This window comes from Dendrobates tinctorius, unplaced genomic scaffold (genome assembly GCF_039654945.1).
Source record: "Dendrobates tinctorius isolate UK_male_01 unplaced genomic scaffold, ASM3965494v1 ptg000020l, whole genome shotgun sequence".
NCBI classification, from domain to species: Eukaryota; Metazoa; Chordata; class Amphibia; order Anura; family Dendrobatidae; genus Dendrobates; species Dendrobates tinctorius.
In genome coordinates, this window is record NW_027361688.1 from 24879959 (window position 1) to 24952047 (window position 72089).

Genomic DNA, 72089 nt, shown 5'->3' on the forward strand with positions numbered 1-72089 from the left:
TCTCGTAAAACTTTTTTTTTTTTAATAAGTTGTGGGAACGCTTCAATATTATATGTTCCCCTCATTTACATTGTTGGTGAATGGGACTACAGTATTTCTCACTTAGGCTAAGTGCACACTCTGCGGATTGGCCTGCGGATTTTTTATCTGCGGAACCACAGGTAAAATGATCTGCGGTTTTACCTGCGGATTGACCTGCGGTTTATCATCTCTACAATGGAGGAGATGGTAAACCGCAGCGGAATCCGCAGAAAAGAATTGATATGTAATTTCTTTCTGCGGATTCAAAACCGCAGCTTTTCCGCAGTTAAAAACCCGCAGCATGTGCACAGCGGATTGTAAATCCCATAGGATAACATGCTACTGTACACTGTCTGCAGAACTGCTGCAGTTCTGCTGCGGCTAAAACCGCAGCGGAACCGCAGCAAAACCCGCAGTGTGTGCACATAGCCTTATGGTGTTGTTCTGGGAGGCATAACTTAAAGTTGTACTCCAGGCATATCATATTGATGACTTTTTTTTATATTGATGAGCTTAGGTTTTAATATGCTTTTGCATTGGAGCTAAACTGCAGCGCTCAGCAGCGACTGCTACACATACAACAGAGCTGAGCAGTGCAGTTTCTGCTCAGTGTTTAGATCCGACTGCCACCAGAGCTAATAATAGTTGATTGGTACTGTCGCCAGGTGTTGGATTACTAGTAATCCAAAATTGATGATCTGTCCAAGGGATAGATCATAAATATCATATGACTTAAGACATTTTTTTACAGACACCAGAATCAAACATTTAGCCGGATCCGGCGAAAACCGGACGAAACGGAAGGCCATGCGGCGTGATCCGGCTCTAATACAAGTCAATGAGAGAAAACCAGTTCCGGCGCTAGATTTCACCGGATCCGGTTTTTCTAAAAATAGTCGGATCCTGCCAGTCAGAAAAAACCTGATGTGTGAAAGTAGCGTTAACAACCCCACTTCAATGGAAAATCTGTAGCAGGATCTCCTACCTACCATCTCCCTTTTAAAACACTGGTGTCTTCTTATGTGGTAGAGATGCAATTTGGGTTCTGCAAACTCCATTTGTTTCTTCCACCTCTGCAGCCTGTATAGATAGATCCTCATTTTTAATATTACTACCTCGAAGCAAGTAGATGCTTTCTCTAGCAGCTTTAGTCCCAAAATAGTTCAATAAAGACACAGACGGAATCTGTACGATGAGACTCAACGTAATTTAGGTAAATACATTGTAAAAATGCCCGACTCTGCCGCTCTTTTCCACATTGCTGAGATATTCATATTTGTTTCTCTTGGAGCTCAGTATGTGAAATCTGCAGGTCATCTGCACATTTTTTCAGAGTCTTTATTGGGCTAACTTGATATTACAATGGATCATTGTTTCTTGTCATGTTTGCATTTGTGGTTATGGTGAAATATTTGTGAAATGATTGTTAGGCGTCAAGTTTCCCCCACTGCACAGGGGGAATCTCAAGCCATGTCCTTTGCGGTCTCCCATTCCTCTGCAGCGGCAGAGATTCCTGCTCAGTAGAGATGCCAGTTTCTGCCCAGGCTAATGCTAGGCGTCTGGTTGCTCCTTCAGGCTCTGCTGTAACACCATGCTTGAGTCAGCAGCAAGCAGATGCTTCTGGGACTAGGTCCTGTATTTTGCCTACTGAGCATGCCCATGGGACGACCTCTTATTGCAGGTTGGAGGTCACATGCGCAGGTCCCGTTCCTGCTCTGATTGGTCCACTGGGAAGGTCACGGAAGGACGCCACTATAAAAGAGTCGCATGGCCGCTCAGCCATGTGCTAGTATATATTCTTATGGGTAGTTGTGTGTGTGTGAAGATGGATGCATGAGACTGGTGACTGACACATTATGATCCCCTCCCTTTGGTTGTGTATGGTATAGGGGTTACAGAGTCAGAGTCCGCACCAGTAGTGGCATAGTCTATGTGCCACAGAGCATCCTGCTCTCCACACGAGTGTTGGCGACATATAATGCCATCCAGCACAAGGCACCTCTGCACCGCACGAGCAGCAGCATTCCTTACAGCAGCGCCGTGTGCTAGTTAAGCGCTTTCCTCCGTGCTCTGGGTGGTTAGTGGCGTCCGCCGGAGCGGTGCAGTGCACAATTGGTGCAGTTAATATTTATCTGTTCTCTTGCTGGCACCACAGCTGCCAAGCGCTAGTGGTCTAGAGTAGGGTTCCCCAACTCCAGTCCTCAAGGCCCACAAACAGGTCATGTTTTCAGGATTTCCTTTGTATTGTACAGGTGATTCAATTGTCACCTGGGCAATACTAAGGAAATCCTGAAAACATGATCTGTTGGTGGTCCTTGAGGACTGGAGTTGGGGAACCCTGGTCTAGAGGGACTCTAGCCCTGAGTCTCTGGGGCAGAGTTCTGTGACCGTTAGTTAGTGCTCACCCAGCCGAGCCCTGTGAGTATTAACAGGCTCCGGCATTTGTTTCAGCGGCTATGTGAGGTAACAGAGTTCGCTCCTGTGCACACCGGGTCAGCGGATATCCCGCCGGTGTTCACTTAGTTCTCCGCCATTACCAAGTAGCAGTTTACCATCTTTGCACGGTGGACCCAGGGCTGCGAACGCACCTTATTCCATCTTTATTATTTGGTGGGTTCCGCAAGCCCGTAACACTGATGGAGGTTCTGGTGATGTATTCATATACTTTGGTGGTTCTGGTGACATATTCATGATCTGATGGTGGTTCTGATGACATATTTACGATGATGTTTCTGGTGCCATATTCAACTAGTATTGATGGTTATGGTGCTCTAATTATGTACTGATGATGATTTTGGCTGATTTGATGAATATATCATCAGAATCATCTTCACTACATGAATGCAGCACCAGAGCAACCATCACTACATGAATATGTCACCAGAACCAGAATACATCCCCAGTACTACCATCAGTTTTGTGCAAGTTGTATTTGTCGCATGACGGACGCAAAAACCATCAGATGTATCTCTTTATCTATAATGGTGGTCTATTTATTTTCTATTAGGGTATCTTCCAAATACTGGACACTTTAATTGACACCAAACTGCCCTGATTCCAGTTAAGCTTTACTAGTTTCCATAACTATCCTTAAAATATAGGATGTCAGGGATAAATATCAATAATCTTTCCACTGCAATCTATAACTGGTCCACAAAAATTATCTGTATCTAACTTTGAAATTGCACTCTTTGGTAAGTTACATCCTTAAACTGTGCCATTTTTTTTTTTTTTTTTACTTTTGATTACTTTTTTTGTTAAAAAGGTAACAATTCTAGTGGAAGTGGTCATCAAAGTATGCTACCTAACCCAGCAGAGGTGAAGGGGGAGTTGCATTAGGGGTCCTGTTACTTTAGCCTCTGAGCCATTCCTTTGCTTTTGGGATGGGGGGGCACCATTGACTTCATCTGCCAAGGGCACCAAAATACTTTGCCTCTGCCCTGTCCCCTAGCCACATGTTCATCTATATTATGGGGTGGTTCAACACTTGGTTTTTCCTTCCACTTTTGAGTACCTGGCCAGTTCATGCACAGTATTATATAGTCGGCCAGTTGTCAAAATAACTAAATAATGAATTCAGCTGATCACCAGAAGTTTCAATCCAGGATCTGTTGTCTGAACAATTAGCCTCTTATAAGGGTGGTCATCCTTTCAAGAAGGGTTGTCTTCAAAGGGATGATTAATATTTGATCTAAAGGCCCCGTCACACATAGCGATCTCGCTAGCGAGAACGCTGCTGAGTCACAAGTTTTGTGACACAACAGCGATCTCACCAGCGAGATCGCTGTGCGTGACAGCGATCAGTGACCGGCCCCCCTGCCGGTATCGCTGATCGCTCTGGGAAATCTCTGGACATCTCTTTCGTCGCTGATCTCCCGCTGGCCAGCACGCATCGCTGTGTGTGACAGGCGGGAGACCAGTGATCAGCGATAAAATAATAAAAAAAAAATATTACTATTCTCACCTTCCGACGTCCCGCGCAGCATTCCTGCCTCTCTCCACGCTCCGGTCCCAGTAATCCTTTGCAAGAATGACCGCGAGACTTCGCGATCCCGCGAGAACGGACGTCATCGCGGTAATTCTCGCAGAGGATTACTGGGACCGGAGCGTGGAGAGAGGCGGGAATGCTGTGCGAGACATCGGAAGGTGAGAATAACAATATTTTTTATTTTAATTCTATTTTTGACATGAATCAGCGCTGAACACAGCGATGCCGCACGCACGGCGTCGCTGTGCTAATCGCTGGTGAAGCTGCCTGTTTGACCGCTCACCAGCGATCACATAGCGATTCACCAGCGATCCTGACACGTTGATATCGTTGTCGGGATCGCTGGTAAGTCGCTATGTGTGACGGGGCCTTTAGTGTTATAGCCACATTGGGACCTGGAGCGTTGGATGTACACATTTTGTTTCTCACCATACAAGCTGCTTCACTCCTTTTATATACGGTATTATCTTCTTAGGAAGAACATTTATACAGGTAGATGTTCAAATATTCACATCTCTTCATTCTGAAATTCTTTGGTATTTACTGAAGATAAAAGGTAAACTGATTTGGAGTTCCGATTCAATGACAATAACAAAGCTGGTATAAAAGTATAATAGCTAACCAGAGATAAACAATCTCACATAATCCACTTGGATGAACGGGGCGGTGGTTTCTGCCTTTCCCTATTTACTCCCCTTTGTAAACGCCCATTTCCTGTGAAGTCCTTACATTTAGGAAAGCTGTAACCTTTGATTTCCAGAAGACTCTGAGAGCTGTAAGCACAAGACAGACGTCAGCCATAAATACGCAGGTAACATTAACTTTACCATTACTGTTTTTTATGAGTTTTACTTTTCTTGTGTTTTGGATTTTGCATTAGGATAGAACTTGTAAGTTTATTAATGTTGTAGCTATCAAGAATTCATTCTGCCACACCTTTCTCAGTTTAAGAATTAGGGGATCGTTTTTGGAAGTTGTAAGACTTTTCAAGCATTTTTTTGCAGTTTTAACCTGTTTCCTTCTATATTTTTTGCACTGTTTGACAGCTTTTGTGAACATGGGGCATAAATATTTACTTCAGTAAACACGCAAAATACCTTGGTGTTGGAATTTGCCATTTTTTTACATTTCGTTTTATGTGTTTATTTTTTACATACATCTTATACTGTAATGAACAGACCTATAATGTCAGAAGTGCTGCATACAATCTCTTTAAAGAAATGTTTAGCCCGACTGTCTCGTTCATACCAAGCAAATAATCATAATAATTTTATTTCTATAGCGCCATCATATTCCGCAGCACTTTACATTATAGAGGGGACATGTACAGACAATAGACATAACAGTAATCACATAAATCAACAGCTACCAAGAGGAATGTGGGCCCTGCTCGCAAGATTACAATCTATGAGGAAATAGGGGAGACATGGAAGGTACAGTAGATGGTAACAATGGCTTTCATTGTTCTGACCAGCCATAGTGTAAGAAATCAGATGTTCATGTAATGCTGCATGAACCGGTTATCAGCCAGAATATGTAAAAGTACAGACACAGAGGGCTATTCAATGAATAAAGCATGTGAGAACATGATACGGGGAACCTGGTTATGGTAAGAATTTTAATGAGCCACACAGGGATAGTTAGATTAATGTGTTGAGTCTGAAGAAATGTGTTTTTAGGGCACGCTTAAAACTGTGGGTATTGGGGATTAATCAAATTATCCTGGGTAATGCATTCCAAAAAATTGGTGTAGCACATGAGAAGTCTTGGAGATGAGAGTGGAGGGCACGGGTAGGGTGGTAGACTGAGATGAGGGTGGAGACGCAGGGTGGTACTGAGCCATGGAGTGCTTTGTGGGTGAAAGTGATATGTTTATATTGAATTCTTGAGTGGATGGGTAACCAGTGCAATGACTGGCACAAGGTAAAGGCATCGGTGTAAAGGTTGGTGAGGAATATGATTCTGGCTGCAGCATTCAAGCTAGATTGGAGAGGGGAGAGTTTGGTAAGAGGGAGAATGATTAGTAGAGAGTTACAATAGTCCAGACTAGAATGAATAAGAGAAACAGTAAGAGTTTTTGCAGAGCTGATTGTTAGAAAGGGTCAAATTCTAGAAATGGTTTTGAGGTGCAGATAACAAGAGCGAACCAGTGATCGGATGTGGGGGGGCGAATGAAAGTTCTGAATCAAGTATGACCCCAAGACAGTGGGCATGTTGCTGGGGAGGCATGTTGCTGGGGAGTAATGGTAGAGGCACACACAGAAATTGGAACGTCGGGCAGAGATACAGTGCTGTGCAAATTAATTGGGACAAAGCATTTTTTTTAAGTAAAATCGTAAGTTGGTTACCAGTCAGTGATTCAAACCAGTTTTAACTGCTTTGAACAGGCACTCACACCTGGAGTTCCTAGTAAAAGTGTGCAATCTATTAACAGGTTCCTCGCTATTGAGGATGAAATGCGTCAGAGGGATATAAGGGTATTTACTCTATAAGGTATAGGTCCACACTTGGGTACTGTCCTTGTTAAGTGCAGGAGCCATTGCATGGAGCACAACAGGGAAAATTAGAAAGAACATTCCTGTCCCTTGCCCCATGCTCCTGCTCCCTCTGATTGGTACGTCTTCATAACAGCGACTGACTCTTCTTATCCTGCACTGGTAGCATTGGGCAGTTAGATATTGACGTTCAAAGTACTATTTTCCATTTTACTAGTTCTGATATTTATGTACTTGAGATTATTTAATCACCATCAGGTGGACCAATGACTTGTAAAAGCATTCGCCCCCTTGAAATTTTACGATTTTTGCTGCCTCACAATCTGGAGTTTTGCTGTTTTTTTAGAGCTTGCATCAGTTCATATAAAGAACATGCCTACAACTGTGAACATTTGGTTTTCTTTTTATTGTGAAGCAGACAACAAATAGGACAAAATAACTGAAAACTTCAGTGTGCATAACTATTCATCCCCCTAAAGTCAATACTTTGTAGGGCTTCCTTTTGCAGCAATTACAGCTGAAATTTTCTTTGCATAAGTGACCTTTCCACATATTCCCATTGGGATTTTTGCCAATTTCTCAAGGCAAAACTGCTCCAGCTCCTTCACGTTAGATGATTTCCTCTTGTGAACAGCAATCTACAAGTCTGAACATAGATTCTCAATTGGTTTAAGGTCTGGGCTTTGACTATGCAACTCCAGAACATTTACCGTATTTTTCGGACTATAAGACGCACCGGACCATAGGACGCACCCCAATTTTCAGAAGGAAAATAGGGAAAAAAATAATAATGTGTCAAATGGGGGTCCATCTTACAGTCCGAATTCAGCTTACCTGGGAAGGGATCCGGCACAGGTGGAGGAGTAGTCACAGGGGTCATTCAGTGGTCCAGCCTCGTGCGGTGGCGGCTCTGTGCTGGGGCAGGTTGGTTGTGCTGGGGCAGCTGCGCTGGGGCAGGGGCAGCTGTGCTGAGGCAGCTGTCCTGAGGCTGGGGCAGCTGTGCTGGGGCAGGGGCAGCTGTGCTGGGGCAGCTGTCCTGAGGCTGGGGCAGCTGTGTGGGGCAGCTGTGCTGGGGCAGCTGTCCTGAGGCTGGGGCAGCTGTGTGGGGCTGGGGCAGCTGTCCTGAGGCTGGGGCAGCTGTGCTGGGGCAGCTGTCCTGAGGCTGGGGCAGCTGTGCTGGGGCAGGTGGGCCTCTGCGGGGCGGTGGTGGCGGCGGGCTGTGCTCCGGTGCAGGGGCGGCGGCTCCGCCGGCATTTCCTCCAAGCCCGGAGGCCCCCCGCACATCCCTTTCTGGTCGCCGCCATGTTGAGTGGCCTCCGGGAACATGGACGCCGGGAAGATGGCCGCCGGTCCAGGGACGGCGCATGCGCGGCTTCAGATCTCGTCCCGAAATCTCGACCATAAGACGCACCCCCCACTTTCCCCAAAAATTTTGGGGGAAAAAAGTGCGTCTTATGGTCCGAAAAATATGGTACATGTTTCTCCTTAAATCACTTGAGTGTTGCTTTAGCAGAATGCTTTGGGTTATTGTCTTGTTGGAATGTGAACCTCTGTCCCAGTCTCAAATCACTTAAAGACTGAAACAGGTTTTTCTGAAGAATATTCCTGTATTTTACATCATCCATCTTCCTCTCGAGCTGCACCAGATCTACTGTCCATCCTATCAAAAACATCCTCACAGCATGATGCAGCCACCACCATGTTTCAAAAATTCCTGTGAAGCACCTGAAGGGTTAATCAATTTCTTGAGTGTGGTTTTGAGCACCTTGAGGGGTGCAGTTTTTAGAACGGTGTCACTTTTGGGTATCTTCTATCATATAGACCCCTCAAAATGACTTCAAATGTGAGGTGGTCCCTAAAAAAATGGTTTTGTTGTAAAAATGAGAAATCGCTGGTCAACTTTTAACCCTTATAACTTCCTAATAAAAAAAATGTATGTTCCAAAATTGTGCTGATGTAAAGTAGACATGTGGGAAATGTTATTTATTAACTATTTTGTGTGACTAAGGCTAGTTTTACACTAGCGTTCTCGGGCGCAGCGCAGGGCCGCGGCTAAGCCCCGCCCCGGCCACGCCCCCTCCGGTCAGTTCCTCCTCTGATTGCATGATGCTGCATGTGATCAGCGTACCCTATATTTAGCGTTGGGTATGCTGACCGTGCGCTGGTATGATTTTGCTGGCGCTGCGCCCACCTCACAAAAACGCGCTGTGTTACATTTTTGTGCTCTGGGTGCAGCGCCAAAAGGGCACAGCACCAGCAAATCATACCAGCGCATGATCAGCGTACCCAACGATAATATAGGGAACGCTGATCGCATGTAGCGTCGTGCGATCAGAGGAGGAGCTGACCGGAGGGGGCGGGGTGGGGCTTAGCGGCGGCCCTGCTCTGCACCCAAGAACGCTAGTGTGAAACTAGCCTTAACTCTGTGATTTCAGGGCATGAAAATTCAAAGCTGGAGAATTGCAAAATTTTCAAAATGTTTGACAAATTTCCATTTTTTTCCAGAATGGTAAAAATTGACCTGGTCAATAAAGCACCTTCGGGGGTAAAGGGGTTAAAACCCAACCCTAACTTGTACTTCTCAACAACTTTGACCCTGACTTGTTTGGAGAGCTCCTTGGTCTTCATTTGCTGTATGGTGTGGGCCTTTTAGAATAGATGTGTATGTATACTGACAGACCATGTGACACTTAAATTGTACACAGGTGGACGTCCTGTCACTAATCATGTGGCTTATGAAGGTAAATGCTTGCACCAAAAATGTTTAGGGACTTCATAGCAGAAGGCGTGAATACTTATGCACATGCCAATTTTTAGTTATTTGATCTCATAAATTTGATTTATGCCTATATTTTTCTCACTTCACTTCACCAGCATAGACTATAAAGCCAAACAGGGTGAATACTTTCACAAGCCACTGTATACCCAGGTCTGCGATCAGTAGATAAATAAAGACGCACACACCAGGTAGTTTTACAAAGAGACTCATTTATTATGACAAAGACATTTTTTTATATAGATTTTTTGGTTACATAAGAAATTGCATAATGGTTGCATAACTCAAACTACTGGTAAAGAATAATTGTTTGTATCGATGGATGGACCTATTGGCACCTGAACACTGCATCTGAAAATTATTGCAAACAGTTTGTCCTTGGCAGAAATAGAAGTCTGGATATTTCTTACCACTTGAGCATCCAAACTCTCACTCTGTCAAAGCCAAATAATTGCTATATAAGGATGTCATGTAGACAGATGATAATCCAAAAGAAATGTAACTATTTATTTCACATTTTCCCATTTATCATGTTGTCAAACCTATTCAAATTTTCCTTTCCGATTGCGTTCTTGCCCATGTTCAGTGGTCCCATTGGAGCTTGCGTCAGAAACCCGAGCAAAATGGGATTCGGGTATATGTGCTGGTGAGGCCATTGACCATAATGATGCCAACAGAGTCAACTTATGTGCTGTCGTGCATTATTTTCAGCCATATATGCCTACTGGAGGTGGGCACTCAGACGCTACTCAAGTAGATGCATACGCCTGAAAATGATGTCCGACAGAGCACACATTGACTCTGTCGGCATCATTATGGTCAATGGCCCCATCGACGCATACTCCCAAATCCTGTTTTGCATGGGGTTCAGACGCAAACCTCGACGTGACCATTGAACACAATGTGAATGTGATAGAGTCATGAATACACAGACAAATGAAATCTCAATTTTCCACATGGACTAACAATCTACGTGGAAAAAATTTCAGCATGCACTTCTTTGGTTCGATTTATGGACCAGACTTGTGCATGTAAATAGGAGGTAGTTTTTCTACTTTTTTGATAGAGTGGTAACCAGCTCACCTCTACGGCTCTCGGTGTGACCTCACGTAAGCAATCCAGAGAAAAGAAAATTTTCCAGCTTCATACAATTCCAAAATGTGTTCAGTTACATCTTTCAAAATTTAAGTGCTTGGATCCATAGTGTCATCAATAGCGATGCAATCAAGAGCAACGAGCTACAAACGCTCTCCAGCCTTGTTTCTCAAAGTTAATGGTGATAACTCACAGTGAGAATGTATGCACGGTTGGTGTTAGCTTTGAGAAAGAACACCGGAGTCCGTTTGAAATACATTGCTCTTGATCACATTATGAATCCAAGCACTTAAATTTTAAAAGATGTAACTGAATAGATTTTGTAATTTTATGAAGCTGGAAAATCTTTTTTTCCAGCTTTTGTACTTGTTTGGTATGCGGGCGAGCCCACAAAGCTGAAAACAAAGCCAATCACATTTGCCAATCACTGATACCAGTGGTGCTGAGGCAAGAACAGGTGCCAACACTGCTGTCCACAATATCTATCTGATATAATACTGCATATACCAGTGGTGCTGAGGTAAGAAGAGACTCCTCACACTGCTGTTCACTATGTCCATATGATAACAGGAGTACTGAGGTAAGAAGAGACTCCTCACACTGCTGTCCACCCTGTCTATCTGATCTAATACTGGAGATACCAGGGGTGCTGATGTAAGAAGAGGCTGCTCTCACTGCTGTTCACCCTGTCTATCTGATCTAATACTGGACATATAAATGGTGTTGTGGTAAGAAGAGGCTGCTCACACTGCTGTACACTCTGCCTATCTGATCTAATACTGGAGATAGTAGAAGTGGTAAGATAAGAAGAGGATGCACACATTGCTGTCCACCCTCTCTTTGTGAATGCTGAGCGGCTGCTGTTACCTTCAGAAAGCTTGTAATAATGTGATATAGGTTATTTCTAGGACAAAGATGCAGACCTTCCTACTGCACATGCTCACAGACACCTGTTCTATTATGACTCTAGGATGGGTCATGTCATTGTAACAAGACGGAGGTCATTTTAATTTTACAGTGATTATTTACCTAGTCAAAGTGAATGTTATTTGCTAATAAAAGTTATTTATATATATATATAATGATTTTTTTTATATTTAGCTATTATTGAATTTATTTATACTTTTCTATTCCTGGAGAACCCATTAAAGGGAACCTGTCACCAGAAAAAACGCTATTAACCTGCAGATATTTGGTTAACCTGTAGGTTAATAGCGTTACTAACCTGCCCGATGATCACACTTAGCCAAACGCTGCTGGGAGAAAAAGAATTTTATTTCCCTGCAGTGTTCCAGTTTCAGTTACGGTGGTGACATTACGTCACTGCCCTGAGAATACAGAGCGGCTGCTGTAACAGCGCCCCCAGCACTGACTGACTCTTGCTCGGCATTGGGGTCAGCTGTAAGTCAGGGCTGGGGGTGCCGTTACAGCCGTCACTCTGTATTCTCAGATCAGTGACTGCACCTGCGCCGGCGTCACCCCCATGACTGAAATTGGAATGCTGCAGGGGAATAAAATGTATTTTCTTCCAGCAGCATTCTGCTAAGAGCAGGCGCCGAGCAGGTTAGTAATGCTATTAACCTGCAGATTGACCCCATATCTGAAGGTTAATAGCGTTTGTTCCATTTAAAGGCAGTAACATTTCTTAAAATCTAGCTAAAGGAAGGAAGATATTTTTCAGAGTGTTTTCTTTGAATTTTGTACATGTGGCATGAAAACAAAGCCTCAAGGCATACATTAATTATGAGAAAGAGTCACACCTATTTTATGGTAATTATGACTACATTTGATATGCTTGAACCTGACCTCCACATACCAGGGCACAATGTCTACTGCAGCAACAAAAAATGTATTATCTACTATAAATTAAAGGAAACTTGTCTTTGGGTTTCACCACCTAAAATCGCCACACTACACTCTAATTCATGTTAAAAAACCTTCTAAATCTATACTTGTCTCTATTATTATTTAATGGCCTTCTGTTCTATCTCGAGCCATGGCGACTTGATGGATGAACAATATGTAGGAAGATCGATGATGTGCAAGCCCAGTTAGGTCCTCAAGGGTCTTCTATGCCTTTGTTTTGATATCAAGACATCAAGTTGCTGGTCGGCCTCTAGGCATTGCTCTTTCCATACTTCAGACCATGATGTCCTTCTCCAGTGATTGCTCTCTTCGTCTGATGTGTCCAAAGTAAGCAAGTTGAAGCTTGATGATCCTCACTTCGAGTAACATGTCTGGCTTGATTTGCCCCGAGATTCATTTGTTTGTTCTTCTTACCATCTATGGTATTGATAACATCCTTCTCCAGCACCACATTTTGAATGCGTCGATTTTTCTTCTGTTTTGTTTCTCTATTGTCCAGGTTTCTCATCCTTATGTTACCCCAGAAAAGACCAAACGATGTATGAGCCATGTGATGAGTGAAATTTAAAATGTCAGTTACGTAAATGAGAGCTAAAAACAAATGGTCTTGAAACCCGCCTACTTTTTCCTTCATTGACACTGGTCACACTTCCTGCATCATCCACAACCTTCCCATAAGGCCTCTTTCATACTTCCATTTTTGACCATCAGTCAAAATCCGCCAGTTTTTTTCCCCAATTGAGTTGCAGTACCGGCGGATCTTGACAGATGGCCATCTGTTGGATCTGTTTTTGGCCATCCGTTGGATCCGTTTTTTTGCGGATCCGCCAAAATTTTTGCATCTGCCGGCATGCCTGGACGGACCCTGCAACTTTTTTTTGCTGTAGGATCTGCATTTTACAGTGCGCATGCCCGGAGAAAGGTAGTCAGCCGGGAATTTAATCCTGAAATCCTTCCTAGCGGTGGAAAAAAAACTCTCTCTCTCTCTCTCTCTCTCATCCCCGGACTGCGGTTCCTTTAAAATTCTTCAGCCAATGGATCCATCAAAAAACCAGACCAATGACATCTGTTCACTTCAGTTAACAACGGATCCGCTTTCCACCATTTTGGCGGATTTTAACTAATGAGAAAAAACTGAAGTGTGAAACAAGCCTAATCAGGACTGGTGCATGTGCAATAGGTTTATTTCCAAAATTCTCATTGACATATGATAAAAGTTTTTTGGAAAAGACTGGATGATTCAGGAGACCCCATCCACATCAGTCAAGGAAAGATTTATGGGTTGCTAATGAAAATGCTGGACATTCCAAACAGATTGTACCCTCAAGACATTTTAAGTCTTCACATGTCTTAGAATGTGGTAGAACAAAAGTTTCCTTTTAAGGTCAAGTTCCCATGATGAGTATTTAGTGCATTTTTGATGCTGCAATATTTTCAATGTGCAAAAAACAGAGTGTTTTATAGCTCCAGCAAAGTGGGTGAGATTTGAATATATCTCATGCCCACAGTGTTTTTTTGTACTATGGAAACTGACCTGTGGAGTAATTTTGAAATCTTCAACATGTCTATTTCTCTTTTATTTGTGGAATTTCCCCACAGACTTGAATGAGATAAGGAAAATTCACAGGGAAAAAAATGCATATGCACATTAATGCGCACATGACTTTACCAATAACGTTTTACCAAAGCTAAGTAATGGCAAGTTGCCAAAACAAGTATTTTTTTTTCCAAAAACAAGACACACCAAAAGGACATACAAAAACGCAAATTAAAAAAACGGGGTAAATATGCATCCAAAAAAACGCAATCAAAAACACAAGTAACCTACTTTATCTAATTGTGCAGAAATGCTGAAGAAAACCTCCAACATCAAAACTTCACCAAATATACCTCGTGGGAACTTGGTCTAAGGCTGAGTGGCAGAAATCTCTAGGTAGATTTCTAGCATTTGCTGTAGAACTGGTGAAGATACCTGCACAAGAATACATTATGATTTCCTTACAAATAATACCTCCAGGCTTTATTAGAGGAAATTAATCTCTGTGAGGAATTAGAATGTTGAAAACTTAGATAAATACACCTCCCTCTTATTTGGAAATCTCCCTGAGGTTATATCATGCCACAGCATAGGTTTTCAATAGGTATGGCGAAACCAGTTCTACATGCACCAGATGTAAGAAGAAAATCTGGAGATCGCTACTATTAGGCCGGGGTCACACTTGCGAGTGCAACGCGAGAAAGTCATGCGAGTCTCTCGCCTCAATACCCGGCGAGAGACTTGCACGAGTTTCTTGCATTGCACTCGCAAGTGTGACCCTGGCCTTATTATGAGAATATTCACAAATCTATTCTTTTAGACCCAATTACACATTGCATTGCATGCTTTTCTTTAAAATATGAAGAAACAGTTCTCCACGCCAGTCAAAAAACAGCTGGATCATGGGAGGAGTGTTTCTCCGATCTAGCCTACTGCTGTTTCGCATGCTCTTGCGCTTTCTCATGGACCCATCATAGTTCTTTGGGAAAGTATGTGTATCTAGCGAAACGGCCAGATCGGAGCATCACTCCTCCCATGGATCTGCTGTTTTGTGACATAAAAAGAACTTGTATTGGCAGATGGTGACTGATACAGATTAATTCTTTTTCATATTTGATTGATATGTTATTTTTATACCATAGAGCACCATGATTGAAATCCAATTCAGCCACATTGGAGTTGAGTTTTTTTGTGATGCGGTGTGTGCTGGGTGATCTAAAAGTACTCATCAAGCATTTCTTTGCATGCATACCAATTATGCCATATGCCTTTTTTGGACAAAAAACAATATCAGGTTTTTCCATTCCCATAAAATCTACAAGGCTTTTCTACCTATTCTTTATTTACCTGAGAGTTTTTGTTGACTCAAACGGGTGAACGTTTACCACTGGTAGGGAATACTTTACCAAAAAGTTGGCCAATTTGAGTCAACCAAAACTATTGGTTAAATAGAGATAATAGGTAATAAGGAAATTCAACATAATTCTGCCGATTCTACCCTAATCATTGGGCTTGTACAACTTTAAAGGTTATGGACACCATCAAACTGTTATGTCTTCTATCAGTATGACATATCATGTTGGAAGTACTTATCTTTCCTACTCCAGTCTGTAGACTACATGTCCATGTTCCTATCTACAACTCGAAAAAAACGTACATTGTCAAAATTGATTTTACCCATGTGTGAACTGTCATTTGATATACCGTAATTTCCAGATTGTTTTTCCCCCTTTTTGAAAACTTTTTCAGCCCACTGATATAAAAACTATTCAGCCATTGGTTATCAATTATAGTTTATTGAACTTATAAGATATGCCAAAAAATGGCCAACAGGGCACTTGATATTTAAAGGAGTTGTCCGCTCTCACTTCCTTTAGACAAAGCTCAGACAAGCAGAAGAAAAGAGAGTGTAGCTCAATAGCGGATGCTGATTAGCTCCAAGTCTCAAGTGGTTTAACAATGTCAAGCTGGAGACTCATCGTCAACATCGATGTAATGGTGCGGTAGGTGAATCAGACTGTAAGTTACTTTTATTTTACAAAAGGACTACCTAATTTCAAAAAGGTTTGTTCAGGCAGTGGTATTGCCCTTGACAACAATGAATCGGGGCCAGAGGGTAACTAAGGACACCAAGTCCAATGAAGTTTTTGGTAAAAGGGAAGGAAAGGAAGAAAGCGCACCGATCTAAATGTAAATGTATAATAATAATAATAATCTTTATTTTTATATAGCGCTAACAAATTCCGCAGCACTTTACAGTTTTGCACACATTAGCATCGCTGTCCCTGAAGGCTCACAATCTAAATTCCCTATCAGTATGTCTTTGGAGTGTGGGAGGAAACCGGAGTGCCCGGAGGAAACCCACGCAAACACGGGGAGAACATACAAACTCCTTGCAGATGTTGTCCTTGGTGGGATTCGAACCCAGGACTCCAGCGCTGCAAGGCTACAGCGCTAACCACTGAGCCACCGTGCCGCCCATAATTAGATCTTAGGTGAATATAGGTGGCACTCACCTTTTATAAATCTTGATAGCTTGCATATAGGTCACTTAGCACCATTAGGTGTTCAAAGGTGGATTTCTTCTGTGGTCGGTATGCTGCAAATCCTTGGTAGCTAGTATGTCACTCAGATCAAGTAACCATAGGAATGTTATTGAATAAACTTTATACCAGGCTATTTGCGCTCCTGTAGGTGTAGGATCCCAGGCTTCTTAGTATAAGATCTTTTCACAATATACCTGAGGAAGACATTTTATACTGTTGAAACCCGTTGTATGTGCTTTTTCTTGAGAAATAATAAAAACCTTTTTTGGATAATAAGAAGCTTTGGATTCTACACCTACGGGAGTGCAAGTAGCCTGGTATAAAGTTTATTGGATACCAAGTCCAATGACTCATACTTTTTCCAGCATGGGTTTACTTGGGTTCAGTGAGGTTTATTGCCAACATGAGACTCATTACAAACTTCCAAAGCAATAAGAAGCTATTAAATTTATAATTGTTTTATAGAAAAAAAATAGAAAAAATAGAAAAAATTTTTTGAGGTTCAAATTTAAAGAATGCAAATCTTTACCTCAGCAGCCATCACATTTTTCTTAGTCTGGCCATACACATGAGAAAAAACATCAGTTTGGCCTCCAGCAATCTCTCCCTCACAAACGTGAGTTCGAAGTCGAGTGTTGATGTCTTTTCGATGAGGAGAGAGTATAAAGCCACTGTGAGACATCTCTAGCACCAGCTTATTTTGTCTGAAAACAAAAGGATTAGGGTTTAAATTCCAACTGCCTGATAATTCTCTCCCCAACAGGTAAAATTCAGGAGTCCTCATACACATCAGGAGGTCAGCAGGAAGAGATTAGCGAATCATATGAAAATTAGATTCACCAGCTTCACTAGATATTTCTCAAAAGTTGGATTAATGGAAAATCAATTCTTCATGAATCACCAGTACTCCAGTTGCCCTCAAGAGATATGTATAAAACTCCGAGGTCTCCTAGGACTCCTAGGCTTAAAACTCCTTTCAAGTTCTTTAATTCAAACACAACTTTAGTAAAATAAAAGTGATCTCAATGGTTATGAGTAAACGGATGGTAACCATTCTTCACCGTTGTGCTGTCACACACACTATATGTAGTTTGTGTTTATTGTTTTATGGTTTACTCTTCCTATATCTGTTGCTGAACTGTGACGTTCTCTCACTATCCAGAATCCCCCTTAAATTGTCTTCTGCATTTCCTGCTTCAGCTTTTATATAGGCTAAACAAGTTCCTCCTGATTGGTTGTGCTATACCTTGTGATATTCTGCGCCTAGATCATGTGAGTCTTCTCTGCCTGACTCAATATTGTACTTTGTGTAGAATGATTGAGGGCTTTTTGGTGATTATCAGTAATCAAATAGCAAATTATTTGAATTCACTGGGTTCAGTGAATTCCAAAAAATTCTACACAATTACGATTTGCTTTGATTCAATTTACTCATCTCTATTAGCCAATCCTCCAGAAATCGTTGGATTTATACATTAATGTATATTGGGATCTAAAAAATTTTCGGATTAGTGTGTTAATACAAATTGTTTAGTGAACATTACATAAGCAGCAGCATTCAGGGATGATGAAAAACAAAGAGTGGCATAGATGAGGGTTCTTTAGTAAAATACTGGAGGTAGGCTCGGACTGGCCCACTGGAGAACCAGAGGATTCTCCGGTGGGCCCAGGCACTGACACCTGCTGGCATACTGGCCAGCAGCTGCCTAGGGCCCCCTCTGCTCCAAGGACCCCCACTGCTCCAGGGGCCCCCAGCCAGTGGCTATGGGGCCCCTGAGTCAAGGGGGCCCGCCCTGTGCCAGCGTAGCGGTGGTGGGGCTTCACATGCGGGCAGTGTTAGCGGTAGTCTGCGGCTAACGCTGCCTGCTGCTAAAGTGAAATGAATATTCACACGTCCCCATGCCCCTATGGCTGTTGAGAGGCGTGAATACCATTTCTCTTTAATAGCAGGCAGCGATAGCTGCAGCTAACACTGCCCACATGTAAAGCCTCACCACCGCACCACACACACACAAAGCACCACACCACATGCACACACGCAGGCACACAGCACAGCACATCCCAGTGTCGTGCTTCCTGCCCGGTACTTTCTGTCTGAGACAGCCCAGCTGGATGATAGCATCATCCAGCGAGCTGTCTCAGACAGAAAGCTGCCAGCGAGGAAGAGGCTGCCAGGATGTGCTGCGGTTGCGGGGAGGTGAGCTGTGCTGTGTGTCTGCGTGTGTGTATGTGGTGCGGTGGTTTGTGTGTGAGTGTGAGAGAGTGATGCGGTGCTTTGTGTGTGTGAGAGAGGGGTGGTGGGGAAGGACAATGATATTGGTGGAGAGAGGCAATGATGGAGGTGATGGACAATGATGGTGTGGCGAGGCAATGATGGCGGTGATAGACAATGATGGTGGGGGAGGCAATGATGGAGGTGATGGGCAATGATGGTGGTGGAGGCAATGATGGAGGTGATAGGCAATGATGGTGGGAGGCAATGGTGCAGGTGATAGGCAATGATGGTGGGGGAGGCAATGATGGAGGTGATGGGCAATGATGGCGATGGGAGAGGCAATGATGGAGGTGATGGGCAATGATGGTGGTGGGAGAGGCAATGATGGAGGTGATGAAATGGACAATGGTGGTGGGGGGAGGCAATGATTGAGGTGGTGGAATGGGCAGTGTTGGAGTGGTGAGAATGATAGGGGTGGTGGGGGAGAAGGCAATGATGGAGGTGGTGTTGAGGACAAAGATGGGGGTGGAGAGGTGCTGCATTCTACTTTATGAGGGGGCTACATTATATTCTGTGGGGGGACTGCATTATTCTCAGGGGACTACATTATATTCTGGGGGGCTACATCATACTATATGAGGGGGCTACAGTATACTCTATGGGGGACTGCATTATATTCTGTGGTGGGGCTGCATTATTCTCTCCGGGGGCTACATCATACTATATGAGGGGGGCTGCATTATGTTCTGTGGTGGGGCTGCATTATACTATATGAGCAGAGCTGCATTATACCCAATGAGGGTGCTACATTATATTCTATGGTGGGGACTGCGTTATACCTTATGAGCGTGTTGCATTATATTTTGTGGGGTGCTGCATTATATTCTATGAGAGGGGGCTGCATTATAGTTTATGAGGGGGGCTACATTGTATTCTATGAGGGGGCTACCCCTCTATGATTCTATGATTCTACCCCAACCCCTGCTACATAATTAAGACACGTACTACCTTATATTATACCTGGATATTAGGGTGTTTTACCGCACAATTGGTGGTCTTGTATTTATTTCTATGTAGCTACATAGTGGGCCCCAAGAATGATTTTCTCTGGTGGGCCCAAGGTGCTCTAGTCCGACGCTGACTGGAGGTCATATACCAAAGAGAGAAGGGGTCTCTCTACCTATTAACAGTAACTTAATCTACATATCCAACTTCTTTTTGTTTGATTGACAACTATTGGTTCAAAAGTTAAAATTTTCTGCACAAAGGAGAAGCCACATTGTAGAGCTAGATGGCATGGAAGTGAGCACCTCAGCGTTTGGGCTATATACTAACTATTGTGGTTCCATCCATATGATAGATGACAAAGATGTATCCATACAATGTTATTAGATTCAAGAAAATTTGTGAACATAACTTATATTTTAATGTACATTTATTTAAAGCACTACTCCAGCATTTTTTTTAAACTATATGTTCAATTCTTTAATTGGGCTTTAACATTTTTCAGACATTTTCAATGTTTATTCTTTTTATTTTATCATAGGCGTGGTATCACTAATGTCTGTTCCCTGATCCTAGTAATAATCTTACCAGCCGCCATCTTTTGCTCTTCCCGACGCAGCTGTGGTCTCGTTCCACCATTTTGTGACTGTAGTTCTGACTACCCGGAAGCCATAGCTAACTGTCTCAAGCTCTATGAAAGCCTCATTCTTGCTCTTATGGACTTTCTTTGAGTGACATCCGGTCTACCCAGCCAAAACTGAAGTGCTCCGGCTAGTTACAACCAACAGAAGACAACCGGAGAGGCACCATGAACAGAAGAAATCAGCGGCTGGTAGATATTCTACTTCAGGCAAGGAACATACATACAGAAGGGAGAATAAAAGAAAAAAATGCACGAGTGATGTTTATAATGTGACAATTTATAATAGTTATAACAATTACGTATTTATTGACTTTTTTTGCAGTTGCATTTTGGTTTTGGAATATTATTAAAAAAATGGGCAAAAAAAACATGAAGACAACATCTAAAATCACCTCTTGTAAGTAAAATAGGCTTCCAAGCTATGAAAATCGAAACTACTTTTTAATTAACCTTTTACTATACGTTACAATAAGCGAGTGTGCTGGGATAAGATGGTACACGAGCATGCTCTGGTGCTAAATGAGTGTCTTTGGTGTGCTTGACTACTATGTTCTAGTCCTCACAGTTGCATGTCTCGTGGCTGTTAGGCAAACCCTGCATGTGTTGTGGCTGTCGAACAACCGGGAGACATGCAACCATGGTGACTCTAACATATTATTTGAGCACGCCGAAGACACTGGGTTAGCACCCAAGCATGCTTGGATGACACCTTATCCCAGTATGCTCGCTCATCACTAGTTATAACATGTTGGTTGGAAATTTGAGTCATTGGAGTCATTGACAATGAGCCATTTATCACGTACCTCTATTCTGGGACTTCTTGTGATCAGCTGTAATCTATCAGGCAATCTGTCAGTAAGTGTTCAGCTTCCCTGCAGCGCCACCACAGGGAAAGTTAAGCACTGCACAGTCCATGTTCAAATCAATGTTATGCTTGTGTAATGCAGGATAATAATAATAATAATAATTTTATTTCTATAGCGCCAACATATTCCGCAGCACTTTACATTTCAGAGGGGATTTGTACAGACAATAGACATTACAGCATTACAATAAACACATAGATCAAAACAGATACCAAGAGGAGTGAGGGCCCTGCTCGCAAGCTTACGGATGAGTCTTCCAGACAGACACTATTTGTAACCGTTCTCCAATCTGAAATGTAAGAAATTAAATGTGAACCCTGAAAAAAAGAACTGTGCAGTTAACTGTAGATTTGGTATAAGAAAGTAAATCAAAATAGATAATGAAAGATAAACCGAACGTCTGAGTCATAATACTATGAAATTGCGGAAGTGATGGTTACATTATCTCTAACAATTCCAATAAGACTCTTGCATCAACCAAAGTTCTTTTATCATTTCAGTCAGTCGGCAATTATTGAATAGTCTGAAACGGAAACAAACGAATGGTCCAAGACAAGATGTAAATGATGGAAAAGCCCCGGAACCAAAAAATGACCCCCCAAAAAGTTAATAAAGCTAAGATGTGATAAAAGGTAAGTGCCTTGCTATTTATGGATTCAAAAAACATGGGCCTAGTTCATCAACACTTTCATGGTAGAATTCTAGTGTAAAAGCTTAGAAAAGTTGCACAATTTAAGTGCAAATCACGCCTAAATTTTGCAACTTGCAACGTCTTTAGTTTCTCCCAGCTCCACCGAAACGAGTGGGGGATGTGTTGAGTCTAATTCATGATGAGCTGTGGTGTTCTGTACACCAGAAATCTCACTCCAGTACTTAACTGGAGTGAGATTTCTGGCATAGCACACGGTGGTGTACACTGCACATCAGATGATCCTTATTTATGAAGAGTGTACCGCTTCATGAATCAGGAGCGTCTGACTCCAGCATGCCCCTCATTAAGGCCTTTTCTTTTTCATTTTAATAAAACAACCTAATGGAAGCAATGCCCAAATATATTACCCTTTATTAAAATGCAAAACCCAGTCAGTTGGTCCCACAATATTTTCTCCGACTTTGTGACAGACCAGAACCGTGCCATATGAGGGATGCCTCCCCCTCACAGTCATTTCAATGCTTGGTCGTAAATTCCATCAGACCAGATCAATATACAAAATATCCTGAAATGAATTTTTGACAAGCACAGTTGAGTATAGAATGGTCAAGAAATGGAATTAACCCCTTCGCACCCGAGCCTGTTTTTGCCTTCGTGACCGGGCCAATTTTTTCAATTCTGACCAGTGTCACTTTATGAGGTCATAACTCTAGAACGCTTCAACGGATCCTACTGATTCTGACATTGTTTTCTCATGACATATTGTACTTCATGATGGTGGTAAAATTTTTTAGATATGATGTGCACTTATTTGTTAAAAAAATCAAAATTTGGCAAAAATTTTGAAAATTTTGCAATTTTCAAACTTTTAATTTTTATGCCCTTAAATCAGAGAGTGATATCGCACAAAATAGTTAATAAATAACATTTCCCACATGTCTACTTTACATCTGCACAATTTTGGAAACATAATTTTTTTTTTTAGGAAGTTATAAGGGTTAAAAGTTGACCAGCGATTTCTCATTTTTACAACAAAATTTGCAACACCATTTTTTTTAGGGACCACCTCACATTTGAAGTGAGTTTGGGGGGTCAATATGACAGAAAATACCCAAAATTGACACCATTCTAAAAACTGCGCCTCTCAATGTACTCAAAACCACATTCAAGAAGTTTATTAACCCTTCAGGTGCTTCACATGAATGAATGGAATATGGAAGGAAAAAATAAACATTTAACTTTTTTTCACAAACATTTTGCTTCAAAACCATTTTTTTTTATTTTCACAAGTGTAAAAAGAGAAAATGAACCACAAAATTTTTTGTGCAATTTCTCCCGAATACGCCAATACCCCGTATGTGGGGCTAAACCACTGTTTGAGCACACGGCAGAGCTCAGAACGGAAGGAGTGCCGTTTGACTTTTTCAATGCAGAATTGGCTGGAATTGAGATCGGATGCCATGTCGCATTTGGAGAGCCCCTGATGTACCTAAACAGTGGAAACCCCCCACAAGTGACCCCATTTTGGAAATTAGACCCCCCAAGGGACTTATCTAGATGTGTGGTGAGCACTTTGAACCCCCAAGTGTTTCACTAAAGTTTATAATGTAGAGCAGTGAAAATAAAAAAAATCATTTTTTTTCCACAAAAATGATCTTTTAGCCCCCAATTTTTATTTTCCTAAGAGTAACAGGAGAAATTGGACCCCAAAAGTTGTTGTCCAATTTGTCCTGAGTACGTTGGTACCCCATATGTGGGAGAAAACTACTGTTTGGGCACACGGTGGGGCTCGGAAGGGAAGTAGTGACGTTCTGAAATGCAGACTTTGATGGAATGGTCTGCGGGTGTCATGTTGCGTTTGCAGAGCCCCTGATGTACCTAAACAGTGGAAACCCCCCACAAGTGACACCATTTTGGAAACTAGACCCCCCAAGGAACTTATCTAGATGTGTGGTGAGCACTTTGAACCCCCAAGTGTTTCAGTAAAGTTTATAATGTAGAGGCATGAAAATAAAAAAATCATTTTTTTTCCACAAAAATGATCTTTTAGCCCCCAATTTTTATTTTCACAAGGGTAACAGGAGAAATTGGACCCTAAGAGTTGTTGTCCAATTTGTCCTGAGTCCTGAGTACGTTGGTACCCCATATGTGGGAGAAAACTACTGTTTGGGCACACGGTGGGGCTCGGAAGGGAAGTAGTGACGTTCTGAAATGAAGACTTTGATGGAATGGTCTGCAGGCGTCATATTGCATTTACAGAGCCCCTGATGTACCTAAACAGTGGAAACCCCCAAGTCTAATTCCAACCCTAACCCCAACACACCCCTAACCCTAATCTCAGCCCTAGCCATAACCCTAACCACAAACCTAACACCAACACACCCATAAACCTAACCCTAGCCCTAGCCCTAACCCTAACCCTAGCCCTAGCCCTAACCCTAACCCTAGCCCTAGCCCTAGCCCCTGCTTTTTTTTTTTTTTTTTACTTTTTTTTTATTTTTGTCACAAGATCGCTGCCCTGCGATCTGACTCATAGTAACGCCACTTCTCCTCTGATCTCACAATGACAGATGATCAGAGGTGAAGCAGCGTTACTGTGTGACAAGATCGCTGCCTGGCACAGCTGTGCCAGGCAGCGATCAGCTGTGCCAGGCAGCGATCTAGTCACACATTAACGCTGCTTCACCTCTGATCAGCTGTCAGTGTTAGATCAGAGGGAGAAGCCGCGTTACAATGAGTGAGATCGCCGGGAAACAAGCAGCTTTCCCAGCGATCGCTCCCATTGGCTGCTGTGACGCTGACGTCATCAGGACCTGAACCAATCAGGTCTCGATGACGTCGGGGGTCCCAGCATGCATTGTGCACCGGGATCCCCGTGTTGTAAGGTATGTGGGGGTCCCAGGGGGCACAAAACCGCCGACAGTAGATAAACGTCGGCGCTGCACAAAGCCCAGCAAGCGCCAACGTTTATCTACTGTGGGCGGTCGGGAAGAGGTTAAAAGGTCTTTGGGTATATTTTTGCTTACATTTTTGGTTGTTAGCCAACTTCTTTTTTACAGCTATTATAATGAGACAGCTTGTGGTTGACGAATTCTAATACTTCATGGTGCAAAACCTTCCTAAAACCTTACAGAAACTTATTCCTAGAAGTGTTTGAAAAGTGTCCAAAATATTATCATGCTTATTCTAGATTTTATTCATGCTTTTTAGGCTTTTTTATTTATGGCCTCTGCTTAGCTTATCTGTCTGCTAAATGTGTCCATAATGTTCCATTATCTTAACTGCCAACACCAACACTTTTCAGCTTTATGAAGCTGGTATAGCACAAAAAATGAGCGCAATAATTTTGTAGTCTGCACAATTCCATGCATGCAGCAAAAAGTATACAGCACAGTGTATGTTTTTAACAATGGACCCATACGAGTGACGTGTTCCTGTGTATGCCCATACAGTAGGATAAGTCAAAGAGTTCATTATTGCCTACCCTGTTTTTCAGCCTGCATCATTTTCTACATCCTGATTATCAGGAAAGTCTCTTGCTCATCTCTTCTGTTGTAATGCAGACCAATTAAGTGGTGGACTAGCTAAGGAGGGACTTAATCTTTTTGTTCTACTGCAGAAGGGGGAGGCTCCTGCTGCAGCCAGTTGTCTTACATTCAGATAAAGGATAGAAGATGGATATTTCTGAGCTCCTGAAAGACACAGAGAACATTCCCTGTAAAAAGAGAAAAAAATAAATAGGAAAAAAAGATTGATGACTGGAGATGATCAAATTAATTTGATGCAAAAATCAAATTTGAGTAAAACTTCCTGAAATGTGCAAGTTCGAGTGAAAGACTGTCAATAATCATTTTACATACTTTACTCTTCTGCTTTCTCCTCTCACTATTTCTTCTAAATGCCAGATCAACACCATCTATTTCTTGATCTTGCTCTCTTTCCAATTAAGGAGGCTGTCTTTGCATTAAAGCCATTAAAAGTAGCCATTAAAATGAGTTGTAAATGTAAGGGGGTGAAGCACCGAAGGAGAGTTGCCTTTCCAGCTCCGTGCCCGGAACCACTAAGCAGGGCATTAGGTTCCCCAGGGTGCGCTTTAGGGGACTGGACCGTAACCAGGAACAGGAAGGGGACAGGACTGGGAGCGGGAAAACTGCATGCTCTTTCTGCAGAGCAGCGCAGAGACCAGAGGAGAGAGGACGCTGATGCTGACGCAGGAAGAGAGAGGAGACAGGTGCCGTCTCTGGAGTCAGAGGGACCGCAGACACAGGTGGTGGGCATTGTGTACGAGAAGCCTGTTACTGCACTGCCAGGAAGGCTGCTGACTCCCCTCCTTGATGAGACTTTGCCCCCCAGAGAGACTGCGTACCTCGCCCCGAAGCTACCCCACAGAGAGACCGGGTTATGTGCTGAGATGCTCCCCAGTGATCAAGGGGCGTTCAGTGACGGGACAGTGACCTGCAAAGAGAGGCTGTGTAAGGCAGAGCCCCTGACCTCGGTGGGAGAACACCGCTGTCGTATCAGACAGAAGGACTTGGAGCACAGGGGGATTTCGTCAGCCACATACCTGTTATGATTGAGTCACCGAGGAGGAAAAAACAAAACACAAGCTCAGTCCAGAAAATCAGAGAGGTTGGAAACTAGCGGATTGCAGACCCCTGATCCTATCACACAACTAGCAGTAGCCGTGGAGTGTTTCTACGGTGATCCTAGACACCTCGTCACAGCCGGAGATCTACACAAGCCTAAAGAGAGAAAAAAGAAAAACTGACTGCCCCAGAGCAGACCCCAAAGCAATAGGCAGCCCCCAACATATAAAGACGGTGAAGCAAGATGAAAACACTAACACAGATAGAAAGATAGGTTGAGCAAACGATGGGGCCCAAGCTAACTAAAAAGGACAGGACAGAAAAGCTGCTGTCTGCAATCCAAGAAAACCCTGCCAAAAAATACTACCAACACAACTGATAAGCAAAAAGGACCCTGAAGTCACTAGACTTCAAACCCTATATCAGCACTCAGAATATTCTGGAAGCAGAGCAAAAGAGAACACTGATCAAGGAAAAATAATCCAGCACACCCCCGGCCGGGGATGGCTGAACTCAAAAAACAAGGAAAACAAAACCAAAACTAATAAGTTCAATAGCAGAGCAAAAACTTATCTTTGGGAAGCAGGAATCAGACTGGTCTCCAAGAATCCAGCAGAGAAATCACCAGCGACTCAGAAGGGCGTCGGCTGCCTTATATCCAGTCTGTCGTTCCCGTTACCCAGTCATGATCCACCTGATCAGGTGTTTGGTTTCTTTCATCCAAATCATCCTCACTACCTTCCTTCACCAGAAGAGGGAGATCCTTGGACACAAAAGATGAATGAACAGATGAGCTCACAACACATACCCCTTTGGCTCCCCCGTTAACCCCTCATACTCTAGCTGGACTATATTAAGGACCCCAGAGGCAGAGGACAGCAAGCACCGCTGGTGCCTCGGTGCCAACGCTGGACAAGAGTGATCTCTCCAAACAAGGCCCCTGAGGACTGATAAGTTTGTCTCATAGGAGAATAACTTTTCTACTGTTTGAACCCTGTTTATGTCTCTCTCTGCTGCTGATATAATTTTATCGCATCATATTCTCTGTTAAACTGTATGTTTTACCAGTATTATCCTCTGTAAATAAACCTCCCCTTTTACTGTTGGTCTGCCTGCTCCGTGGTGACATATACCTCTCCTGCACGTTATTACATATACTCTCCTAGGACAGGGGTCCCCAACCGCCGGTCCGCGGCCCAGCACCGGGCCGTTGCAGTGCCCTTGCCGGTCCGCGGACACAAGGGGAGCCGGGGGGGCGGTGCAGCAGCTGATACTCACCCTGCATCCCGCGGCGGCTTCATCCCGCGGCGGCTTCATCCAGCGCTGAACATTCACGTGCTACCGCTCATTTAAGGTCATGAATATGGACGCCACTCATCTCCCATAGGCGTGGCGTCCATATTCATGAACCTTAATGAGCGGTAGCACGTGACCGCTCCGCACAGGAAGAAGCTGAAGCGCCGCGAGATGCAGGGACGTGGAGCGACGGGAAGGAAGTTCAGCGACGTGAGGGTAAGTATGATGGGGAGGATGGGGGAGCCCAGCGGAGCCATAAGGGAGGGAGAATGGGAGCGGAGCCATATACACAGGGGAGGGAGAATGGGAGCGGAGCCATATATACAGGGGAGGGAGAGTGGGAGCGGAGCCATATATACAAGGGAGGGAGAATGGGAGCGGAGCCATATATACAGGGGAGGGAGAGTGGGAGCGGAGCCATATATACAGGGGAGGGAGAGTGGGAGCAGAGCCATATATACAGGGGAGGGAGAGTGGGAGCGGACCCATATATACAGGGGAGGGAGAGTGGGAGCAGAGCCATATATACAGGGGAGGGAGAGTGGGAGCGGAGCCATATATACAGGGGAGGGAGAGTGGGAGCGGAGCCATATATACAGGGGAGGGAGAGTGGGAGCGGAGCCATATATACAGGGGAGGGAGAGTGGGAGCGGAGCCATATATACAGGGGAGGGAGAGTGGGAGCGGAGCCATATATACAAAGGAGGGAGAGTGGGAGCGGAGCCATATATACAGGGGAGGGAGGGTGGGAGCGGAGCCATATATACAGGGGAGGGAGAGTGGGAGCGGAGCCATATATACAGGGGAGGGAGAGTGGGAGCGGAGCCATATACACAGGGGAGGGAGAGTGGGAGCGGAGCCATATATACAAGGGAGGGAGAGTGGGAGCGGAGCCATATATACAAGGGAGGGAGGGTGGGAGCGGAGCCATATATACAGGGGAGGGAGAGTGGGAGCAGAGCCATATATACAGGGGAGGGAGAGTGGGAGCGGAGCCATATACACAGGGGAGGGAGAGTGGGAGCGGAGCCATATATACAAGGGAGGGAGAGTGGGAGCGGAGCCATATATACAAGGGAGGGAGGGTGGGAGCGGAGCCATATATACAAGGGAGGGAGGGTGGGAGCGGAGCCATATATACAGGGGAGGGAGAGTGGGAGCAGAGCCATATATACAGGGGAGGGAGAGTGGGAGCGGAGCCATATACACAGGGGAGGGAGAGTGGGAGCGGAGCCATATATACAGGGGAGGGAGAGTGGGAGCGGAGCCATATATACAAGGGAGGGAGAGTGGGAGCGGAGCCATATGTACAAGGGAGGGAGAGTGGGAGCAGAGCCATATATACAAGGGAGGGAGAGTGGGAGCGGAGCCATATATACAGGGGAGGGAGAGTGGGAACGGAGCCATATATACAAGGGAGGGAGAGTGGGAGCAGAGCCATGTATACAGGATGGGACAGGGGAGCCATGCATACAACAGGGGGAGCCACACAGAGCTGGATGGGGGGGACCACACATACATTTTCTGATGATTAGAAAATAATCAGCATGTACAGTACTCCAGTACAATTGTTCTTAAGTGCTCAATGCTCCATTTCCTTGTAGGTTCCAATCATCATTAGCAGTGACGGTCATCAGTAGAAGTAGCCCAGTGCTCCCACTGAAACAGAGAAACAAGCCAGGTGCTCCCACTCATTCAAAACCTATGGTGAGTTGAGTCACATTAAAAATGTTATAATTAAATGATAAATATGCACTGCTAAACTACAACCGCGTCCATAGCCCCGCCCCCTTATGACCAAAGCCCCGCCCCTGTCACACCTCCATCCCCGCCCTGCCGGGCCATGGAAGAATGGTCTTGGTTCAAGCCGGTCCCTGGTGCAAAAAAGGTTGGGGACCACTGTCCTAGGAGACCTTGGACCTTGGAGTGTTAGACATATCTTTTCAGAATAACTGCTCTACCTGGGACTCACATCAGGATTATTTTCTGCAAATTAAATTTCTGGGGAAAAATTTGATGTATGTTGCGAATTTCAGAAGGTTCAATCATCTTTATGGTTAATACCTCCTTAGCTAAGCTCCTACACTTAACTGTCCAACAGGCAAAAATGAAATAAATGAGCAGGAAATTAAGCCCTTAGACAAGACCATCTAGAAAATGCTTGTAACGTGGCATGGGATGGTAGCCGTGGGGCGAAGTACTCATATTCTGCGCTCTGGCACGCTACAGGAAATTGGGGTCTCTAAGTGTGTGAAAAGGAACAAAGCTATCATCAGCTCACCAGATTAAGAAATGCTTTAGATGAGGGCATGGTGCACGGAAGCTTCATGCTGGTTTACTGAGCCGTGGAGCCATGGAAGAATGGATGAAAATCCAGCAATTGCAGAAAAAATCTAAAACATCACATTTACTGTAAATATTAAAAAAGGGGGAGAAAATTATAAAAATAGGGGGTATATATTGGCGTTAAGCGTCAACGCATTTTGACCCATAACAGCTCTAAATCTTGGCCAAGATTAAATTTTTTTCAGCGGTTGCTGGATTTTCCTCCTTTTTTTTCCATGGTCCCTAGGTGTGTGTGGTGAAGTGGCTGCAGATACCTTCAGGTTCAGCTTCACCTTCACCATGATTTCTGTGGCGCCGGACCCCTTTAACCTCCAGACTACAAAAACAGGAACTGACTCACAGATCCCCAATCCTCATTCCCTAATATGGGCTGGCCCTACAGTTAACCCTGTCACCCAAGAGTACCAGGATGATAGCAGGAGGATAGCACATCAAATAAAGTATAATGAAATACATTTTATCATATTTAAAATACCAGTTTTCCAGGGAGATGCAACGTCATCCTCCCCACCGTCAGATGATACAGACTGGAAAACAGTGATGGCGACTATATTTCAAGTCTATTTTTCATCACTTTTTTTCTAGGTTTGATTATGTTTATGTGCTGATATGCTTGTCAAAGATAAGGTGTCTATCTGCTGTCCCATAACTCATTCTTAAATTGGTTTATACAGTTGACTGGTAGCTAGCAGCATAGGTTACTCAGGGGTGGACATATCATTGGTGCAGCCTGTGCAGCCACACAGGAGCCCAAGAGCTAAAAGGGCCCATTTATACCTCCAAAGCAGGGGGAATGGTGCATTATGATGAGCTATCGGACGCTAAAGGTCCTATATCCTGTTCTTGCACAGGGGCCTCTTCTGTCTGTGTCCATCAGTGAGGTTACTACTAGTGCTTGCTATATAGAATCTCTATCATTGCCTACTACTCGACAATGATTGCAAACTTATATGTATGTGTTTTTTTTTTCTGTTCCCAGGTAGTCACGCTGAAGTAAAGATCCTGATCCTGTGAATGTAAAGGCATAGAAGAACAGGAAAAAGCTATATTTTTAGAAGCTGAACTTCTTCCTTTTATTGTAACCACTGGCATATTATGTAGAAGGATGGTATATTACAGTTAAGTGGTTTAGTTTGGGGTTGGCCAGAAATTAAAAAACATAAAAATAAAATACCCAGCTGCTCTGGTGGTCCTGTTGGTTTTAATGACTTGTCCTGCAGTGATGCTGTGAAGCCAATCACCCTCTTATGAGGCTTGCTGAAGACCAGTGTTTGGCTGCAGCGCTCAACATGTGCATGGTCGGCACTTCATTACTGCATAACAAGTTAATATGTAAGTGATGGGGAACAGTGATGCATGTCTCATGACAGTTCGACTGCTACAACACATGCAGGGATTACCTGCTTGTTAGGCAATCCCTGCATGTGTTGCGGCTGTCGAACAGCTGCGAGACATGCAGCCGCGGGGACTCAAACATATATTTCGAGCACGCAGAAGACTCTCAGTTAGCACCTGAGCATGCTCCAATAACACCTTATCCGAGCAGGTTCACTCATCACTAATGGGAAATTTACCAGAAGAGAAAAAAATACTGTTTTTATTTTCTTATATTAGATGTCGTACTGATTACCTTTTTTTGGAGATCTTGGAAACCCCCCTTAAAAATAAGGAGCCAGAATGCTTAATGGTTGGTAGGGGATCAAATACTTATTTCTCACTGCAAAATGCAAATAAATGTATATAATTTATACAATGTGATTTTCTGGATTGTAATTTTGATATTCTATCTCTCAATGTTAAAATTGACCTACCCTTAAAATTATAGACTGTTCATGTCTTTGTCAGTTGGCAAACTTACAAAATTAGCAAGGGACCAAATACTTATTTCCCCTACTGAGAGAAAGCCTAAGGCAGCAGCAATAACAGATCTGGAAGGAAGAACAGGAGCATGACGCACCATGGCAAGACAAGCCGCTGCATGGGATGTACCATCAACAGATAATGGAGGTGGCTGACATGGAGAAATCCTACCAATGGCTGGAGAAAGCTGGACTCTGAGACAGCACAGAGGCACTAATCATAGCAGCACAAGAACAAGCACTAAGTACCAGATCCATAGAAGCAGGAATCTACCACACAAGACAAGACTCAAGGTGCAGGCTATGCAAAGAAACCTCAGAAACCATCCAACACATAGTGGCAGGATGCAAAATGCAAGAACAGCGTATACCTGACGCCACAACCAAGTAGCGGGAATTGTATACAGGAACATCTGCACAGCATATGGGCTAAGTCCAGGTGGGCGACCCCAGAGAAAGTAGTGGAGAATGAAAGGGCAAAAATACTGTGGGACTTCAAGATCCAGACAGATAAGCAGGTGTTGGCTAACCAACCAGACATTGTGATAGTAGACAAGGATCAGAAGACAGCAATGATAATAGATGTGGCAGTGCCAAGTGACAGCAACATCAGAAAGAAGGAATATAAGAAACTGGAGAAATACTGGGTCGCCCTCCCAGGGCTGTGGAGTACTCGGTATCGGGCCGGTATCAGCGGGATGTGTCACAGCAGCAGGGACCCGGTCCGTGGCCCTGGGCGCCCAAGTAATGGGGGAATGTAATGGTTTGAATGAATAGTTCGTGACGCCACCCGTGGTGTTCGGCAAGTAAGATGTTAGGCCGACGCTGCATGCAGATCCTCTGGGACTGGTGGTGTGTTGCACCCAAGATGGTGAAGCTCCCCACAGGTGGAGCTGTAGTCCCAGGGCAGCGTAGATGTAGGGGAAGAGGAGAGGCGCAGGCAGTGTAGAAGCTGGTACCCAGATGTAGCGTTACCAGGTGTGTTGGCGCAGGAATGAATGGAGGACACCAGGGCTTGTAGTTCCAAAGCTTTACTCACAGTCTGTAGTACACACAGGTGCCTGCCTCCGTGTTGTGTCCTCCGGGTCAGGGACTCAGTCAACCTCCAGGCAAGATGGAATGCTCCGTTCCAACGCTCCGCCAACATGTGCCTTTCTGAACGTCTCCTCTATAGCGCCTTTAAGTGTGAAGTACTCCCATTACTGAGTTACACTGGAGTGCCTCCTGACAGATGTTCCCAAGAACTCCACTTGTACGGCAGACAGCTGTAGCCTGCTTCGGGGACTCCCTATTCCTGAGTCCCGGCTCACTATCCAAGTTGCTGTTGTGCCCCCAAGTCTTAGATGGGAGTAGTGCATTTACAGCCCATTACTCCACCGGTATCTGCTGCAGAACCATTAGTGTCCATACAACCTCGGGGACCGGGCCCTGGCCTTGCGTTTAGAACTTCTAGGCAGGGTCCTTCCTCTAACCCACGTCCTCTCTGTTCCCTTTTACTCCTTCGTTCCGTACTATTCTTTCCTTCTTATGGAAGATCAGGTTTCAGTTCAATGTCTTTCTCCTTCTTTCCTTTCCCGTGCCAGCAGACCCGGGTCACTCAGGTCTGCTGCATCACCTCCTTCCTCCATCCCTCTTCCAGGAATCTTCTTTCCTCACTCCTTTCTGAGTGGCTTCCTCTCTCAGACTGACCTACTGACTGACCTGAAATCCTAAACCTTCCCGCTCTTTTATGTGTTCCAACTCCACCCGCCTCCCAGCACATTTAGTGTTCCAAGCAGGGAGCCACCAAAGGTGCTCTGCTACTCTCTAAGCAAGGAGCCGCAATATGGCTTTGCTGAACTACTCTGTTGTGTGGGGTGTGAGTGTTGGAGCGTGGTCATGAGCCTTCCAACTTACCTGGATGGTGGGGCACCACACCTCAGGAGGAGGTGCAGTACCTCTGTGGCGACTGAGCCTCAGGGGCGCCACATACCCCCCCCATTAAACACAGCACGTCCGCGGGCTGCAAGGCAAACAAAGTTGACAATACAGGAACATAAACATTTTTGTAATGATGAATAAACATTTCTTATACTAAATTTCCTAATGTGGAAGGCACTCATTCTTGAATGTTGCAAACAATTCTTAGTTAACTATCTAAAATCCTAAGTCAGAAGTGCAATTTTCAATACAATACGTAATTCAAAGTGCTATTGTCTGTTACTATCACTTCAGTATTCTTCATCAACACATTTCTTTCCATCTTTAGTGCACATTTTCTACTTTCTTTTAACTCTGAGTGACAACCGTGGTGCCTTGTTCATCACCTTCATATTCAATTCTTTATTCTTTATTCAAATCTCTCATCACTCTACCAAAACATTCCTAATTCTATATAAAAGCCATTTCCTAGTTACCAATCATTATCAAATACTTCACATTAAAACTTTCAACAATTCTTGTAAGCGCTGGACACCGCTCCCAGCCGGGATCTCTTGCAGTGTTCTTTGATTGGAGTCATACTCCAGATGAGGTAGACCTTATCTTCGCAAAGTGTCTATGTAAAACCAAGAGAGGGCACCTAAAGAGGTGCAACTATTTACAATAGCAGTTCTGGACCATTCCGCGTGCATGATCACTGTAGTTCAAATGGAAAGGCTGCCAACAAAACAGGGCAACACTGGAAAAACCAAAACTAAAACATAATAGAAAACAAAGCACAACTGTGCAAATACCCTCCTGGGCAACGAGAGTTATTTTCAAGAAGCATCTTGACTAATGGTTATCCCCTCCTGGGGTTTCTGGACTGGAACCGCTACCAGATGAGAGAAATGCATTGTCAGTCCTCAGGTATTCTTCCTCCAGTGGGGTGAAACGTGCGGCTTTCCGTACCTTTGGCTGTGTGTCATGATCCAGTGTTGGATCTGGCGGTATTAAAAGCACAAAGTGAACTTTTTTTACTTTGGAAAGTTCCAAGGTGTCTTGACTGTCCCCGGTGGTGGTGAGTGGTATTGCACTTTAGGGTTTTTTGCACTTAATTATGGATCAGGTGTGACACCCTATAAAGGTGTGCTCAGGGGGTTCACTCACTGCCTGTGATATTGTGAGTTTTTGTTCACTCTGTTTTTGGAGAGCCTGGAGGAAGGATGGAGCTGGTGAGGAGTCCTGCGCAGCTTAGCCAGGGGGGATGTGTTTCAGCTATGGTGTCTGGACGAAGGGCTGGCATGGCGTGGTGGAGTCGCAGTGATGGTGTCAGGGGGAAGTGTCTGCATGGGCTGGTGGAGTGGCGACTATGGAGAGTGGCACTCACCATGTGGGACTTGGCCGCTGAGCTGGACTCAAGCATGCTCGACTTCGTGTCAGCAGCTGAACTCATCCTTGGGACTCTGGTTCTAAGCAGCTGCAACTGGTGTTGGACTCTGCTCCAAGGTTGCACTAAGGTGAAGGATCCTGTTATGGTGATGGATCCAGGTGGAGGAGAAGATGCACTCAGGTGGAGGGCTCTGTTGCTAGGAGCGCACGCAACAGAGCAAAGCTAAGTGGTGTTTCCCCTGTATTGTCTCTTTCCTCATGTGTGTTATTAATGCAGTGGTGGGATTAGTTTCCGCACCGACCTATTCCCTAGTGAGGGTTTAGGGTCAGGGCGAGCTAGGGCGTTGAGGTACGCGTGCGGCGCCCGGTGCGAAAGCGGCATAGGGAACGTTAGGAGTGCAGGGACACTGGCTCAGGGGAGCTCAGGAGGTCTCCAATTCCCTTTTCCCTATTGCAGGGCCCACCATTGTTAAAGTTACCCAGGTTCCCCCCTTTATTATTTAAATGCGCCTTACTGGAGGCGGTGTTTCCAGATATTGTATGTATAACGTGTAATACCTAAATTCGCCAGGTGGAGGCGGCGTATCCACCTGCACGTTTTTATTATTTAAATGCGCCCCACTGGAGGCGGTGTATCCAGGGTCACGTGTGTTATGGGTCCGCCTTGCGGTAACATCTGCGTCCTGACACACGTGATCATGACATTATCACAGGCCTACAGTTTTTTTTTTCTGGTGAGCTTTGGCCATGTGGAGACCGCTGAGTATTGCTGCCGGGCCTCACTGATGTGAGTGGGGAGCGGCAAGGTGTGTTAGAGCCGCTGCAGCAGCAGTTATCACGGTCTGGGGCCTCTGCTCAGATAACCAGAGAGAAAAAAAAATGGCGGCTGTGATCTGGCTAAAAGCCCCTAGAGTCGCTGCTGGGGAGCGGGACTTGCTCATGCACGCGGGCGTACCAAGGCAGGTGGGAGGAATGGTGCCCCACGGAGCTGCTTGGTGTTCCCCGAGGTGAAGGGGTGCGTTCCAGTGATGAGCAGACTGATGTAGAGTCCGCGGGGTTTACGCCAAATCTTCAAATACCACCGTAGAAGCCGCCCCTCCTGGCCGTGTGGAGGCGGCCAGTGAGTGTATATTTCCTCCATATGCGTTCCCTCTCCTCCTGGTGTGAGCAGCAGGTGTGCTGCGGGGGAGTAGGGACAAATCTCAACCCTCGCCATTAACCAACCCTAGGAGGCGCAGACCTCATGGTGAAAGGGTTGGAGGGTGGTGTCCCTTGGTGAATAGTGGGGGTGTGAGTGTGGTGACACAGGGGGACGCCTCTGTTGTCAAGTCCAGAGTGAGTTCACCAAAAAATGACAAATGTATGTGTGCAATAAACGTTCTGGTCCGGACCTGTGTGTGAACGAGCATGTATGGGTGCCACCAAAAAACATCTTGTGGAAATGTGTTATGGAGTCTGATCAGCTCTGAGCAAACCTACACATACATTAACTCGTTCCCCAGGTCGGCGCTGTGGAGATGAGTGGTGCCTCCAAAAGGAACATATATTGCCAATATCAGCGGTGTTTGTCATAAACCTGAAGTGTCAGGGAATGGTGGGGTGAACTCAGGGTCTGGGCGTCCCCGCTGTAGGTGTTTCCTAATGAGGGGTGGTCTTGAGGGTCCAGAGGCCCCTCATTAAGGAGGGGGTACTGTCATGATCCAGTGTTGGATCTGGCGGTATTAAAAGCACAAAGTGAACTTTTTTTACTTTGGAAAGTTCCAAGGTGTCTTGACTGTCCCCGGTGGTGGTGAGTGGTATTGCACTTTAGGGTTTTTTGCACTTAATTATGGATCAGGTGTGACACCCTATAAAGGTGTGCTCAGGGGGTTCACTCACTGCCTGTGATATTGTGAGTTTTTGTTCACTCTGTTTTTGGAGAGCCTGGAGGAAGGATGGAGCTGGTGAGGAGTCCTGCGCAGCTTAGCCAGGGGGGATGTGTTTCAGCTATGGTGTCTGGACGAAGGGCTGGCATGGCGTGGTGGAGTCGCAGTGATGGTGTCAGCGGGAAGTGTCTGCATGGGCTGGTGGAGTGGCGACTATGGAGAGTGGCATTCACCATGTGGGAATTGGCCGCTGAGCTGGACTCAAGCATGCTCGACTTCGTGTCAGCAGCTGAACTCATCCTTGGGACTCTGGTTCTAAGCAGCTGCAACTGGTGTTGGACTCTGCTCCAAGGTTGCACTAAGGTGAAGGATCCTGTTATGGTGATGGATCCAGGTGGAGGAGAAGATGCACTCAGGTGGAGGGCTCTGTTGCTAGGAGCGCACGCAACAGAGCAAAGCTAAGTGGTGTTTCCCCTGTATTGTCTCTTTCCTCATGTGTGTTATTAGTGCAGTGGTGGGATTAGTTTCCGCACCGACCTATTCCCTAGTGAGGGTTTAGGGTCAGGGCGAGCTAGGGCGTTGAGGTACGCGTGCGGCGCCCGGTGCGAAAGCGGCAAAGGGAACGTTAGGAGTGCAGGGACACTGGCTCAGGGGAGCTCAGGAGGTCTCCAATTCCCTTTTCCCTATTGCAGGGCCCACCATTGTTAAAGTTACCCAGGTTCCCCCCTTTATTATTTAAATGCGCCTTACTGGAGGCGGTGTTTCCAGATATTGTATGTATAACGTGTAATACCTAAATTCGCCAGGTGGAGGCGGCGTATCCACCTGCACGTTTTTATTATTTAAATGCGCCCCACTGGAGGCGTGTATCCAGGGTCACGTGTGTTATGGGTCCGCCTTGCGGTAACATCTGCGTCCTGACACACGTGATCATGACACTGTGGAACTGGTACGGCTCCAGCTTGGCACATGGGGCAGTGGGCGGTCTCTGCCTGTAGGTCTTCATGAGATCCTCCGGGACCCGCCTGATATTCATCGCGTACCAGCCTCTCAATCCTTCATGTCTGGTGAAGGTCACATGATCTCCCGGGCTTAGGTTCCTGGCAGGGTGCCCTTTTCTCAAATGAGGTTCTACGTCTCTCCGGTTGAAAAACAGATCGGAGATTCAGCTAGGGTCATGGATGAAGCCGAACCCCCTCTCATTATTCACACTCAGGACGTGGCCCCAACCTGCCGCATATCTGGGACCGTAGTGGTTGCCTCTGACCTGTTCCTTCTGGTCCAAATCTGGACCTAGTACCGCTAGCCGGCGCTGCTCCCTCTCCCGGTGTTCAGCTGCCAGTTGCCGGATGGTAGCTTGACAACTAGCCCAGTTCTCCTCATCCTCCCGTTCCTCCCGGGACTGATCCAGGCTGGTTTTGTACCGCGGTGCCACCGTCAGGGGTTCTGGTGTTTCACCCTGGGAACAGGCATCCCGGTCCCAGACCAGATCTAGCACGACCTGGCCAGCCGCTGTGACCGCGGTACACCCCAGGGCCTTCCCAGGTGTAGGGGCCTCAGACGTACCTGGAGCCTCCTGGCGGTGTGGTCTCTGCTCCGGTGCAGGCGTAGTGGTGGTGGGCGCTGCCTGGTGGGACATCGGGGACGGCGGTGGAGCTAACGGCGGCTCCGGGTCCACGGGGGTCTCTGTAGGGACCTGCGCAGCCGCGTCAGGTCTGGACGGGGGCTTCTCTTCCTCTGCTTCAGCTCCCGGGGCCTCATACAATTCTTCCTGTGGCGGCAGCGAGGGGGCTCCGGTTGCTGCCGGTGGTGTGATGGCGACGGCAGGCTCCACGGAATCTGCCGGGGGAAACTCCGATGCAGCAGCGGCGGGTATCGGTGTCGCGGTACCACAGGTGTAGGCCCCTCATGGGCGAGCTGCAGATTCAATGTCCATACTGCTTCCTGCCTCAGTTGCAGGTGGCACGTCAGCTGGGCAATTTTGTCCTCCAGCTGCTGGCGGGTCATCCTAGAAGCAGGGTCTTAGCCTTCAGCCATGGCGCCAGGGAGATCCACCTCCCTGCGCTCCGCAGGCCTCCTTCCATCTTCTTCCATCATGGCGTTCTTCTTCCTGTCTCGGCTTCCTTCCTGCCACTGGCTTCTGCCCCTCCTTCTTGGGGCGGCGTCTTCTTCAAGCGCCTCCATACCAAGCCAGTATACGAACCCCTCGGGGGGTGGGCCATGTTGCTGTCACATAGTAATTCAGGCAGGGGAGGCCCAAGACTGTTTGCGGTCTTTTCCTAGGACCTCCCATATCGTCACACCCTTCTTCTCAACGCCAGCGGCCATTTTTAATGTTCATTTTACAGTCTATTAAATTGGGTCTTCTGCACATTCTCACAAGTTTTAAGTCCAACAAATCTTAGGCACACAGAACCCGATGGCATCGGGTCTCGTCATCCTGTTCGTGACGCCAAGTTGGGTCGCCCTCCCAGGGCTGTGGGGTACTCGGTACGGGGCCGGTATCAGCGGGATGTGTCACAGCAGCGGAGACCCGGTCCATGGCCCTGGGCGCCCAAGTAATGGGGGAATGTAATGGTTTGAATGAATAGTTCGTGACGCCACCTGTGGGGTTCGGCAAGTAAGATGTTAGGCCGACGCTGCATGCAGATCCTCTGGGATTGGTGGTGTGTTGCAGCCAAGATGGTGAAGCTCCCCACAGGTGGAGCTGTAGTCCCAGGGCAGTGTAGATGTAGGGGAAGCTGAGAGGCGCAGGCAGTGTAGAAGCTGGTACCCAGATGTAGCGTTACCAGGTGTGTTGGCGCAGGAATGAATGGAGGACACCAGGGCTTGTAGTTCCAAAGCTTTACTCACAGTCTGTAGTACACACAGGTGCCTGCTTCCGTGCTGTGTCCTCCGGGTCAGGGACTCAGTCAACCTCCAGGCAAGATGGAATGCTCCCTTCCAACGCTCTGCCAACATGTGCCTTTCTGAACGTCTCCTCTATAGCGCCTTTAAGTGTGAAGTACTCCCAGTACTGAGTTACACTGGAGGGCCTCCTGACAGATGTTCCCAAGAACTCCACTTGTACGGCAGACAGCTGTAGCCTGTTTCGGGGACTCTCTATTCCTGAGTCCTGGCTCACTATCCAATTTGCTGTTTTGCCCCCAAGTCTTAGATGGGAGTAGTGCATTTACAGCCCACTACTCCACCGGTGTCTGCTGCAGAACCATTAGTGTCCATACATCCTCGGGGACCGGGTCCCGGCCTTGTGCTTAGAACTTCTAGGCAGGGTTCTTCCTCTAAGCCACGTCCTCTCTGTTCCCTGTTACTCCTTCGTTCCGTACTATTCTTTCCTTCTTATGGAAGATCAGGTTTCAGTTCAATGTCTTTCTCCTTCTTTCCTTTCCCGTGCCAGCAGACCCGGGTCACTCAGGTCTGCTGCATCACCTCCTTCCTCCATCCCTCTTCCAGGGATCTTCTTTCCTCACGCCTCTCTGAGTGGCTTCCCCTCTCAGACTGACCTACTGACTGACCTGAAATCCTAAACCTTCCCGCTCTTTTATGTGTTCCAACTCCACCCGCCTCCCAGCACATTTAGTGTTCCAAGTAGGGAGCCACCAAAGGTGCTCTGCTACTCTCTAAGCAAGGAGCCGCAATATGGCTTTGCTGAACTACTCTGCTGTGTGGGGTGCGAGTGTTGGAGCGTGGTCAGGAGCCTCCAACTTACCTGGATGGTGGGGCACCACACCACAGGGGGAGGTGCAGTACCTCTGTGGCGACTGAGCCTTAGGGGCGCCACAATACCAGGGCCTCAAAGGAGAACTGTAGAAGATATGGAAGGTGAACGTAACAGTGATTACAGTGGTGATAGGAGCACTTGACCCCTAAGTTGGAAGAATGGCTACAACAGATCCCAGGAGCAACATCTGAGCGCTCTGTTCAGAAAAGCGCAAAGCTGGGAACAACTGAGATCCTGTGCAGAACCCTCAAATTCCCAGGCCTCTGGTTATACAGTTGTGGCCAAAAGTATTGACACCCCTGCAATTCTGTCAGATAATACTCAGTTTCTTCCTGAAAATGATTGCAAACACAAATTCTTTGGTATTATTATCTTCATTTAATTTGTCTTAAATGAAAAAACACAAAAAGAATTGTCCTAAAGCCAAATTGGATATAATTCCGCACCAAACATAAAAAAGAGGGTGGACAAAAGTATTGGCACTGTTTGAAAAATCATGTGATGCTTCTCCAATTTGTGTAATTAACAGCACCTGTAACTTACCTGTGGCACCTAACCGGTGTTGGCAATAACTAAATCACACTTGCAGCCAGTTGACATGGATTAAAGTTGACTCAACCTCTGTCCTGTGTCCTTGTGTGTACCACATTGAGCATGGAGAAAAGAAAGAAGACCAAAGAACTGTCTGAGGACTTGAGAAACCAAATTGTGAGGAAGCATGAGCAATCTCAAGGCTACAAGTCCATCTCCAAAGACCTGAATGTTCCTGTGTCTACCGTGCGCAGTGTCATCAAAAAGTTTAAAGCCCATGGCACTGTGGCTAACCTCCCTAGATGTGGACGGAAAAGAAAAATTGACAAGAGATTTCAGCGCAAGATTGTGCGGATGTTGGATAAAGAACCTTGACTAACATCCAAACAAGTTCAAGCTGCCCTGCAGTCCAAGGGTACAACAGTGCCAACCCGTACTATCCGTCGGCATCTGAATGAAAAGGGACTGTATGGTAGGAGACCCAGAAAGACCCCACTTCTTACCCCGAGACATAAAAAAGCCAGGCTGGAGTTTGCCAAAACATACCTGAAAAAGCCTAAAACGTTTTGGAAGAATGTTCTCTGGTCAGATGAGACAAAAGGAGAGCTTTTTGGGCAAAGGCATCAACATAGAGTTTACAGGAGAGAAAAAAAGGCATTCAAAGAAAAGAACACGGTCCCTACAGTCAAACATGGCGGAGGTTCCCTGATGTTTTGGGGTTGCTTTGCTGCCTCTGGCACTGGACTGCTTGACCGTGTGCATGGCATTATGAAGTCAGAAGACTACCAACAAATTTTGCAGCATAATGTAGGGTCCAGTGTGAGAAAGCTGGGTCTCCCTCAGAGGTCATGGGTCTTCCAGCAGGACAATGACCCAAAACACACTTCAAAAAGCACTAGAAAATGGTTTGAGAGAAAGCACTGGAGACTTCTAAGGTGGCCAGCAATGAGTCCAGACCTGAATCCCATAGAACACCTGTGGAGAGATCTAAAAATGGCAGTTTGGAGAAGGCACCCTTCAAATATCAGGGACCTGGAGCTGTTTGCCAAAGAAGAATGGTCTAAAATTCCAGCAGATCATTGTAAGGCTGGAGTCACACTAACCGACGCAAAATACGGTCAGTATTTTACATGCGTAATACGGATGAATGGCCCCTAAACAGTGCTCCATATGTCATACGTAATCAAGGTGTGGTCGCGTATTTTGCACATGTAAGCATCCGTATGTAATCCGTATGGCATCCGTATGCCGAGAATTTCTCGCAGGCTGCAAAATGGACATATAAAGGAGCCCAATGACAGGGTTTATAACAGAAACCAAAGAATAGATATAGACACATAGAATGCATATATATATATATATATATGTATTCTATGTGTCTATATCTATTCTTTCGTTTCTTTATTAAACCTGTCAGTATGAGTTTACTGTATCATGCACTGAATTGCCGGCTTTGCTAAAAGACACTGGGTGCGTATTTCTCGCAAGTCACACGTGTGTTCCGTGTGTAATCCGCATTTTTTGCGCACCCATAGACTTGCATTGGCGTACTACGGGCGTAGTACGCTGACAATCGCAGCATGCTGCGAGTGGCACGGAGCGTAGGATATGGATGAGAAATATACGGCTGGTGCGAGTGACCCCATAGAAAATCATTTGTCCGTGTTTAATGCGTGCTTTTTGCGCCTCTCACTCTCCCGTATTCCTCGCCAGTGTGACCCCGGCCTAAGAAACTAATTGACGGTTACCAGAAGCGGTTGGTCGCAGTTATTTTGGCTAAAGGTTGTGCAACCAAGTATTAGGCTGAGGGTGCCAATACTTTTTTTCTGGCCCAATTTTGGAGTTTTGTGTGAAATGATCAATGTTTTGCTTTTTGCTTCATTCTCTTTTGTGTTTTTTCATTTAAGTCAAATTAAATGAAGATAATAATACCAAAGAATTTGTGTTTGCAATCATTTTCAGGAAGAAACTGAGTATTATCTGACAGAATTGCAGGGGTGTCAATACTTTTGGCTCAACTGTGTATATATAATATATATATATACTGCTCACAAAAATAAAAGGAACACTATTCCATTTGCCACAGGCTGTTTGTGTTCCCTCTATTTCTTTGAGCAGTATATATATATATATAAAAATATATATACAAATGAAAATGCATAGAAAACTATTATTTGTCTTTGATTTCACTTGATTCAACTTTCAGATCATAAAACACAATGGGAAATAATTGCCGTATATACTCGTGTATAAGACGACCCGAGTATAAGCCGAGTCACCTAATTTTGCCATGAAAAATGCATTGTCCCCTCATCCCTATTCTGGTATGCATGGCTCCACCTCCCCATCCTTGCCTGCATGGCTCCTTATCTCCATCCTTGTATGCATGGCTCCTCATCCCTAACCTTGTATGCACCTTCCCTGAGCGCTCTTGCTGCATCTTGTTCCTGTGCCAGCATCTCCAGCTGCCGAGCGATCATGTGTCCCCCCTCATTAAGGTAATAAATATTCACTCCACTCTACACCTATGGGAGTGCAGAGAGATGAATATTCATAACTAGAGATGAGCGACTTTGCCTTTTTTAGGGTCGAGTCGGGTTTCATGAAACCCAACTTTCTCAAAAGTCGAGTCGAACGAAATCGGCCGACTATAGGGAAAAGTCGGACGTCTGACTGAAACACGAAAACTCAATGCAAGTCAATACGGAAGCAAAGTCGACAGGGAGTGGAGGACAGTAAACACACCTACAGTGCCCATTTCAATGCCAACAACATCAATTCTTATTACTTAAGCTTGTCAACCTTAATTTACTTTATAATAATAGTTACGCATTGAAAACTGGGGGTTATTTAGCTAAAGTTGTGGGGGGGGGGTAGGGCTGGCTCCAGGTTTTCGTGTGCCCTGAGCCAAAGAGTGTCAGTGCGCCCCTTTAACACATACCACAATTCATGATGCTCCGATACGGCACAGAAATATAGGTATAGTACAATGAAAAATGCTTCACTTTTTACATGACATGACTGATATCTATTTTAAATTCTACAATAGCTCAAAAAACGGACAGTATATTACTCCATACAGTATTATGGTCACCACATAGTGCACCATACAGAATAATGAGCCCCATATATTTCTCCATACAGAATAATTGGTCCCATATAATGTTCCATACAGTATATGATGAGCTCCACATAATGCTACAGTATATGATGGTCCGCATGGATGATGCTCAAGTGACTTATGGGCCCAAATAATGCTCCATATATAATGGGCCCCATTTCTAATGCTCCAGTGTATAATGGGCCCCATAGATGCTGCTCCAGTGTCTGATGTCCCCCATTTGGAATGCTCCAGTATATGATGGGCCTCATGGATGATGATCCAGTGTCTTATGGGGCCAAATAAAGCTCCATAGATAATGGGCCCCATTTCTAATGCTCCAGTGTATAAGGGGCCCCGTAAATGCTGCTCCAGTGTCTGATGTCCCCCATTTGGAATGCTCCAGTATATGATGGGCCTCATGGATGATGCTCCAGTGTCTTATGGGCCCAAATAATGCTCCATATATAATGGGTCCCATTTCTAATGCTCCATTGTATAATGGGCCACGTAAATGCTGATCCAGTGTCTGATGTCCCCCATTTGGAATGCTCCAGTATATGATGGGCCTCATGGATGATGCTCCAGTGTATGATTGGCCCAAATAATGCTCCATATATAATCTTCCCCATTTAGAATGCTCCAGTATATGATGGGCCCCATGGATGATGCTCCAGTGTCTTATGGGCCCAAATAATGCTCCATGTGTAATGGGCCTCATTTCTAATGCTCCAGTGTATAATGGGCCCCATAGATGCTGCTCCAGTGTCTGATGTCCCCCATTTGTAATGCTCCAGTATATGATGGGCCTCATGGATGATGCTCCAGTGTTTGATGGGCCCAAATAATGCTCCATATATAATCTGCCCCATTTAGAATGCTCCAGTATATGATTGGCCCCATGGATGATGCTCCAGTGTCTGATGTCTCCCATTTGGAATGCTCCAGTATATGATGGGCCTCATGGATGATGCTCCAGTGTATGATGGGCCCAAATAATGCTCCATATATAATCTGCCCCATTTAGAATGCTCCAGTATACGATGGGCCCCATGGATGATGCTCCAGTGTCTTATGGGTCCACTGCTCCATAAATTATCTGCCCCATTTAGAATGCTCCAGTATATGATGGGCCCCATGGATAATGCTCCAGTGTCTTATGGGCCCAAATAATGCTCCATATATAATGGGCCCCATTTCTAATGCTCCAGTGTATAATGGGCCCCATAGATGCTGCTCCAGAGTCTGATGTCCCCCATTTGGAATGCTCCATTATATGATGGGCCTCATGGATGATGCTCCAGTGTATGATGGGCCCCATATATCAGTCTCCAGTGTATAGTGCTCCCCAAAATTTTCTCCCAACCATAAAATATTAAATACCTCTCCTCGCTGGGCACTGCTCTACTCTGGACTCCTCAGTGTCGCCATCTTCCAGCTCTCTGCACTTGGACTGTTTAGGCAGAGGGCATACAGACATGATGTCATTGCGCTCTCTGACCTGAATGTCACTGTCAGGAAATGCGGAAGATGTCACGGCGGGGGAGCAGGGAGAGGTAAGTATTGCAAGTGCTGTGGCCCTGAGCAAGCAGGGGGGCCCACTCGTGGGCGACAGCACTGGCACAGGGCCCCTCATAGTACGCTGGTGTGTCTGACTGCGAGTGGGCCCTCCCACCAGCAGAGACACTTTTGCGTACTATGAGGGGCCCTGTTCCAGTGCCGTCGCCCAAGAGTGGGCCCACCCACCTGTTAAGGACAACGGCACTTGCCTGGGTGCGCCAGGCGGTGACACCGGCCCTGGGGGGGCAGCCAAGTTAGGGAGGTTGAAAAAATGGCATATGTTGATGAGTAGGCTGGACATTCAGCAGCTGCAAATGGAGGAATTGGAGAAGTCCGAGGAAGAGGAGGACAAAAGCGAGCCATTTTTCTGGCAACCTATGTGTCATCGGGGGAAGGTGGGACAAAATCCTTTGAAACCCATGCATGGTTCATTTTAATGAAGGTTAGATCATCAACATTTTGGGTCGACAGACGGGTCCTTTTTTCTGTCACGATTGATCCAGCAGCACTGAAGACTATTTCAGATAGCACACTACCAGCAGGGCAAGCGAGCTCCTGTAAGGCATATTGTGCCAATTCAGGCCAGGTGTCCAGTTTAGAGGCCCAATAGTTAAAGGGGAATGACCTGTGAGGGAGAACCTCGATATGGGAGGAGTAGTTTGCAGCCATAGTTGACAACTGCTGTCTCCTGTCACTTGCAATCGATTCAGTATTACCAGTCGTGTGAGTGGTACTTGAGAAATCAGTCCACAACATGGTCAGGAAACCCCTGTCTCCAACGCCACTTCAGCTGTGTACACCACGAACACCTCTTCCATTTTGCTCGTGGGAGAACCAGCACCGCTGCTGTGTGCTGGGAATGCCTCAAACAAACGGTTAACCAGAGTTGCTTGTTTGTTTGCCAATATTATCTCTAGGTTCTCCTGTGGCATGATGTTGTGTAATTTGCCTTTATAGCGTGGATCGAGGATGCTGGCCAACCAGTAGTCGTCATCCTTCATCATTTTGGCAATGCGGGGGTCCCTTTTTAGGATCTGCAAGGCATAATCACACATGTGGGCCAATGTTTCAGGTGTGAATGATGCACTGCCAGTGGTGGGTGGTGGAGCACTTTCTGGCAAATCCACATCCCTCCAGTTATGCACAAACCCTGTACCTGACCTTGGCATGCCAACATTTTCTCTTGCCCCTGAGAAGCATCCTCCTCCCCAAAATAATCATCCCTCTCATCTTCCTCCTCCTCTTCTTCCTCCACCTCGTCCAGGTCAGTAGCCCTCGCTGACAATGACTGACTGTCATCAAGGCTTCCCTCCTGCTCTTCCTCCTCCTCTGCTGCAGACGCCTGATCCTTAATGTGCATCAAAGTTTGCATGAGCAGACACATAAGTGGGATGCTCATGCTTATGATGGCATCGTCTGCGCTTACCAGCCGTGTGCATTCCTCAAAACACTGAAGGACTTTACAGAGGTCTTTCAGCTTTGACCACTGCACACCCGACAACTCCATGTCTGCCCTCAAACTGCCTGCCCGTGTATCCTCCCACAAATGCATTACAGCCTGCCTCTGTTTGCACAGCCTCTCAACCATGTGCATGGTGGAGTTCCACCTTGTTGCAACGTCTATGATTAGGCGGTGCTTAGGGAGGTGGAGCGATCGCTGCAGCTTCTGCATACGACTGGAGTGTACAGGTGAGTGACGGATGTGCGAGCACAGTCTTCGCACCTTATGGAGCAGGGCTGCTAACTCCTGATAATTATTTATGAAGCACTGCACCACCAGGTTGAAGGTCTGAGCCAGGCAAGGTATGTGTGTGAGTTTTGCAAGGGCTATGGCTGCCACAAAATTCTGGTCATTATCACTGACTACCTTGCCTGGCTCAAGATGAAGACTGCCCAGCCATGACTCAGTTTGTCGCTGCAAGTAGTCGGCCAGTACCTCCGCCGTGTGTCTATTGTCGCCCAAAGACATCATCTTTAAAACAACCTGCTGCCCCTTACCACTAGCTGTTTGATAGTTGGACACCTCGTGTGCAACACTGGCAGCTGCGGATGGAGTGCTCGTGCGACTGCGCTCTGTCGATGAGCTTTTGCTTCTGGAGGAGGAGGAGGCTCGTATGCCTACAGCCAAATGTTTCCTATACCGTGGGCTAGGCAGCAATGTTCCACCGCCGCTGTCCCCTGTGGAGCCTGCATCCACCACATTAACCAAGTGCGCAGTGATGGACACGTAATGGCCCTGGCCATGCCTACTGGCCCATGCATCTGTTGTGAGGTGCACCTTTCCACTCACTGATTGTTTGAGTGCATGGACAATGCGGTCTTTCACATGCAGGTGGAGGGCAGGGATGGCTTTTCGAGAAATGAAGTGCCGACTGGGTAGGTCATAGCGTGGGACAGAGCAGGCCATGAGCTGTCGGAACGCTTCGCTTTCAGCCAAACGGAAGGGCATCATCTCTAATGAGATCAGTTTGGCAATGTACAGTTGTGGCCAAAAGTATTGACACCCCTGCAATTCTGTCAGATAATACTCAGTTTCTTCCTGAAAATGATGGCAAACACAAATTCTTTGGTATTATTATCTTCATTTAATTTGTCTTAAATGAAAAAACACAAAAAGAATTGTCCTAAAGCCAAATTGGATATAATTCCACACCAAACATAAAAAAGAGGGTGGACAAAAGTATTGGCACTGTTCGAAAAATCATGTGATGCTTCTCCAATTTGTGTAATTAACAGCACCAGTAACTTACCTGTGGCACCTAACCGGTGTTGGCAATAACTAAATCACACTTGCAGCCAGTTGACATGGATTAAAGTTGACTCAACCTCTGTCCTGTGTCCTTGTGTGTACCACATTGAGCATGGAGAAAAGAAAGAAGACCAAAGAACTGTCTGAGGACTTGAGAAACCAAATTGTGAGGAAGCATGTGCAAGCTCAAGGCTACAAGTCCATCTCCAAAAACCTGAATGTTCCTGTGTTTACCGTACGCAGTGTCATCAAGAAGTTTAAAGCCCATGGCACTGTGGCTAACCTCCCTAGATGTGGACGGAAAAGAAAAATTGATAAGAGATTTCAATGCAAGATTGTGCGGATGTTGGATAAAGAACCTTGACTAACATCCAAACAAGTTCAAGCTGCCCTGCAGTCTGAGGGTACAACAGTGCCAAACCGTACTATCCGTCGGCATCTGAATGAAAAGGGACTGTATGGTAGGAGACCCAGGAAGACCCCACTTCTTACCCCGAGACATAAAAAAGCCAGGCTGGAGTTTGCCAAAACATACCTAAAAAAGCCTAAAACGTTTTGGAAGAATGTTCTCTGGTCAGATGAGACAAAAGTAGAGCTTTTTGGGCAAAGGCATCAACATAGAGTTTACAGGAGAAAAAAAGGCATTCAAAGAAAAGAACACGGTCCCTACAGTCAAACATGGCGGAGGTTCCCTGATGTTTTGGGGTTGCTTTGCTGCCTCTGGCACTGGACTGCTTGACCGTGTGCATGGCATTATGAAGTCAGAAGACTACCAACAAATTTTGCAGCATAATGTAGGGTCCAGTGTGAGAAAGCTGGGTCTCCCTCAGAGGTCATGGGTCTTCCAGCAGGACAATGACCCAAAACACACTTCAAAAAGCACTAGAAAATGGTTTGAGAGAAAGCACTGGAGACTTCTAAGGTGGCCAGCAATGAGTCCAGGCCTGAATCCCATAGAATCATAGAATCGTAGAGTTGGAAGGGACCTCCTGGGCCATCTGGTCCAACCCCCTGCTCAAAGCATGATTCGCTAAATCATCCCAGTCAGATGTCTGTCCAGCCTCTGTTTGAAGACTTCCATTGAAGGAGAACTCACCACTTCTCGTGGCAGCTTGTTCCACTCATTGATCACTCTAACTGTCAAAAAGTTTTTTCTAATATCTATTCTGTGTCTCCTCCCATTCAGTTTCATCCCATTGCTTCTAGTCTTTCCTTGTGCAAATGAGAATAAAGTTGATCCTTCTACAATGTGACAGCCCTTTAGATATTTGTAGACAGCTATTAAGTCTCCTCTCAGTCTTCTCTTTTGCAAACTAAACAATCCCAAATACTGCAACCTTTCCTCATAAGACAGGGTTTGCAGACCGGTCACCATTCTGGTTGCTCTTTTCTGAACTTGCTCCAGTTTGTTGATGTCTTTTTTAAAATGTGGTGCCCAAAACTGGACACAATATTCCAGATGAGGTCTGACCAAAGAGGAGTAGAGGGAAATAATGACTTCACGTGATCTAGACTGTATGCTTCTGTTAATACATCCTAGAATTGCATTTGCCTTTTTTGCTGCTGCATCACACTGTTGACTCATATTCAGTCTGTGATCTATTAGTATACCCAAGTCTTTTTCACATGTGCTGTTGCTTAGCCCTATTCCTCTCATTCTGTATATGCTTTTTTCATTTTTATTGCCCAGATGTAGTACTTTGCAATTTTCCCTGTTAAAAACCATTCTGTTAGTTGCTGCCCACTTCTCCAGTTTATTTATATCTTTTTGAATCCTCTCTCTCTCTTCTCTAGTATTAGCTATCCCTTCTAGCTTTGTATCATCAGCAAATTTAATCAGCTTACCCTCAATTCCTTCATCTAAATCGTTGATAAAGATGTTGAACAATACAGGGCCCAGGACAGAGCCCTGTGGTACCCCACTTGAGACATTCTTCCAACTGGATGTGCAGCCATTTACGACCACTCTTTGGGTCCGATCACTAGGCCAGTTATGAATCCACCAACCGTTGCCTTATCCATTCCATACTTAGTCATTTTTTTCAATAAGGATTGTATGAGATACTTTGTCAAATGCTTTGCTGAAGTCAAGATATACTATATCTACAGCATTTCCTTGATCCACCCAATCAATGATTCCATCATAGAAGGAAATTAAGTTAGTCTGATGTGACTTATTAGTTACAAACCCATGCTGACTCTGTTTAATCACTTCATTCTTATCCAGGTACTGACATACATGTTGTTTAATAATTTGTTCAAAGATCTTTCCTGGTATCGAAGTGAGACTCACCGGCCTATAGTTGCCTGGGTCCACCTTCTTCCCCTTTTTGAAGATAGGAACAACATTTGCTCTTCTCCAGTCTTCTGGGACTTCTCCTGTTTTCCAAGAATTTTCAAAGATTATGAAGAGGGGTTCAAAAATTTCTTCTGCTATCTCCTTCAGTACTCTGGGGTGTAATTCATCTGGACCTGGAGACTTGAATTCATTTAGGTCAGCTAAGTGTTTCCTCACTATCTTTCTGTTTATAGATATCCTGGATTCTTCTATTTCCTTAATAGGACAGTGAAGAACAGTTGATGTTACATTTCCTTTCTGAGAGAAAATAGATGCAAAATAGGAATTTAAAAGTTTGGCCTTCTCAACATCCTGTCTTACCATTTCATCATTTTCATCCTGTAAAAATCCTATAGCATCTTTGACTTTTCTTTTACTTTTGACATATCCCCAAAATCCTTTATTATTGCTTTTGACATCTCTTGCAAGCCTCAATTCATTGTCAGCTTTAGATAATCTGATTTGTGCCCTGCAGGTTCTGCAGACAGCATTATATTCTTCTTTAGATATGCCTCCCTCTTTCCACTTTATAAACATTTTTTTCTTCCTTTTTAGCATGTGCTTAAGTTCTGTGTTCATCCATCCTGGCTTCCTTAAATGCTTCCTATTCTTCCCTCTTTTCGGAATTGTTAACAATTGTGCTTTGAGAATTTCATTTTTCAAGATTTCCCATCCTTCCTGGACATTTTTGTCTTTAAGGATATCCAGCCATTGGATCCCTCCAATTCTCTTTCTGAATCCCTTAAAATCTGCCTAACCTTGACGTCTGAGTCTTCACAGGTCTTCCTCCTCTAGTTATCCAAAATTCTAAAATTGCATGGTCGCTACCTCCTAGGGTCCCAGCCTCTTTTACCTCCTCAACCATTTCTTCCCTGTTTATAAGGATTAGATCCAAGGTAGCAGTTCCCCTTGTTTTCTCCCCTACCTTTTGGAAGATAAAGTTGTCAGCAAGAGAGGATAAGAATTTCCTTGACCTGTTAGTTTTGCCTGAGAGAGATTCCCAACAAATGTCTGGATAGTTGAAATCTCCCATGACAACTATGTCATATTTTTTGGAGAACTTGGCCATTTGATGCATAAAGAGTTCATCCATATCTTCAGCTTGCACAGGCGGCCTGTAGTAAATGCCTACAATGGTGTCCTTTCCATTGTTCTGTCCTTGTATTCTTACTCAAACAGTTTCCACAGAACTCCCAGTCTCTGAAGCTTCAATCTCTGTGCAGATATACACGTTTCTAACATACAATGCGACACCTCCTCCTCGTTTATCAAGTCTGTTTCTTGCAAATAAGTTGTATCCTTCTAGTCTTGTATTCCAATCATGTGTATTGTCCCGCCAAGTTTCAGTGATTCCAATGACATCATATTTCTTTTCCTGTGTTAGTAGTTCCAATTCTCCTTGTTTGTTGCCCATGCTTTGTGCATTAGTATAGAAACATTTTAGTTTGTGATTGGTTTCTCTTTCTCCAATATTTTTATTAATTAGATTCTTTTGTCTTTGTTCTTCCTTTCCACTTCTAATAGCAGAGTTCTCAATAGCATTTGTCAGGTGTATGGCTTTTTCTGGTCTTTTGCTTCCCTTCCCATGTTGTTCTAGTTTAAAGCTCTCCTTACAAGTGTAGCAAGGCGACTTCCAAATACATGTTTTCCAGTCTTCGTAAGGTGCACCCCATCTCTAGCAAGTAGTCCATCGTAAAGGTAATTCACTCCGTGATTCATAAATCCAAATCGTTGCTGACGGGACCATCGACGTAGCCAGTTGTTCACCTGCAGAATCTTATTCCACCTCCTTGTTCCATGGCCATCCACTGGGAGGATGGAAGAGAAGACCACCTGCGCTCCCAGTTCTTTCACTTTCTTGCCTAAGTCTTCAAAGTCTCTGCAGATGGTTTCCAGGTCGTTTCTTGCGGTGTCATTTGTCCCCACATGTAGTAGCAGGAATGGGTAGTCATCTGTAGGTCTGAAGAGTCCTGATATCCTGTCAGACACATCTTTAATTTTTGCACCTGGAAGACAGCACATTTCTCTTGAAGTTATATCCGGTCTGCAGATAGCTGCCTCTGTTCCTCTCAACAGGCAATCCCCCATGACCACCACTCTCCGTTTCTTCTTCACAACATTTTTCTTTCTCCATCCAGGAGGACTCTGAAGGCGTACAAGGTTGCTGTTTGTGGGCAAAGTCTTATCCTGATGTATTTCTTCATTGTTTTCCTGCGTGAGAGCCTGGTACTGGTTCCTGTGAAGTATGGGTGCTGACTGCCTCCTGATCCTCCTGCTTCTCTGGGTCACATGTCTCCATTCCTCTGTTTCTTCAGGTGCACTTCGAATTTCTTCTCTTTCTGTAACATGAAGAGATAATTCTGCTCTGTCAAAGAACTCTTCACCTTCCTTAACGATCTTCAACTTAGCTAACCTCTCTTCGAGATTTTGCAACTTTTCCTCCAACAGGGACACAAGCTTGCGTTTGTGGCATGTGAAGTTTGGCTTTTCCACTGGTAAGTCTGTGAACATGTAGCAAGAAATACAGCTCACCAAATGGCTCCTGGCCTCTTCCATATTTAGATTTCTTAAAAACGATGAAAGATGATCTCTTCTTTTCAGCTGCAACGGCCATAGAACACCCGTGGAGAGATCTAAAAATGTCAGTTTGGAGAAGGCACCATTCAGATATCAGGGACCTGGAGCTGTTTGCCAAAGAAGAATGGTCTAAAATTCCAGCAGAGCATTGTAAGAAACTCATTGATGGTTACCGGAAGCGGTTGGTCGCAGTTATTTTGGCTAAAGGTTGTGCAACCAAGTATTAGGCTGAGGGTGCCAATACTTTTGTCTGGCCCATTTTTGGAGTTTTGTGTGAAATGATCAATGTTTTGCTTTTTTCTTCATTCTCTTTTGTGTTTTTTCATTTAAGACAAATTAAATGAAGATAATAATACCAAAGAATTTGTGTTTGCAATCATTTTCAGGAAGAAACTGAGTATTATCTGACAGAATTGCACGGGTGTCAATACTTTTGGCCACAACTGTAGGTGTTCAAAGCCAGTGTACGCGGATGAGAGGATGAGTACTTTCTTGTCCTACTCAGAGTGTCCGGTAGGGTGAGCTGGACTTGAGAGCTGCATATGGGGGAACTAGCGGTGGACCTGACGGACTGAGAGGGGGTTGGTGATGGTGGTGATGGCCTAGATTCAGTCTTTCATTGCAAAAACATTGCGATTCCCTGACTGCTTTGGCCTTGCGATGACACCTCAACATTTCTTGCTGGTGGTATGCTTACCGGTGGGCTTACAGTGGAGGAAGCGATGGAGCATTGCTGGCTACCTTCAGTCGGAATACAGCAAAAAATGCCCATATTGATCAGAAAATGACAATTAATTCTCACCAAAATATGTATATATATAGCAGCAAGTGAGATAAAATATAACTTTTAATACGTTACTTAAAAGATACCAAATCTACAGTGTCACCAAATAGTGATTAAAATTAGATGCCCATACAATGGGTGATCCCCAAGGGATAATTGAAAACACCCCAAAACATCAAACAGGGATATAGAATGCGGCTAGTATAAACATCCAAACAGCAATCTATATGTATTGGATACAGCATAAAAAATAGCAGCAAAATGCCATAGCCAATTGCACTTATATATTTATATATTGGCTAGACCAAAAAGTTCATAGCCACCAATAGATAAGAATAAAAAACAGGAATGATCTTACCAATATTTTGCAGACGGTCAGGAGTCTCCAGGGATACTCTACATGCATATAGGAAGGCAGCGATGGGAGGACAATACCCTGTCAAATCCCTCATAAGCTGACCATTATCTGATCCCCAGGCTCCTGCCCTTACAAGGGCTGTCCACAACTAGCCCTAGATTGCACAAGCCCTACACTTTCCCTTAAAGGAGCGTCCCAACGCGTTTCATCCAAGTAACTCTTCAGGGGACTAACTTGTTCAAAAGTGCCATAGTGCTAAAGCTAAGAGACATACATCCTCCTGCTCTCAATGCTATCTGTTGTGAGTTCATTTTCCCCTTCACCATTGAGGTCTGATGAACTCCCTCTTCTGGTGAAGGAAGGTAGTGAGGCTGATTACCAAGCACCTGAGCTGGATGATGATGACTGGGTGACGGGAATTTCTGACTGGATATAAGGCAGCCGACGCCCTTCTGCCTTGCTGGTGATCTCTCTGAGGGATTCTAGGAGACCAGTCTGATTCCTGCTCCTCAAAAGCTAAGTTCTCTGCTCTGTTTTTTGCATTTGTGTTTTGGTTTTGTTTTTCCTTGTTTTTTCTGGATTTCTGCCATTCCCTGCTGGGGTGTGCTGAATTCCTTTTTGCTCTGTCTTCAGAAAATACCTGAGTACTGATATAGTCTTTTTGAAAATTAGGAAGGGGAAAGGGAAATTTGTGCTCACCAAAATAGTCCTGTAAGCCGGTCGTGCCTAGGGATCAAATGGCTGACCACCATGTGTTGCAAACATGAAGAGAGAAGGAAGATCCGGCACTGGAGACTTAGTAAAATCCACGATAAGTTTTATTCACATAATTTCATGATAAAACCATATAGGGGAAACAGACCCCTACGCCTGACGCGTTTCGAACCTTACACCAGGTTCTTCCTCAGAGACATGAGGAAGAACCTGGTGTAAGGTTCGAAACGCGTCAGGCGTGGGGGTCTGTTTCCCCTATATGGTTTTATCATGAAATTATGTGAATAAAACTTATCGTGGATTTTACTAAGTCTCCAGTGCCGGATCTTCCTTCTCTCTTCATAGTCTTTTTGAAGCCTAGCGTCTTCAGGGCTTTTTTCCCTATCAGCTGTTGGCGCTTTTGATAGGGTTTTGGCGGATTACAGACAGCAGCTTTTCTATCCTGTCCTTTGTAGTTGGCTTGGGCCCCATCGTTTGCTCAGCCTATCTTTCTATCTGAGTGAGTGTTTTTTCATCTTGCTTCACCGTCATTATATGTTGGGGGCTGCCTATTGCTTTGGGGTCTGCTCTGGGGCAGTTTAGATTTCCCTTTCTGTCTTTAGGCTATGTAGTTCTCCGGCTGTGATCGAGGGGTCTAGGGCACCATAGGAACCCCCCACGGCTACTGCTAGTTGTTGTTGTTGATAGGTTCAGGGGTCTGTAATCCGATAGTTGCCAACTTCTCTGGTTTTCTGGACTTAGCTAGTATTTCTGTTTTTGCCTCCTACGGTGACTCATTCATAACAGAATCACCAGCCATACCGCAGATCCTAGGGTACTCAATAGCAGGAAAGAATCAGGTTGATTAGCCATTCAGGTTGATCGACGTTTACGTGAACGCAGGACTGCACGAGAGGTGTTGCCACCTGTTGAACAAGCATCTGAACCTATGTAATGTGATAGAGTTTTGTCCAGGGAGCAACGTCAGGAGTTCAGAAGGCGTAATAAGCTGTGTTTTTTTTGTGGAGATGCCTCGCATATTATTTCTGTCTGTCCTAAACGAGAGAAACGTTTTGCACACACGTTTTCTGTGGGTGGTGTTCAACCTAAGTTTCTTCTGGCAATTACTCTGATCTGCTCCCTGTCCACATTTTCCGCCAAGGCTTTTGTGGATTCGGGAACAGCCCTGAACTTAATGGACTTAGATTTTGCTAAACGTTGTGGATTTCCGATGACACCTCTGCGGACGCCTATCCCTTTGAAGGGGATTGATGCTACTCCTTTGGCGAAAAATAAACCTTAGTTTTGGACCCAGGTGGTAATGCGGGTCACCCCAGACCATCAAGAAAATTGCAGATTTTTGGTGTTGCATAATTTGCATGATACTATTGTTCTGGGGTTTCCCTGGTTGCAAATTCATAATCCAGTTTTGGATTGGAAATCTGTGTCTGTGGTGAGTTGGGGTTGTCGGTGTGCCCTTAGTGAGGCTCTGGTTTTTTCCACCTCTCCTCAGTCGCATGATGTTCCTGACTTTTATGATGTATTTAGTGAGAATGAGTCTGCATCTTTGCCTCCTCATAGGAGTTATGACTGTGCAACTGAACTGAGCCCTGGGTGTAAATTTCCCAAGGGTTGGCTCTTCAATTTATCTGTACCCGAGCACGAGGCTATGCGATCCTATATTAAGGAGGCGTTGGAGAAGGGTCATATTAGACCATCCTCTTCACCCTTAGTTGCTGGGTTTTTTTTCGTGGCCAAAAAGGATGGTTCATTAAGGCCTTGTATTGATTATCATGCCCTCAACAAAATTACTATTAAATATCAGTATACGTTACCCCTGATTTCAGATCTATTCTCCAGAGTTAAAGGTGCTTGCTGTTTTACCAAGCTTGACCTCAGGGGGGCGTATAATCTTATCCGCATTAAGCATGGGGATGAATGGAAGACGGCGTTTAATACTCCGGAGGGACATTTTGAGTACCTGGTGATGCCTTTTGGGCTCACTAATGCCCCTTCTGTCTTCCAGTGCTTCATGAACGACATTTTCCGAGACTTTGTGGATACATTTTTGATTATCTATCTGGATGATATTTTGATCTTCTCCAAGGATTGGGATTCTCATGTGGAACATGTTCGGACTGTGTTCCGGATCTTGAGGGAGAATTCCCTGTATGTCAAAGGATCGAAATGCCTTTTTGGGGTACAGAAGATTTCATTTTTGGGATTTATTTTGTCTCCGTCAACTATTGAAATGGACCCGGCCAAGGTACAGGCCATTTATGATTGGGTTCAGCCCACTTCTTTGAAGGCCCTCCAGAAGTTTTTGGGTTTTGCTAATTTTTATCGGAAATTTATAGCAAAATTTTCTAGTATTGCCAAGCCATTGACTGATCTGACTAAGAAGGGTGCTGATGTGTTGAATTGGTCTCCGGAGGCTGTTTCTTCCTTTCAGGAGCTGAAGCGAAGATTCACTTCTGCCCTGGTTTTGTGGCAACCTGATGTCTCACTCCCGTTCCAGGTAGAGGTGGACGCTTCTGAGATTGGTGCAGGAGCTGTTTTGTCCCAAAAGGATCCTGTAACATCTAAAATGAATCCCTGTGCTTTCTTTTCCCGAAAGTTCTCTCCAACTGAACGTAACTATGATGTGGGGAATCGGGAACTGTTAGCCATGAAATGGGCATTTGAGGAGTAGAGACATTGGTTGGAGGGAGCTAAACATCAAGTCGTGGTCCTCACTGACCACAAGAATTTGATTTACCTGGAGTCGGCCAAACGCTTGAACCCTAGACAGGCTAGGTGGGCTTTGTTTTTTACACGTTTTGATTATGTGGTCTCTTTTCTTCCTGGCACTAAGAATGTCAAGGCTGACGCTCTCTCTAGGAGCTTCTTTGCTGATTCTCCTGTGGTGACCAAGCCTGCTACCATCTTAGGCGAAGGGGTAGTTCTTTCTGCCATCTCGCCCGATTTGAGACGTGCTCTGGAAGCGTTCCAGGAGGACAAACCTGAGCATTGTCCAAGTGGAAAGTTGTATGTTCCTGACCAGTGGAAGAAGAGAGTGATGTCTGAAGTTCATTGCTCTGCACTGGCTGGTCATCCAGGTATTTTTGGTACCTGAGATCTGGTGAGTCGGTCTTTTGGTGGCCCGCCTTGTCTCGTGATGTCAGGAATTTTGTGCAGTCCTGTGGGACTTGCTCCCGGTCTAAACCTTGTTCTCGCTCTGGTGGGTTGTTGATACCTTTGCCAGTCCCCAGGAGGCCATCGACCCATATTTCAATGGATTTCATCCATTGTTATTTGGGTGATTTGTGATAGGTTCTCTAAGATGGTTCATCTTGTACCACTCCCTAAGTTGCCATCTTCCTCTGAGTTGGTGCCCCTGTTTTTGCAACAGGTGGTTCGCTTGCACGGGATTCCTGACAACATTGTATCTGACAGAGGAGTTCAGTTTGTGTCTACATTTTGGAGGACTTTCTGTTCCAAGCTGGGAATTCAGTTGTCCTCCTCTGCTTTTCACCCTCAGACCAATGGGCAGACGGAGAGAACAAACCAGACCTTGGAGTCGTATTTGAGATGTTTTATTTCCGCTGATCAGGATGATTGGGTTTCATTTTTGCCCTTGGCCGAATTTGCTTTAAATAATAGAGCTAGTTCTGCCACTTTGATGTCACCTTTTTTTGTAACTTTGGGTTTCATCCTCGATTTTCTTCAGGGCAGGTGGAGCCTTCTGCCTGCCCAGGTGTTGACACTGTGGTGGAGAGAATGCACCAGATCTGGGACCAAGTGGTGGATAAGTTAACTCTCTCCCAGGAAAAGGCCAAGCGGTTTTCCAACTGACATAGGACCATTGGTCCCCAGTTTAAGGTTGGTGATATGGTTTGGTTATCATCAAAAAATATCGCTATGAAGGTGGCTTCTCCTAAGTTTAAGCCTAGATTTATTGGACCTTACAAGATTTTGGAGATTATTAATCTGGTCTCTTTTCGTTTGGCTCTTCCTGTCACATTTACAATCCATAATGTGTTTCATAAGTCCTTGTTGAAGAGGTTTGTTGAACCAGTAGTTCCTGGGGTGGCACCTCCGGACCCTGTATTGGTTGAAGGTAACATGGAATATGAGGTAGAGAAGATATTGGATTCCCGTCTGGCTAGACGGAGACTCCAGTATTTGGTTAAGTGGAAGGGTTATGGTCAGGAGGATAATTCCTGGGTCTCTGCCTCTGATATTCATGCCAAAAGATTGGTGCGTGCCTTTCATCGGGCTCACCCTGATCGCCCTGGTGGCATGGATGAGGGTTCGGTGACCCCTCCTCAAGGGGGAAGTACTGTTGTGAGTTCATTTTCCCCTTCACCATTGAGGTCTGATGAACTCCCTCTTCTGGTGAAGGAAGGTAGTGAGGCTGATTACCAAGCACCTGAGCTGGATGATGATGACTGGGTGATGGGAATTTCTGACTGGATATAAGGCAGCCGACGCCCTTCTGCCTTGCTGGTGATCTCTCTAAGGGATTCTAGGAGACAAGTCTGATTCCTGCTCCTCAAAAGCTAAGTTCTCTGCTCTGTTTTTTGCATTTGTGTTTTGGTTTTGTTTTTCCTTGTTTTTTTCTGGATTTCTGCCATTCCCTGCTGGGGTGTGCTGAATTCCTTTTTGCTCTGTCTTCAGAAAATACCTGAGTACTGATATAGTCTTTTTGAAGCCTAGCGTCTTTAGGGCTTTTTTCCCTATCAGCTGCTGGCTCTTTTGATAGGGTTTTGGCGGATTACAGACAGCAGCTTTTCTATCCTGTCCTTTGTAGTTAGCTTGGGCCCCATCGTTTGCTCAGCCTATCTTTCTATCTGTGTGAGTGTTTTTTCATCTTGCTTCACCGTCATTATATGTTGGGGGCTGCCTATTGCTTTGGGGTCTGCTCTGGGGCAGTTTAGATTTCCCTTTCTGTCTTTAGGCTATGTAGTTCTCTGGCTGTGATCGAGGGGTCTAGGGCACCGTAGGAACCCCCCACGGCTACTGCTAGTTGTTGTTGATAGGTTCAGGGGTCTGTAATCCGATAGCTGCCAACTTCTCTGGTTTTCTGGACTTAGCTAGTATTTCTGTTTTTGCCTCCTATGGTGACTCATTCATAACAGCTATCTGCTGTCTGCAGAGAGCGGAGGAAAAAGGGCTTATTTATATCGTTAGGGTTATCCACACACCCATAGCCGCAATTAATTAATTGAGTCATATGTTACACATGTATACTCACTCTTACTTTACATATCAATCGTCCACCATTAGATGGTATTACTTCCCTAAGACGCGCACCACAATTCGCGCTAACGCCGCCCCCAATGACATCACAGAACAAAGCGTCATGGGTATAGAGCGTTACCTGGTAGAGGAAGCCCCACTTCCGGTAAAATCAACATGGTGGATGCCCCACTTCCGGTGACATCTATAAACAGAATAGCCACCCTTGGGAATGCCACACTTCCGGTTAGTGGAACCGCACCATGCCCCACTTCCGGGGAAGAACATACAGCGGTGCCGCCCACAGCCACAGCAATGCCAGCAAAAACAACGCTGGCAAATATCAAACAAATGGCCCGCAATTCACTTCCGGTCAAATGGAGCAGCGATAAATTTAAGTGATATCCAAATACAGTGACAATTCAACAGCAACGATCGGTCATATACAAAGGCATACACCAGCACAGGGGCAGAGAAAAAAACACCACCCCCTATATAGATATCATTTCAAAAGGGTCTTAGGATACCAAAATACACCTCACCTATATGGTGAAATCTAATATATAAAGCTCAAAGTGTGTATGTATGTGTCTATGTGTGTGTGTGTGTGTATGTATGTGTGTATGTATGTGTGTGTGTATGTGTGTATGTCCGGGATAGGCATCCGCACCGTCACAGCTACAGCCACAAAATTTGGCACAGTCGCACGTCTGGACCCCTAGAGCGTCCTAAGCTATGTTGTGAGGCGAAATTTTAACCCCGCGCGTTCCAATTCACCAAACAATTTATCTACATACTGGGGGGAAAAGTGTGTGCGCATCAAGCCCCGCCCCTCATTGTGATGTCATAATGCCCCTATTTGCATACTGGGGAAGCAGTGTGTGCGTATCAAGCCCCACCCCTCATTATGATATCACAATGGTTGCCATGGCGATGCTGATGTCATCAAAGGTTGCAAGCCCTGCCGCCGCTCATTATGATGTTATAATGGTTGACTATGGAATGGAGGATGTGTGATGAGTATATGGGCACCGGACTATGGGATGGAGGATATGTATGATGGGTATATGGGAATGGGACTATGGGATGGAGGATGTGTGATGGGTATATGGGCACTGGACTATGGGATGGAGGATATGTATAACGGGTATATGGGTACGGGACTATGGGATGGCGGATATGTATATGGGCACGGGACTATGGGATGGAGGATGTGTGATGGGTATATGGGCACTGGACTATAGGATGGAGGATATGTATGACGGGTATATGGGGATGGGACTATGAGATGAAGGATGTGTGATGGGTATATGGGCACTCGACTATGGGATGGCGAATATGTATGATGGGTATATGGGCATGGGACTATGGGATGGAGAATATGTATGATGGGTACATGGGCATGGGACTATGGGATGGAGAATATGTATGATGGGTATATGGGCATGGGACTATGGGATGGAGGATATGTATGATGGGTATATGGGCACTCGACTATGGGATGGAGGATATATATGATGGGTATATGGGCACGGGACTATGGGATGGAGGATAATTATAATTTTCTATAACTAACCACAGTTAGTTACTATGCCCGGGCACCGCCGGGCTCTTCAGCTAGTATATGATAAAGAAGGAGGACAAAGGCCCTACTAGCATTAAATATCAAGAAAGGGTAATGATGGACGATATAAAGTAAATTGCATAAACAATAACAATAAGGAAAGCATATATAAACATACAATGCAAATCCCAATAATAGGTGACAAGAATAGTGATTTAGGCTTATAGAACAATCTTATCAGTGAATAAAAATTGGAAGGGAAAAGAAAAGGAAGGAATTCAAATAAAACAATTGAAATTAATTTGCTCATTGAGGCCTTTAGGTGTTACCGTATCCAGCTAAAAAATCCACCTAGCCTCACTGTAACAGCCCTGCTGGCATCACTGCATGGCCTCGCATCCCCCGCACACCAACTTACTTTCTGCTTCAAGCCATGCTGTGAAATCTGTCTGTTGCCAGTCCTGTACTTCTGCTCTCCATGTTTCCTGACTGTGTATAGGGGGGCGGCGCCAGAGCTCTCTGGTTCTTATGCAGTCAGGGTGCACCTGTGTAATATGTCCCTTACCAATCACCTAGAGCCCTTGACTATTTAGTTTCGCCACACCCACTGACCTTTGCCTGTGCAATGTCTAAACTCAGTTAGCTCCTTGCTGCTGAGCTAGCCAGGCCCTGTCCTATGTCTTGCCTTCTCTGAAGGCTCTTACTGCGTATTCCTGTGTCTTGGTACCTTGCCTTCAGAAAATTATGGGAAGCAAGGTGTGTAGCAGTCCGCGCTAGCCGAGATTAACAAATCACCTGGGATATAAGATGTTGTAGCAGTGTACTCCTTTATTTCCTCCTACGCGTTTCGGCGCCCTTCCTGGCACCTTCCTCAGGGTACCTTGCCTAGCATTTCTCTGTCCGCCTGCCAGGAGGCAGAATATCCTGGCCCTCGAGTCTTGTTCCCAGTGCCTTGTCTGTTCTCTGTCCGCCTGCCAGGAGGCAGAATATCCTGGTCCTTGTGTCTTTGTCCCTGTGTTTCTGTCTGAAATCAGTCTTACCTCTGTCTGTCAGTCTCCTTGTTTGGGGTTAATTCTCTGCCGTGTCTTTGCTTGTGTCCTCCCTGTCTGTGCATCTGCACCCTTGCAACTTTATCTGTGCATCTGCACCCTTGCAGCTTTATCTGTGCATCTGCACCCTTGCAGCTTTATCTGTGCATCTGCACCCTTGCAGCTTTATCTGTGCATCTGCACCCTTGCAGCTTTATCTGTGCATCTGCACCCTTGCAGCTTTATCTGTGCATCTGCACCCTTGCAGCTTTATCTGTGCATCTGCACCCTTGCAGCTTTATCTGTGCATCTGCACCCTTGCAGCTTTATCTCTGCATCTGCACCCTTGCAGCTTTATCTCTGCATCTGCACCCTTGCAGCTTTATCTGTGCATCTGCACCCTTGCAGCTTTATATGTGAATCTGCTCCCTTGCAGCTCTATCTGTGAATCTGCACCCTTGCAGCTCTATCTGTGCATCTGCACCCTTGCAGACCTATCTGTGCATCTGCACCCTAGCCGCTCTGCCTACACGGTTCTCTAGCCACTCTGCCTGCACGGCTCCCTAGCCGCTCTGCCCGCTCGGCTCCCTAGCCGCTCTGCCCGCTCGGCTCCCTAGCCGCTCTGCCCGCTCGGCTCCCTAGCCGCTCTGCCCGCTCGGCTCCCTAGCCGCTTTGCCCGCTCGGCTCCCTAGCCGCTTTGCCCGCTCGGCTCCCTAGCCGCTCTGCACGCTCGGCTCCCTTGCCGCTCTGCCTGCTCGGCTCCCTAGCCGCTCTGCCTGCCCAGCTCCCTTGGAGCCCGCCTACCTGCACCTCCTGTGTGAACAGGTCCAAACCTGTTCCTTCATATTCCACTCCTTCCTGCCTATATCCATACCTGCACTTCCTGTGTGAACAGGTCCAAACCTGTTCTCTCATACACCACTCCTGCGTGCCCTGTGTCTCAAGCCGTCACCTACCTGCTCTGTGTCTCCAAGCAGTGCCCTCTTGCCCAGTGTCTCCAAGCTGTGCCCGCTTGCCCAGTGTCTCCAAGCTGTGTCTCCAAGCCATGCCTGCCTGCCAGTGTACCAAGCCGTACCTGCTTGCCCAGTGTCTCAGCCTGCCTGTTAGTCACACCTGTCCAGGTGTCCTGTTCCCGAGTGGGATCAGCAGCCACAGCCAGACGCCACCCTGGAGTGGCACCCGGCAGCTACCTGCCGCACAAGCCTGACCTCACCATCAGAGGCTCCAGTGAAGACCGAGGTAGCTGCCGTAGTTACGCCCCTTCCAGGGTAGTCGGGTTTGTGGCACAGTGGGGCCAAAACCCCCTGGCTCGCGCCACTCAGCCAAGGCGCGAGCGTGACAGTTTGCACAGGCCATGGTCCCCGCTGAGTCCCATGTCCTTCCGCTCGCAGAGCATGATGAACTCTCTTCCTGCCAGTATGAGCCACCGGAAGAATTTGTTCCGCCTTGCGTGGTTCCAATTGTTGAGACGTCTGGACCACTCATTGTCTCCAGGGCTATGTATGAGCAACTTCTGGCCTATGAGGAGCACAACCCAGATGACCCGCCTAGGTTCTATGGGGACCCTAAAGAGTGCCAAGGGTTCCTGAAGAAATGCCTGCACTACATCCTGCAGAATGCAGCTTGTTTCCCCTCTGACCGGGTCATGGTGGGATACATCATGTCCTACCTAGCTGGTGATGCCTTGATGTGGATCTGTCCCCTTTGGGAAGCAGGGGACCCTGTCGTCATGAGCCTGGGGGCCTTCCTGGTGGCCTTCCGTAAAGTGTTCGACATGCCTCGTCCAGCTGCTCTTCAAAAAAGTCTTCCCCTCCAAGCTTCCAGAGACAAGAGGAACCTGTGGGTGAATCGTCTCAACCACCTATGACTGTCCAGCCATCTCCTGTTCCACAGTCTGCCGATGCGGCCTCCCGTGCAAGATCCAAGAGGTCTAAAAAGAAGAAGCGGGCTAAGTTGCAGCTGGAATCTGGCCTCTGCCCTGTGAAGCCCGTACTCCAGAACCCTGGGCCAGTAGGAGAGGCTGCCCCTGGCGAGAGTCCACCCTCTCCATTAAAGCCTATGCTGTTTTGTTGCCTTCTGGGAGCTTTGGGGTGTTCGAGCCACCAGCCATACAGAGTCGGTGTGTGATCTCCATTCTTCAGCTCCAGAACCCGGCATGGGCATCGTCTAAAGGTGGCCGAGCCCTCTTTGAGAACAGTCTAATCCTGCAAGGACAACTACAGCTCCAGGTCAGAGCTTTGTATACGAAGAAGTTTGTCTTCCATTGGCTGTCTGGTATGCCCATGGGTCATTCTGAACCAGAGATCCTGATGCCCTTTTATGTTTGGAGACCCTGCAAGGCACCACACTTGAAACAACCAAGGGACAAGAGGTGTCTGGTTCCCTTGCGTCGCATTCAGTCAGCAAGGTCATCTTCTTCGCCTGGTTTGCTAGTCGCCGAGTCAAGGTGTGAGGATGCCTCTGAAGAGGGGGAGGCGGTCTCAGTCTCCTCACACATCCCCAGCAACTATACCAGTGTTCTGCTCCCAAGAGCACCCCTGCCTCTTGATTGTCTTCCCCAGGATAAAGGGCTGAAGATGGATCCAGAGTGTATGCCTTCAGCTCCCCTGTGGCCTAGGGGTGAAGGTCCCAAGACAGAGCTTCACTCATCCTCTAACCAGGAAGATGTGGTCCAGTTTTTTCAGGGTAACAGGCTGAAGTGGCTCCCTGTATGTATGCCTCCAGCTTCCATTTGGCAGGTGGGTGAAGAGGTTGGAACAGTGACCTACGTATCTCCGTTTCTCACCAACCGGGAGAAGGAGGTCCAATTTTTCTGGCATGTCGGGCTGAAGTTGGACTCAGTGAAGGTGTCTTGTTTCTAGCTGGCCGGCTGATGTAGGGGTCAAGTCTGAAGCTTCCAGGTCCCTGCCTTCTGCCAATCAGGAGGAAGAAGTCCTTGTACCCTCTGGGTTGGAAACTGTTGGGCACCAAGAAACTTGGCACTCGGTGATTCCAGATGGCACACATATTCCACCCTACCTGAAGGATGTCGTGTCACCCTGGACTGTGTGTGGTCCCGTACTCCTTCTTCTATCTAGTCATTCTGGCAGGCTTGAGGAAGAGGGGCCGTAAAGGGGGGGTACAGTAACAACCCTGCTGGCATCACTGCATGGCCTCCCATCCCCCGCACACCAACTTACTTTCTGCTTCAAGCCATGCTGTGAAATCTGTCTGTTGCCAGTCCTGTGCGTCTGCTCTCCATGTTTCCTGACTGTGTGTATAGGGGGCGGCACCAGAGCTCTCTGGTTCTTATGCAGTCAGGGTGCACCTGTGTAATATGTCCCTTACCAATCACCTAGAGCCATTGACTATTTAGTTTCGCCACACCCACTGACCTTTGCCTGTGCCATGTCTAAACTCAGTTAGCTACTTGCTGCTGAGCTAGCCAGGCCCTGTCCTATGTCTTGCCTTCTCTGAAGGCTCTTACTGCGTATTCCTGTGTCTTGGTACCTTGCCTAGCATTTCTCTGTCCGCCTGCCAGGAGGCAGAATATCCTGGCCCTCGAGTCTTGTTCCCAGTGCCTTGTCTGTTCTCTGTCCGCCTGCCAGGAGGCAGAATATCCTGGTCCTTGTGTCTTTGTCCCTGTGTTTCTGTCTGAAATCAGTCTTACCTCTGTCTGTCAGTCTCCTTGTTTGTGGTTACTTCTCTGCCGTGTCTTTCCTTGTGTCCTCCCTGTCTGGGCATCTGCACCCTTGCAGCTTTATCTGTGCATCTGCACCCTTGCAGCTTTATCTGTGCATCTGCACCCTTGCAGCTTTATCTGTGCATCTGCACCCTTGCAGCTTTATCTGTGCATCTGCACCCTTGCAGCTTTATCTCTGCATCTGCACCCTTGCAGCTTTATCTCTGCATCTGCACCCTTGCAGCTTTATCTCTGCATCTGCACCCTTGCAGCTTTATCTGTGCATCTGCACCCTTGCAGCTTTATCTGTGAATCTGCTCCCTTGCAGCTCTATCTGTGAATCTGCACCCTTGCAGCTCTATCTGTCCATCTGCACCCTGGCAGATCTATCTGTGCATCTGCACCCTAGCCGCTCTGCCTGCACGGTTCTCTAGCCACTCTGCCTGCACGGCTCCCTAGCCTCTCTGCCTGCTCGGCTCCCTAGCCGCTCTGCCTGCTCGGCTCCCTAGCCGCTCTGCCCGCTTGGCTCCCTAGCCGCTCTGCCCGCTTGGCTCCCTAGCCGCTTTGCCCGCTCGGCTCCCTAGCCGCTCTGCACGCTCGGCTCCCTTGCCGCTCTGCCCGCTCGGCTCCCTAGCGGCTCTGCCTCCCTTGGAGCCCAGCCTACCTGCACCTCCTGTGTGAACAGGTCCAAACCTGTTCCTTCATATTCCACTCCTTCCTGCCTATATCCATACCTGCACTTCCTGTGTGAACAGGTCCAAACCTGTTCTCTCATATACCACTCCTGCGTGCCCTGTGTCTCAAGCCATCACCTACCTGCTCTGTGTCTCCAAGCCGTGCCCGCTTGCCCAGTGTCTCCAAGCCGTGCCCGCTTGCCCAGTGTCTCCAAGTCGTGTCTCCAAGCCGTGCCTGCCTGCCAGTGTACCAAGCCGTGCCTGCTTGCCCAGTGTCTCAGCCTGCTTGTTAGTCACACCTGTCCAGGTGTCCTGTTCCCGAGTGGGATCAGCAGCCACAGCCAGACGCCACCCTGGAGTGGCACCCAGCAGCTACCTGCCGCACAAGCCTGACCTCACCATCAGAGGTTCCAGTGAAGACCGAGGTAGCTGCCGTAGTAACGCCCCTTCCAGGGTAGTCGGGTTTGTGGCACAGTGGGGCCACAACTCTCTGGCTCGCACCACTCAGCCAAGGCGCGAGCATCACACTCACATTGTAACAGCAACTGATCCCAGTTGCCTCCTCTCTGTGGTTTAAAGACCCTATCAATCGCAGTGAAAGTAAGGTACGCAATCTGTCCATCATGCATACCATGAATATGCCTTGAGATAGAAGTGTCCCTTTTATGTGTTATATCTCCCACAAGTTCACCAATCCTCCTCCTAAATTCTCGAATTGTCTTTCCAACATATTCTGACCCACATTTACAAGTGACTTTATAAATGACGCCCTTGGTGCTACAATTCATAAAGTGTTTGATGGTATATTTCTTACCAGTCACATTGCTTACAAAGGTCTTACTTACACCAATGTGTGAACAAGCCACACAATGACCACACTTAAAGCAACCCGTGACATCACTATGGAGCCATGTTCTATTCACTGAAGGTGAAAAGTGACTCCGCACCAATTTATCCTTCAAGGAGCGTGCTTTCCTATATGTGATCATAGGGGAGTCACTTGTCATTGTCCATCTGTAAGGTGGACCAATGCTTTTTAATGATGTTCCTCACAGAAATCGCACCATTATCGTATGTTGTAATGAATCTGAGGGTATCATTATCCAGAGGCTTCCTACTGCTAGTATTCAACAATTCAGAACGTCTGCTGTCCTTAGCTCCTTGATAGGCCTGCTTCAACACATATTTGGGGTAGCCCCTGTTTAAAAATCTATCCCTCAAATCCCTCGCTTGGGATTCAAAACTCAACATATCAGAGCAATTCCTCCGAACTCTGAGATATTGTCCCTTAGGGATAGCTTTTTTCAAATGTTGGGGATGATGGCTACCCCAATGCAATAAAGAATTTGTAGATGTAGGTGTCCTATATGTTGAGGTCCCTATTTCTCCTTAATCACTTTTTTCAATCAGGATATCAAGAAAGGGCAGTCTCGATGTCTCAATAACTGAAGTGAAAAACAGGCCTATATCATTATGATTAAGAGCGACAACAAATTCATCAAATTCCTCAACAGAGCCCCTCCATACAACGAAAATGTCGTCTATGTACCGTGTTCATAGCTCAGGGACACGGCACATAGACGACCCCTCATCCTCATCACCACCAAAGACCAAAGTCTCCTCCCACCAGCCGAGGAGGAGGTTTGCATAAGCCGATGCACAGGGGCTCCCCATAGCGGTCCCCCTCAGCTGGTGGTACACCCTGTGATTGAAGACAAAGAAATTCCTAGTAAGGCAGAACCGAAGGAGCTGCAAGACAAAGAGATTATGTTCTCGGTATTGGCACCCTCTCATGTTCAAAAAATATGACACCGCTTCTAAACCATATACATGCGGAATAGATGAATACAATGCTTCAACATCAATACTTGTGAGATGAGCCTTAGAGTCAATAGTAAGCCCATCTAATCGACGGAGGAGGTCCGGTGTGTCTTTAACAAAAGACTGTAGTGAGGAAACAAAGGGAGACAAAATCTGATCTAAATAGATTCCTACATTCTGACAGAGACTACCCACTCCTGAGACAATTGGCCTACCCTTAAGAGGACTAAGTCCCTTATGAACTTTGGGTAGGCAATAAAAGGTGGCAGTAATTGGATGATTCGGAAGCAAAAATTCAATTTCAGTCTTATTAATGAGCTTTTTACTCAAAGCCTCTGACAAGATCTGTCACAATTCTTCTCGATATACATTCATGGGATTGTGTGCCAACACCTCATATGTATCACCATCAGAAAGGATAGCATCACACATCCGCTTAATAATGATCAACTCCCAGGACGACAACATTGCCACCCTTATGTGAGGGTTTAATCACAATGCTGTCGTCCCGTTCCAGACGCGCAATCGCATCCATTTCCTCTTTAGAGCAATTATAGTGGCAATAGAGTCGATCCTGTGAAAGCTTAATCAGATCATCAGTGACTAGATTAGAAAAAACATCAATCGCAGACAAATCACCAGTCAATGGTGGCATTTTCGTACTTCTATTTCTCAATTCAGTAAAAGGACCTTGACCCAAAATGTTAGGATCAGTCTCAGAGAGAGAGTTGAGTAGCCTAACATCAGGTAACATGTCTTCAGGAATGCCTAACTCTAGACTTACACAAGAATCTTGTTTCTGAAAAAACTTTTTCCACCTAACTTTGCGTAAAAACAAATTAAGATCCTTCACTGTCCTGAAAAGATCAAAGTCCGTATTAAGGACAAATGAAAGACCCTTACTCAATACAGATCTCTCAGCACCGTCAAATATCCTCTCTGAGAGGTTAATAATCTGAATATCCTGAGAAAGGGACAAATCATTAGGTGTACAACCAATCACTTCTTGGATTGTGGTGGTCTGTTCCTTAGTGCATAGACTTGATCTAAAAAATGTCCACTAGATGTATCAGATCTATCAGAAGGTCCCCGTGAGCCTCGACCCCTGCCCCGCCCTCTGTTTCTCCCTCTATTGGCACGACTTCTACTTTCTGATTCAGAGAAGTCAGTATCCGTTGAAGAGAGTTCAGTGTCTCTATCGGGGGCACCTATACGTGGGGTTAAAACTAAATAGGCTTTGCTGTCTTTGAAATCTTGAACGTCTCGCAAATACTGCTTGTGCTTTCTCTCCTTGAGATGATACTGAAAAAAAGTTCAATATGTGTCTGAAGTTTTGTTTCTTTTAGCCCAAAATCTGTTTCTGTAGAAAACTTCTTGGTAACCTCAATATGTTCCTTAAGCGTCTCGTTCAATAAATTCAGGGTAGCCTTCTCTTCATCTAGCAGCAATTGCATAAAGCATAAAGAGCTCTCAGTGGCCTCTCGTTCCCATTTAAGTACAAAAGCTCGATTCTTATGTCTATTACCAGCCAATAAGTTAATTCTTAAATTCCGAGGGACGATTTTGGCCTTAAGGTCGCTTTCTAGGCTTTGCACTTCCCACCAGGAAGTAATTTGGTCCCTGTATACCTGCTGCAGTTCTTTGAAAGCAACATTAAATGTAGGAAGATATTTCTTTTGAGTAAAGGTGTTTTCAGAGAAAACCTCCTTAGCCTCTGATAACCAATTTTCAGTATTTAAACCCACAGATAAGAAACCTGCCATATCACTTCACAAAAAAAACCCAAATACAGCAAAAAATGCCAATATTGATCAGAAAATGACAATTAATTCTCACCAAAATATGTATATATATAGCAGCAAGTGAGATAAAATATAACTTTTAATATGTAACTTAAAAGATACCAAAACTACAGTGTCACCAAATGGTGATTAAGATTAGATGCCCATACAATGGGTGATCCCCAAGGGATAATTGAAAACACCCAAAAACATCAAACAGGGATATAGAATGCGGCTAGTATAAACATCCAAACAGCAATCTATATATATTGGATACAGCATAAAAAATAGCAGCAAAATGCCATAGCCAATTGCACTTATATATTTATATATTGGCTAGACCAAAAAGTTCATAGCCACCAATAGATGAGAATAAAAAACAGGAACGATCTCACCAATATTTTGCAGATGGTCAGGAGTCTCCAGGGATACTCTACATGCATATAGGAAGGCAGCGATGGGAGGACAATACCCTGTCAAATCCCTCATAAGCTGACCATTATCTGATCCCCAGGCTCCTGCCCTTACAAGGGCAGTCCACAACTAGCCCTAGATTGCACAAGCCCTACACTTTCCCTTAAAGGAGCGTCCCAACGCGTTTCATCCAAGTAACTCTTCAGGGGACTAACTTGTTCAAAAGTGCCATAGTGCTAAAGCTAAGAGACATACATCCTCCTGCTCTCAATGCTATCTGCTGTCTGCAGAGAGCGGAGGAAAAAGGTGACTATTTATATCGTTAGGGTGATCCACACACCCATAGCCACAATTAATTAATTGAGTCATATGTTACACATGTATACTCACTCTTACTTTACATATCAATCGTCCACCATTAGATGGTATTACTTCCCTAAGACGCGCGCCACAATTCGTGCTAACGCCGCCCCCAATGACATCACAGAACAAAGCGTCATGGGTATAGAGCGTTACCTGGTAGAGGAAGCCCCACTTCCGGTAAAATCAACATGGTGGATGCCCCAC

At 45.7% G+C, this 72089-nt stretch overlaps 1 long non-coding RNA gene across 1 annotated transcript; it reads left to right on the top strand.

Moving 5' to 3' along the window:
* The first annotated feature begins 4677 nt into the window (after positions 1 to 4677).
* On the top strand, positions 4678 to 31686 carry LOC141083563 (uncharacterized). Its single transcript, XR_012230745.1, has 4 exons — positions 4678 to 4820; positions 20510 to 20584; positions 21554 to 21685; positions 30913 to 31686. It is a non-coding gene; the product is annotated as an uncharacterized lncRNA (long non-coding RNA).
* The last annotated feature ends 40403 nt before the right edge of the window (positions 31687 to 72089 follow it).